This window comes from Fistularia commersonii, chromosome 34 (assembly GCF_037954325.1).
Source record: "Fistularia commersonii isolate RoL2024-O1a breed Wild chromosome 34, RoL_Fcom_v1.0, whole genome shotgun sequence".
In the NCBI taxonomy this organism is placed as follows: domain Eukaryota; kingdom Metazoa; phylum Chordata; class Actinopteri; order Syngnathiformes; family Fistulariidae; genus Fistularia; species Fistularia commersonii.
The window spans coordinates 9,024,120-9,085,067 of NC_141317.1; the positions used below are offsets into that span (position 1 = coordinate 9,024,120).

The 60,948-nt window shown below is 45.8% G+C and overlaps 4 protein-coding genes across 9 annotated transcripts; 1 reads left to right on the forward strand and 3 right to left on the reverse strand.

Annotated features, from left to right (window-relative positions):
• Positions 1 to 4,438: 4,438 nt before the first annotated feature.
• On the reverse strand, positions 4,439 to 19,380 carry eif2d (eukaryotic translation initiation factor 2D). Of its 3 annotated transcripts, XM_086141549.1 has the most exons (15): positions 19,149 to 19,380; positions 16,982 to 17,172; positions 16,812 to 16,895; positions 16,644 to 16,734; positions 16,465 to 16,572; positions 14,355 to 14,653; positions 13,923 to 14,040; positions 13,779 to 13,824; positions 13,579 to 13,685; positions 12,280 to 12,438; positions 10,553 to 10,642; positions 9,947 to 10,042; positions 6,593 to 6,713; positions 4,823 to 4,997; positions 4,439 to 4,733 (listed from the first exon to the last, which is right to left on the reverse strand). In XM_086141549.1, the coding sequence occupies exons 1-15, from the start codon at positions 19,202 to 19,204 to the stop codon at positions 4,663 to 4,665; spliced, it is 1,812 nt and encodes a 603-aa protein (XP_085997675.1). In that variant the 5' UTR covers positions 19,205 to 19,380; the 3' UTR covers positions 4,439 to 4,662. The 3 variants fall into 3 exon arrangements, with proteins under 3 accessions (XP_085997675.1, XP_085997676.1, XP_085997678.1); XM_086141550.1 differs by lacking the exon at positions 19,149 to 19,380 and having other exon boundaries at positions 17,041 to 17,153; XM_086141552.1 differs by lacking the exons at positions 4,439 to 4,733; positions 4,823 to 4,997; positions 6,593 to 6,713 and adding an exon at positions 9,565 to 9,698.
• Positions 19,381 to 31,266: 11,886 nt separating this feature from the next.
• fmodb (fibromodulin b) lies at positions 31,267 to 32,978 on the forward strand. Its single transcript, XM_086141126.1, has 2 exons — positions 31,267 to 32,137; positions 32,761 to 32,978. Exons 1-2 carry the CDS (start codon positions 31,267 to 31,269, stop codon positions 32,910 to 32,912), a joined length of 1,023 nt encoding a protein of 340 aa, XP_085997252.1. The 3' UTR covers positions 32,913 to 32,978.
• Positions 32,979 to 34,935: 1,957 nt separating this feature from the next.
• Positions 34,936 to 42,969, reverse strand: csf1b (colony stimulating factor 1b (macrophage)). Of its 4 annotated transcripts, none has more exons than XM_086141516.1 (9): positions 42,760 to 42,969; positions 41,463 to 41,582; positions 41,325 to 41,387; positions 41,080 to 41,250; positions 40,805 to 41,006; positions 40,601 to 40,724; positions 37,071 to 37,114; positions 36,950 to 36,987; positions 34,936 to 35,203 (listed from the first exon to the last, which is right to left on the reverse strand). In XM_086141516.1, the coding sequence occupies exons 1-8, from the start codon at positions 42,787 to 42,789 to the stop codon at positions 36,968 to 36,970; spliced, it is 774 nt and encodes a 257-aa protein (XP_085997642.1). In that variant the 5' UTR covers positions 42,790 to 42,969; the 3' UTR covers positions 34,936 to 35,203; positions 36,950 to 36,967. The 4 variants fall into 4 exon arrangements, with proteins under 4 accessions (XP_085997642.1, XP_085997644.1, XP_085997640.1 ...); XM_086141518.1 differs by having other exon boundaries at positions 36,950 to 36,984; positions 40,601 to 40,728; XM_086141514.1 differs by having other exon boundaries at positions 40,601 to 40,728.
• A 5,167-nt stretch (positions 42,970 to 48,136) lies between these two features.
• On the reverse strand, positions 48,137 to 51,929 carry ren (renin). Its single transcript, XM_086141513.1, has 9 exons — positions 51,686 to 51,929; positions 51,209 to 51,356; positions 49,903 to 50,026; positions 49,705 to 49,823; positions 49,417 to 49,613; positions 49,071 to 49,193; positions 48,854 to 48,995; positions 48,677 to 48,775; positions 48,137 to 48,604 (listed from the first exon to the last, which is right to left on the reverse strand). The coding sequence occupies exons 1-9, from the start codon at positions 51,751 to 51,753 to the stop codon at positions 48,443 to 48,445; spliced, it is 1,182 nt and encodes a 393-aa protein (XP_085997639.1). The 5' UTR covers positions 51,754 to 51,929; the 3' UTR covers positions 48,137 to 48,442.
• Between the last annotated feature and the right edge of the window lie 9,019 nt (positions 51,930 to 60,948).

The following is a 60,948-nucleotide window of genomic DNA, read 5'->3' on the forward strand; positions in this document are numbered from 1 at the left end:
ATAAGTGTGTTAGATACACTATGGATGATATCTATCTGTCGTTATCCTATGCCAGGACATTTGGCCCTACGGCTCGCAGTTTATTATGCGCTGGACTATAATGGTGCATTATTGGGTAAGTGGACCAACAGTGTGCCTTATAAACCTCGAGAAGTCACAAGGGCACAACTCCCCCCAACCCCTCCAACAACCCATCCTGAGGAGACGTACAGGAGCATCGGGTCAAAGCATACAAACTGGAGATCCTGCGATTCCACTTAGTTGTTTTTCTGCAACTGGACGTCTGTTTTTTGACAGTTATCCACAGATTGCGTATTCCATGATAATAAGACATCAGTATTTACTCGTGTGGAATATGCTGTGTGTCAAGGTACTTTCCTCGCTCCATAACTTGGCACCAACCATATGCAGTTAAGTGAATACATTTCCACAGTGAGTCTGATGACAATCAGACGGCATTGTCCTCTAAAGGCGTAGGATTAGGCACAAATGACTCGGGCCGCTGGAAAATCGTCCGTCAGACCAACCCTGTATTTTAAATAGCGACCAAACTCGACCGCCGGTCATAGGATCGTCAATTTGACCACTCGTTTACCCAGAAAACTGCGTCCAATCGGATCTTATTCTTGATCGCCTCTTTAAAGAAGTTACCCTTTCTTTCGCCCCTTGGGAGGCCCAAAAATGAACACGTACCAGTGCTGATAAGATATGCCTTTTTTCGTTTGCCATATCTGGCTCCTCGGACCAAATCGCAAGTCTTTTTGTTTCATATTTCCGACAAATGCGCTCCCCGAGTTGAACGAGGGCAAAGAAGGACGATCCGGCTCGATACTGGGATCCGTTGCGACTGACGTAAGCGTAGTAGCCTCCTGCCACCGGAGGCATTTTTATATTGTCATACCGCACCCTAAGTCGCATACACATTAAGTCTGATGAGTGATCGGGTGTGTACAAAAGAAATATGAGCTTTGAGCAAGCAGAGGTGTCTGCAGTGCTACGGCGCACATGGACCTCCAACATAAATACAAAGCGAGGAGGTTGTGGTATATTTGGCAGCCCCTTTAAGTACATCTAAACTCCAGGGACTCCGAGTTTAATGTAACGTAACTGAAAGCTTGTCTTTTTTTCGAAAGGGAGGGAGAATTCTATCCCACCATTTACGACGCGTTGATAAAAGCAACGCCTCGGTCAGGACAGGCTTTGCTGGGCGAGCGTCATCGCCTCTAAACATCTGGAAGCAGAAGAGTTTGCTCTCCAGGTTCGACACCTTCATACTGGCAGCCTCTTCTGATCCTCATTACGGGCTTTTTGTATCTGCAGGGAAGCAGCAGCAGCAGGAGAAGCGGCAGCTGGTTTCCGAACGGCTCTGCACAGCCGTTACTGCAGAAATGTGCTGCATCTACAGCGAACCGTCTCGGGTCGCCTTTTCGGAACATCTTCAAAACCGACTAATAAACAAGTTCCTGTCGTATCTCCGCCCGCCCGCTCGCCAGATGCGATGTCGGGGCCTCGCGAGGTCCCAAAGAGCAACATAATGAAATCAAAATAAAAAGAGGAAAATGAAAAACAAAAAATGGTTCCGCTTAGCGGACGATGTGTTAAGATTACGATCCTGTTGTTAGTAAAGCAGACGTTAACCCCGTGATGACCGTTAGCAGCCGCACGTTTGCACCACTTCCAGATTCTGCAAAAAAATGCCATAAATGACTTATTTTCTCCTGCAAAACATCCATCTAAAGTCACACCAGGTTTGCACTACTTCACTTTGAGTCTAAAATCCGAGGAAGACTTTTCAAAGTAACACTGATTTGACAGTAAAGTCACATTTTGTTCTTTCAAATGTTCTCCAAATACATATTGGGTAAAGAAAAAAACAAACAAACTTGTTTTACAACTAAAAGATTGAATGGGTTTCCATTCAGGTTCATCTGTTAAGCAGCCAAAGAGTCTCTTCACACATCTCTAATAGTCAACAACCACATGCTTGAAGGGGGGGGGGGGGGGGGGGGAACGCCACAGCCAATCATCTGCCTCTAACTAACCAACGGCCAATCATCTGCTTCCATCTAACCCACTCCTCTGCATCGCCAGCTGACCTCCTGTCCTCCTTCACTCCATCCATAAATCTCCTCTGCGGTCTTCCTCAATGCAGAGAAAGTAATGGAGGTCTTTATTAGCGTAATTAGCATTCTTCTTCTTTTCCTTTGGGCTTTTCTCCAACCGTCTCCATCTAACCCTGTTCTCTGGAGCCTCCTCTCTCACACCAACTAACTTCATATCCTCTCTCACAACGTCCATAAATCTTCTCTTTGGTCTTCCAGTAGACCTCTAACTCCAGCATCCGTCTGCCAATATATTCACTCTCCCTCCTCTGTACACCATCTCAGTCTGGCTTCATCTAAGATGGGTCGTCCCTCTGATGGACTCGTTCCCGATCCTCTCCGTCCTGGTCGCTCCCAAAGAGAACCTCAACATCTTCATCTCTGCGACCTCCAGCTCTGCCTCCTGTCTTGGTCATTGTCACAGTTTGTAGATCATCTCACCAGTGTCTCCTCCACCTCTCCTTTCACTGCAGATCACAATGTCATCTGCAAACATCACGGTCCACGGAGATTCCTGACTAGCCTCATCTGACAGCCTGTCCGTCACCACTGCAAACAAGAAGGGGGTCAGAGCTGATCCCTGATGGAGTCCCACCTCCACCTTGAACTTCTCAGTTACCCCTACAGCAAACCGCACCGCTTTCTCACAGCGAGCATACATGTCCTGCACCAGTCTAACATACGTCCTTATGCAATAGCAGAGCTCTTCTCTTGGCACCCCGTCACATGCTTTTTCTAGGTCTACAAAAGCGCAATGGAGCTTCCTCTGACCTTAGTAATCAGCATTCTCCCCGCAAAACCATCCAAAGGGAGCAAAGGGAAGACCTGATGATGATTGTCCATCAGAACTGATCTTTAGAAAGAGACAGTTTATCCTCTCGTCATCCACACATCGCTGATATCTTCTAAAAGCACGTAAACCTTCACTGAAAGAAAGATAATTTAACTGCAGCATATGAATCAAATCAGTATCTCAAGCTGTCCACACAACCAGAGACATCCAACTCTGGACAATTCAGGGCCTCCAAATGAACCCTCTGCATGATTTGCCATTGGGAGGAACTCCACGCAGAGAGAACACGGAAGCTCCTCCTGTGGGAACCCAACCAGGGACCTTCACCTTTACCACCAACATGTTCCTGATTTGTTAGAACTATATAAGGAACAGGTGAGGAGGCCAGACCCCCCTGGCTTACCACGTACACGTGGAGGCCATCTATCAGGAGGAAGTTCCCACAGCTTCGAAAACGCATGTGAAGATATCTCCTGAGAGACAGCGGCTGCAGAAACGTGGCTCGATAACCGTTCCCTGGAGCCGCCCCTGACCCGAGCTCGTCACTCTGCAAGAATTCAACCATTTCCAAAGAGCTTGTCCGCCACGTACCTTCGGCGTCACGATCGGGGCTCTTCTTTGATACATTTGACAAGCGAACGTCCTCAACAGTTTACACGCTGAATTAGAAACACTCGCCTGCGGAGCGCGGCGTCTTTTCACTTGAGAACCGAGAGAACAGAATCGTCAGAAGTGCAGCTGCTCAAAGTGACCCGGCAAGAGCTTCCAGGTACAAATCTGGAAATACAAGTTTTAAACCGCTGTACCGAGGAGATCCAAGGGGTGAAGGCCAAACCAGACACGCAACATCCTCAGGCTGCATCCAGCTGGGGACCTTGGACGCACGTCATTTTCCATCTCTCCACTTCTTCATTTCCTGTCGCCTCACTACCGTGGACTGAAAATGTTAAAAATATCAAGTGACAAAACTTTGGAAGGCGAATCCTTCTGGTTTCCATGTGTAGCCGGGCGCCACGCGGACCCGTCGCGTCCGCCGTTCCCACGGCTTTGGCGTCAAACAGGTGAGGAGACGCCGGCAGAAGGTGAAACGTGACCTGAATTTAGCCGTTTACTTCCAAAAATACCATCGACCATAAAGAAAGAATAGAAACGCATCATCAGCAAAATGTACTTCCAATAAGAAACGTACTATTTTTTCCATTCTGTTTGACATTATAATTCTACATAATAGTGTTTTTATCACTTAAAAGCGGTAGATTGCTATAAAAATAGGTCAAAACTGTGACGCAAACGCGCTGATGAATGCATTTAATTACCCATAATTTCCTGTACTTAAAAGTGTGCAGAATGCTTTACCTTACCGTGAGACGTCAGCCGGGTCCAAACCCTCGCTTCCCCCGAGGCGTCCCACGACCCGGGAGATAATCTGGAAACTTTTACACCCAAACGTGGGAGTCGGGCGGTCGAGTCTCGGGAACGCCGTTCGGGGAAAATGACTTTCATCCAAATCGCATAAAGCAACAAAGTATTGAAAGCTTAATACTTTATACAGTCACAAAATGTTTATTTTTCTCTCTGGTGGCGGGCGGTTTCAGAACATCAGTCTCAATTCACGGCTGAAATGATGCATGAAATCTAAATGAAATAAAATCTTGGCTCAAATGTACATGGTGAAATAGTGAAACGGCGGCCGAACCGGCCAATCGAAGCAAAGCGCTCGGTTCTCCGGCCCGACGGGTCGACGGAATCGCGCGAGCTATCTAAACGCTACTTCTTCTTTCCACCTTTTGGAGCCTTGTCTAATCCTTGGATGTACTTACGAGGGATTCGATAGTGATCTGAAATGAACAAAAACGGAAACGTTATTGCGAGAGATGATTCGGTGGATACCATCGTATGCTACGATTGAAATACGAACGCCCCAAACCTATTAGCAAATTGCCGACTTGGTGGATCTGGTTGCCTTGAATCTGGACCAGCACTCGTCCCTTGCTGCCGGGGACGGGCTGCAGCACCGAGCTGGCCTGGACTCGGTGCTGCAGAGCGGCGGCCACCACGGACGGATCCAGGCCGTACACCTCCAGGTTCTTTATAAGAGTCACCTGCGGGAGGCACCAGAAAGCGTAAGTCCGTGCGGCTGCTGACAGACGGCTGCAAGCGTGTTTTTGTGTGCCGTAAATTATTATCAGCTGGATCAGCTCGATATCGATCCGTCTTTAGACGGCTGAAACGCACGACGGCGCGTCGACGCACGCTCGTCCGACAAGGTGCCGCTGAGAAGCACGCCGGCGAGACTTACGAGACAAAACCGACGACCAATCGGAAATAAAAAATCCCGAAAAAGCTCAAAACACACCGTGTTGCGCGTCTATAGGTTTGAGGAGGGTCAAAGGTCAGGATCTTTCCTGGCTGTGGATGAATACAACCTTCTCCGCTCCAAGCGCCGAGGTGTTGAGGACCGAGCGATTGGTGTTTGTCAGTGACATGTGTGTTCTCAGATGTTTTATCCAACATCATTACTCAGAACATCAACTCGCAGGAGTGTGAGCGGCCAAACATGCAGCGCATCCGGCCAGTGGAGATTCTGGGAAGGAAGGAGGGAACTGGCTCGCTCGCGTTATTGGCGCCCCGAGCTCTGTCATCCCACGGGGGGGGAAACATGTCCGGCGGCAGATGCGGCGTGTCTGCGTGGTGTCGTCGGCCACCTCGAGCTGGAGCGGCGCCGTCCCGCCTTAGGGAAACGTGCAAACACGCCATTAAATGTTTAAGAGCCGCGCCCGAAGGCGGCGCTTTTACGGCTTTCTATAAATAGCGGGGCTTCGATAACTGGCAACCCGGCTGGCAAAAAAGGGGGGAAACAACATGTTTATTTCTCCACGATCGATACTTGGCGGGGTCTTAACTGCAGGCAAAACAAACCGCCCATTGTTTTCATTCCTGTTTTTAAAAATAAGTGTAAAAATGCACTGTAATGTAATGTAAAAATAAGTAAAAAAAAAAAACTTTACACTCATCCTTGCACCTGCGCTTTGTGAGTTGCACACCAAGCTGCACTCTACTCATATTTAGAATAATGTTTACAGTCTTCCTATAAGTAGACAGCAAAGTAGCAATAAACGCTTTGGATCCTTAGTTTATTCCGCCTTACGTTTGAACAGCTTTCTTTCCTAGTTTTTACCTCCTCATCCTGCAAACTTCATTTCGCCGCCGAACTCTAAATCGGATCGTTCATTTAAGCCATTTCCAACGAAGCTCGGCGGGCGGAAACCGAGATCCACACTTCATCCTCAGAATCCAAGTGACCCAGTTATACGCTGGTATCAGGATCCATCCAGGCACGGTACACTGCTCGCCTCCAGGGACGGCGATCGGGGTCTGTTTGCTGGTCTGGAAGGCGAACGAGTGTTTGCAGACACCGAGTGACCCCAGAGGACGGATCCGAAGCGAGCGAGTGATTGAATTTGCGTCCGGCAGGCTCCGACCAACACCCACCGCTTCGCAAAGCGATATGAAATTCACGTCCCTCGCACTCCGGCCAGCTCCACTCACTGTTAAGGAAACGTGAGCCGGCCTTTCAGACTGGACAAAGACGTCGATTGTTCATTCGTTATCTACGACGCTAATCCTGCGCCGTGATTGGCCGAGGGCGCTCGCGGAGCGAATCGAGAGAGCGTGGCTGCGGAGCGGAAGCGTTCACCTTCTTGTTGGAACCCCGAGATGCCACGGAGATGTCCACAGGCTCAATGTGGCCCTTCTTCACTGCGGGCGCTTGTCCCGGGAACGCGACCTGATAGCACTCCTGCATTCTCCCCAAAGTCCTGCAAAGAGGGATTTGCGATCGTTTGGTCACAGAGCGTCAGCCGAGGTGATGACAAAATGAGAGTAGTCCTGCGTGCACGGCAGGGAAATGCGGATTCGAGTTTGTGTTTCATAATCAGCGAATGCAGATCCGGCGTAGTTCTGATAGCGAAGCGTACGGATCGCATGATACCCATCCAAATTAAAATCAAAAATACAAACGAAAGGCCAAACGGTCCCAGATATCGGTGGTTAGTGGTTTAAAAGCACCACATGCATTCTGGAGGTTACAGAATGTGGAAGAACAGATCCAGGTGGCCGCTTCCTGCAGCCGTGTGCAAAAAAAAGAAAAGGCGCTTTTGGAACTGGACTGGTTTTTTTTCGGATTCGTGCTCTGCAGAGCGGGGAGAACGTTTCCGTCACATCGCTAAGGAGCTAATTTGCAGTCACCGCTTGATTTCGCGGGGTGGCACTTAAGAGAGATCTTATGACGAATTAAGAAAGCCCTTCCACTACCGACGAGGGGGAAAGATTTTTTTTTTTTTTTCCAGATGTTTCTCATGCATCCTTTACGGCGCTAATAGAATCAAATATAAAAAAATTCATGTTTTCCCCCCCGGTCGAGCTGTCATTCGGTTCTTCCTCATTCCCGTTTCGATGGCTGCACGCTGTGCCTCCATCGGGATAAAAAACCTGTCTGGTTTTGGCTGGAGCCGGCTGCGGTGAAAAAAACAGAAAATCCCACTCGCTTACATAAACACTTAGCGCCGGACTTCTGGGACTCTCCTGTGCCAAAAACAGCCATAACAAGGCCGATCAATTCGCCATGTGAACGATCGCCGAACTTATAAGAGACGCCTCAAATCTAGGACACGTTTTGTAATCTCACGTCTAATTTGATTTTGTCATTAGGGCTGAATTTAGGGATGAAATAAACCTGAAAATGTTTGATTTTATTTCGGGAGCAGCGCCGATCGAGTAGAAAAGTCATACTCGTTTTTTCCGGCTTTTCATTCGCGTTTCCGTCGAACAACAACACCGGGTTGTTACGCGAAGGGCTCGATAATAGATTGTAAATCCCGATTCACGCAAAATGCGTCGGCGGGATCGGCGCCTAACGACAGTCAGCACACTAACAGCTGTCTTCTGTTTTACTTCGCAAAAAAAAAACCAAACAAACACTCGCCACACCTGATCTGATCATCTCTGCACTCACGGTCCGAGGATCGCGTACAGCGACGCACTCTTTCCTCCCGTTTTAAAAACCCCCGGGTTGCATTTGGGGTTTTCTGCAGGTTCCACATGTACGTACCGTTGTTTTACCAAGCTTGATTTACAGCCGTGTCTCCATGACGACCAGTATAAATATAAACGAAGCAACGCTCCGATAGGAAGAAAAGACCGAGACGATTATTTAAGGAAACCTCACTGAGGGCTGAGAATACCGAGAAATCACCCAAATGGATAACGACAGTTCCCACAGTCCGAAATCAAAACTACTACGTCTATGTTACAGCGCCGCTCTCAAACGGAGGCAGCCAGAGGATTTGTGGTCCGTGTAAAATTAACTAGGCTCGCTGCACACCGAGTCCCGGTGTCTTCTGACCGTGTTTGTTTGCACTGGAAATTACGCGGTTTCTGAATTTCGCCCGTTTGGCCGTCGGGGTGATGTTGAAATGTACCAGGCTAACTTTCGGGAGGAGCGATTCTGGGCGCGGGTAGGACGTATCTAGCTTTTTTCGCCCCCCTACTTTTCGATATATTTCATTCATTACATTACATTTGCCAGACGCTTTTATCCAAAGCGACTTACAATAGAGGACATAAGGACTGCAAATAACACTTGCAAATACAAGATGCATTCAATTCCGATCATATATGAAGGAGAAAAGGCAATTTCCTGCGCGGATTCTATTCGCAGTTTGGGCGCCTTTTCGTGAAGCACGTGTTCAGGTGCGACGCCTCGTGGATTCACGCGAGAGCGAACTTTGAGACATTCGTCCGCTTAATGTCGGTTTTAAATGCATATTTGCATAGAGAGGAAAATAACTTGGACTTGCCCTTTTGAAATGTTTTTCATTGCAGCAGACACAAACCAGATGCTGGAATGTCAGGCTTCATTGCCGCGGTCGTATTGATTTTACAGATCAGATTTGGCTAACAGATGGTATTAGGATGATTATTTTGTCCTGTAGTCGAGCTCAATGAGACCCATTTTTTTGTACGCTTCTTTATGATTATGCAAACGCGCGAAAAAAAAGTGACATCTTATCAAATCTGGCAACTCTGCAAATACTCTTTCGGGTGGCGCGGCGTTTGTCCTGCCACTTCCTCGGGTCATCACACCCCTGCAATTTTACACAAACTGCACTTAAGTAGTATTTTTTTTTTTTAACCTCAATACCGCATCAGCTTTTTTCACCCCGTCCTATTGTATCGAGCCTCCTGGCATTTGGAATTCCAGTTAGAAGAAGAAGAAGATACAAATCAAACTCTCAAACCGCAGTGTTTCCATGCACTAACGCTTCGGTCCTCGGGGGCTTTTGTTTTTTTTTTTTTTCTTTTTTTCCCCCCTAACAGCAGAATATCCGGTTGAGTAACAAACGAAAGTCCCCTTTCGTTCATAAATGCTGACCAGCGCGAGAATTAAAAAAAAAAAAAAAAAAAAAAACCCGGTCGCCCTTTCGTTCCTATCAATCTGCACGTTCGCGCACCTTGCACAGTTTACGTTTAGTCGCAATAACTATTTATTATTTTTTCTTCCTCACTCCCACGGACAGCAAATTAAAATCCCCACGTTTCCAGAGCGTACGTCTGACAATAAACACCTTGAATCTTTTATGTGCTGTGAGCTGATTGGCGGCGACGTGAAGTCAGCAGAGACGAGTCGGCGTTGACTCGCTTTGGGTTTCGCTTTCGTGCGTCTTCACCTGCGACCGCTTGTCGAACTCCAGATCGTGACACCATCTTAGAAACAGCGCTATCTGGATGACGACAGCGACGCGCTAGGAGTGCAGATTCCAAAAAAACTTATTATAATCGATATATTTGACATGATTTGAGTTCTAACCAGGGCGACGTGGCGCGGATATCTGGGAAAGGCGATTGAATAAGCCGACTGTCGTACCCGGCGGGCTCCACTTTACTTACTCAGTAAGTCAATAATAGCGGTAATTCTCCGGTAAATGCAAACAAGGGGGCCGCTCTTTGTCGGGACGACATTTACATTTATATTAATGCGGTAAAAGGTTACCTGCTGAAAAGGTCATCCCACTTGAGCGACTCTATTTCCTGGTATTCCGATTTCTCCAGCAAGCAGTCGCACAGCGTCGGGTTTACGGTCACGTAACTGGTCGGGGAAAACAAACGAGAGAAAGCAAAAATGAATCAATTAGGCCTTTTGCACTTGCACAGATGGAAGGCAGTCCACGGGGCACATGCTGCCTTGTTAAGGCCCTGCCATGGCATTTTTTATTTGATTCCTCCGATCGCTCATTATCAATTTGTCTCACATCAAAAGATGCAGAAATTTGAAAGGCCTAAAAAGAAACATGTGACGTCTCCTCGGCTTCGGGAGTCACATTTAAACATTTTAGCCAATTACGACATCACATGGCTCGAAAACTCTCGGCTCGGCTTTGTGTTTGTTGGGTGACCATCGGGCTGCCCTCGAATCAGGGCGCGGCTTCAAAAAAAAAAAAAAAAAAAAACTGACAGCGTGACCACAACTCGTCCAAACGCAGCCCCGGGCTGTTATTACAGTTTGATTATAGCGCTAATTGTTGGTATAATTGTTGTTCTCCACAATCCGATAACGCTCGGTTTATACCGGCGGACGCTGGCGGAAAAATCCACTTACTTTTTATTATTGTCGTCCACCAGCTCGTTTTCCTTCACGTACTGCGTGATGACGGCCCTCGCCTCGGCCGGCTGCATTATCGCTCCTTTCCTGCGAAGGCGCACAAATTGAACATCGTATACGATTATTCTCTGCCTCGCAGGGCGGCAGGGCCGCTGGCGCCCAACCCGGGTGACTCCTCTCTTTCCTGGCAATCCATGTTTTCTGCCGGTGTGTTTTGTGACTCGACAGAAGTAGGTCACCCGCACAACGAGCCCGAGTGTTCGGCGGGAGTGTTTACGTTGAGATAGCCTGCCGCTCCGGCGCTAATAAATTACATTTGAAGATTTCCGCGGGACGGACCAGGCTCTCATTTCCGAAACGCCATGATTTACATCTTGTCGGAATTGGAATCGGGGAGCGTAATGCGGCGGCGCAGCGGTGACGCTGACGTCTAATTAAAACCGATAATCATCGCAAGTACGCCATTGAAGATAAAGTGAATTAACTTGTCAAGGAGGCCAGATCTTTATGTGCAAAATAAAAAGAGCACTCATAATCCTGCCTGGGCTACTTTCTTGTAAACTCATCTCGCCGTTTACACCGACTGATCACAAAAGCCGGCCCCTTCTGCACGGTTGGTGCCGCGAAATAGCTATTTTGTTCATCCAGTTGCACTGGCTACCAGTAGCTGCCGGGATCAAGCACAAGACCCCGACCCTGGCCTTCAAAACCACCTCAGGAACAGGTCCAGCATATCTGACCGAAATGATAAGACCTTATGTTCCCGGCAGAGAGCTGCGTTCCTCTAATACAAACCTGCTAGCAGTACCTTCTGCTCGCTCTAGGGGATCTCAAGGCAAAACTGTTCTCAGTTCTACTACCTCAGTGGTGGAACAAACTTCCGGAAGCAACAAGACTAGCATCATCTCTCTCAACCTTCAAGAAACAGGTAAAAACGTTTCTCTTTCAGGACTTTTTACTGCGCTGATGCCCCAGATCAGGTTGGCGGCAAGTTAGGCTATGCAGTGTGTGTGTGTGTGTGTGTTTGTGTGTCTCTGTCCAAAAAAAAAAAAAAATTTAACTAACCCAAGCTTACTGTTCTATATATTTCCTGTGCATCATGTATTTGCAAGTGTATTTGCAGTCCTTATGTCCTCTATTGTAAGTCGCTTTGGATGAAAGCGTCTGCCAAATGCAATGTAATGTAATGTAATTTTAGCTTCATTTTGATCCACTTTCTGTGGTTAAATCACAAGCGAGTCCAAGTTGGAAACAACCCTCTACCCGTCTGCTGACAGCTGGGAACTGTTAAGACTAAGAGCCGGGCGCGTCTGCCCACCGTGCTACAGGCCCGGAGAGGTGACGGTTGACGCCACGGATACACAAGCAAAGGTAATTTAAGGCAGGATGGAAAATAATGTGTTACAGCGAGGAGGTAATGCCCTGTTTCCTTTCTCTATCCGTGTTGACGCAACGGTAAGCTAACCCGCCGCTAGGCATCGCTGAAGTTTTTTTTTTTTTTTTTTGCAGGTGTAAAGTTTTCTCACCTCCTTCACAACGGAGGTCGGGCACAACCATAGATGGACCCCCGACCCGGCGCCGGTGAGGAAAGCGGGCCTCATTGCGTGAAATAAGAAACGTGAGAAAGGTCGCGGACACGAGCCGGGCTCCCCGACGTCTCGGTGTGAAACGTGCAAATGCGTCAGATTTGGAGGGAGGTGGGAGGGGAAATGCATCAGCAATACCTTTTATTCGCACTCAGGAAAAGAGGCTCCACCCGGGCCGACACGGCGTACAATGTCGTGATCTCCGGAGGTTGATACGGCGCTTCTCCTTCCTCTCCTCCGGCCGGCGACGGGGCCGCATCCACGCACGTGTCCTCGGGAACGACGAAGGAGCGAAGCCTGCAGAGAAATACGGGAAACGGTATTTTCAAGTAAACCCGGAACAAATGTGGACGGAAGAATGACGGCATTTTAATGCGGATATTTAGTGTTATTGTCAGAACCGCAAACATCTCAGACTGCTAAACAGCTGACACTCATTCTTTTAGCACAGGTAACTTCTGCCCTTTAAACTGCACTCATCCATGCACGTGCACTTTGCTAGCACCAAGCTGCACTCAAATGTCTTATTGCACTGCCACTGTTCATATTCGTATCTATAATCATATTAATAATAATGTTTCCGCTCTTTCTATCAGTACATTTCCAAAAATGTGCAGGGAAACACGTTTCTACACTGTGCATGTGACAAAAAAACGCTTTGAATCTTGTCTTCATGTCAATTTCAAACCCTGAAAACTGAATTTGTAAACGATTGCTTTACTGTTCTGTTGACGGCACGTAAAACCGAGTTTGTGATTCGTCTCTGGAGGCTCTCGGTCATCCAGGTCACGGCGAATCCTCCTCGAAATCTTCTTCCCCACCGGGGCGAAACGTCTTCAAGTGAAGAAATTCAAGTCCAGTTGCCACGATAAGATTTCGACACGAACTTTGTGACAATTATAACAAAAAAAGACGCGACGCATTCACCCATCCACTAACTCATGCGAGGCGCTAACCGGAGGTTGACCATCACGTCTTGGAATACGACCGCCAACCTTCAGATTGGAGGGACGCCCGCTTCCCTTTACGTAACGGCTATTTGATGTTCTATTGCAGAAACCCCATTAAATCATTTCAGACGCAGGTCTGGTTATCGAGTTCCTCTAAAAGTGAAGAAAATGCCCATCAGGTGTTTCAAGCCCTTTCCCTGCATCCTCCCTCCGCCTCCACCAATAATGATGTTTTTGTTCACTCCGACGGCTTAGAATCCCAGAACCGCTCGGATTTTTCCAAAAGCGTCCGCCGGGCGAATCCGGTCTCCAATAACAGGAAGAAACGTGTGTGTGTGTGTGTGTTTTGGTCTGAATACTGAAGGGGCGGGGGGGGGGGGGGGACCATCTAAATGCTGATGGTTTAAGTATCTCTAGAACATTTCGCAATCATCATTTAATCAAAGCGAAAAATAAATCACATCTAAGCAGCAGCAGCAGGACTTACTCTGGATTTTTCCAGTCCACCTCCACAATGCTCTCCACACCCTTGGTGAGTTCTTTCACTCGCACAAGGTTATACCCCTGCTGCATAGCCTGGAGAAACTTGGACAGCTGTTGGAAAAGTTATGAATATGACTGTGTAAACACTTAGCGACGGACTGAAAAAATCATCAGTGCGCTTGAAGCGCCGCGCTTCGAGGCTACCTTCTTGTAGCTGGACTTCTTTATATCGAGCTGTTTTCCACTCGGGCTGGAAAAACACAAATGAATGAAAACAAAATGAATAAATAAAAAAAAAAAATTAAAGGAAATCGTCATCGGACGAGGAGACTTTTTTTTTTTTTTTACCAGCAGGAGAACATGTGGTTGCCGAGAAACGTGCTGGTCAGCAGAGGGAGCTCCGATTTCTTCACCTTGATCTTGAGCGCGTGCAGGAAGCACTGCAACAGCAGGGCGTCCATTGTCTCTGCGAGACCAGGGTGAGACCGAGGTCACATTCTTTTCCCTGCGAGCACGCTCACATTTGTTTGAAATAAAAAATTAATAATAAGTGATTTTATGGTTTCGGTGCCGAGTGTTTTTCTGGCACGTCGACCGGCGGATGTGCCGGTTTCATCCGGATCTGGGGAGCTTTCTGGCTCGGGACGCGTAGCGGATACTTCGGCGTCCACTCGACACCTCCGAATTGATTTTTAATGACATTTTAACACTTTCATCCACCGACAGCTAATCGCACGGTTAGATCGAACTCTCATTACGCCATGTTACTTGACCGGGTACCTTGCGGTGATCTCTGCTGGTTCTGGGGATCCTCCTCCTCCTCCTCCTCCTCCTCCTCCTCATTATCATTTCCACCTTTTTTTTCCTCCTTCTCTTCAAGGCGAAGCTCCAGGATACCAGAGCAGTTCGGGTCGAGGACCTTGTCGCTTCGCTCTTCCTCCTCAAGTTTCTGAGCCTCCTCCTCCTCCTCCTCCTCCTCATCATCTCCCTCGTCAACATCACAATCCTCTTCCTGTTCCCCGCGCCTGTCCTCCTCCGAATCTGCTAAAGCAGGAGGATCTGACTTATCTCCGAAAGCCCTGCAGAAAGTAGAAGATTAATGAGAGGTCGTTGAGCTTAACAAAAACGGCGGATGGTTTCGGATACGTGCCGATCCGGCAGCTGAAATAATAGGATTTCAGTTCTCAGTGAAAGCTGTAACGGCCGCTTGGAGGAGAAATCAAAAAGTGGGGAAACGGTGAAGCGTCATTAACCTGACGGGCTGGTGATTTCCTGAGGAGTGACTTTTCTATACACTTCTTGTGCGGGAGGTCCAAGGGAACCTTCCAGAAACCGCAGGGAGTCACTTTGCAGGTTTGCAAACCCTAATTTACTCGGACGTATGAACGAGTAAGTGAATGGTTGCGTCTGGATGTGTGGCCCTGTGATTGGCAGGGTGAACGCCGCTTCTCCTCCAATGAGAGCAGGATCCAGCAACCCTGACTGCAGGAGAAGCAGTTTGGAAAAGGGGTGTCAAACTAATTTGGGTCCGCGGGCCACAAACGGCCTAATTTCATGTCAAGTCATACTGAGTCCGAAATTTTCCTTTGACTTAGTGTGAAGGAAATAAACAGGTAAATTGTAAAAATCTTTATATGAAATGAACTGTTCCCCTGAAAAAAAAACACATGACGAATTAATATTAAATATTAATTAATATTAAATATTAATATAATATTAATAAATACGATATATTAATATAATAATATAACATAATATAATATAATAATATGATATCAATATTATATAATATTAATATTTGTATTAATATTAATATAAATATACACCCTAATTGCACCCTAAAAATAAAAGAGAAAATCTTGTCACTGGGAAAATTTGCCACTAGAATTTATTAGAAAATTTATCGGTACCATATATGAGAGGAGGTGTAATGTTTAAAAGGCTAATGTTGTCTATTCTGGTTATCAACACTATCTTTTTAATTTTGCCTGTTTTATTTTTTATTTTTATGCAATTCTTTTGTGTTTTTTATGGAAATAAGAAAAGATCATTTTAACAATGTCACTAGATGCTTTTTCATCAAAAAATAATTTTGTTTTCAAATTTTGAAGCAAAAAAAAAAAACATTGCAAAGTTACTTTTTGATTTTTTCTTGCCTGTTTTTTTTGTTTTAAATTCACTATAAAACTCCCAGATGCAAGTGAGATAAAAAAGCACGAGCCGCACTAACATAAAGATTTAATTTCAGGCAGGGGGCCACAAAATATTGTTCCGAGGGCCCAAATTGACCCGCGAGTCAGGAACCCCTGGTTTAGAAGAACGAACAAACAAAAAAAAATGTTGTTTCTCCGAGTTGTAAAGCAGATTTATTGTTGTCACTGTCACAAACAGACAGCTCGGCGTGGTCTTCAGTTTTCATCGCCGCACTAGAATATGTAGCTGCTCGGCCAATGAGAGCTGCACTGTTCTTCTCTTGCCTCCTTAAAAAAGACAAAATAGTATTTTCGAAGTTTACGATCTTAATTATCAGAGACAACAACTCTCATTATTCCTCCACATTAAAATAGAAATTTGTCAGTTTCTCTAGCGTGTCCTGTGGAAAGCTACGAGTTTAAGAATCAAACCGGACGTGTCCTTTTTATATCTTTTTTTTTTTTTTTTCCAAAAAATGGAAGAACGAGGGGATTTTATGGGGAATTTATGGGGGAAAAAAAAAAAAGGCGAACATCGTTCTTTGTGTCCCGGACAATATTTGTGAGAATATTTTCCCCCGGTGTGAGTAATTACTCGTGAGATATCGGACTCTGGAGACTGGAACGGACAGGCGGGCAGTCCAAGCACATAAATGACTATCGAGAGAAAGAAACGTGCACGTGAAGAACCCACTGACCAGAGTGTATCCATGTAAGTGTGGAGGACACACACTCCTCGTCCTTTCATGCCCGAACTCCGCATGTCGCCACTGGACGCCGCCGCCGTGCCAACTGCGACAGGAGCTCTGAAATCACACCGGAGAACGACGTCAAACCCAAACACAGCAACACCAGCGGAAAGCTTTCTCGGTCGCACCTGTTATTGACCAGAGTGACGGCGCAGCAGGCCCCGCGTTCGACGTCCGGAAGACCACTCGCGGGCACCACCACACCGGGGAGCATGAGATCTTTGGAGAAAACACCGTTGTTTAGACATTGTTGCTTCCTAAAGAACCAATACGGGCGCAAGGGAAGAAGAGCGTACCAGCGCCGCCGACCAACTTCTCAAGCACGGGAGGCCAAGTCCTGAATGTCGGAAGCGCGGCGGGGTAACGCCAGAGCATGTACACTGAAAAATAAGGGATTTCAAGTCACTTAAATGGCCTCCCAGCCATTGCTTGATTCTCCTCATTTTTTCTCAAAACAACCAATCACCTGTTGGATAAAGTTGCTTCTCCAACTCAAACAACAGTGGGTTTTTGTGGAAAACATACAGTGTCACAGCGTCCCCCTTGTGCGTGTAAATCTTCACCACATTTAGCTCTTCTTTATTGGGGACCAGCTCGGACAGCTCCTCGGCGGACAGAAACGGGAAGGCGGCGCTAATGTCTGCTTTCAGCTTTCTCCTGAAGAAGGTGGGGAAAAAAAAAAAAAAAAAAAAAAAAAAAACGGGAACAGAAAATGCAGCGTATTGATTGGAATGGAAGATAAAGTCGTGGCAAGAGTACAAACTCATGTCAATAAATGAGTTGCGATGCTATTTTAGCGCACGTGTTACTACACGCACACAGGCACACATAGTTGAAATAAGTTTACATACCGCATTAAAAAAGTTATATCACCCCTTTTGTTTCTTAACTGTCAGATGTTAAATCAGACAAAACCTTTCCTGCTGTAGGACAGTTTGGTTTCCCGGGATTATTTTTATTTGCTAAATGCCTTAATAGTGACTGATAGATTTTATCTTCATGACTTCCTCTCGCCCGATGACAGCTGGGATTGGCTCCAGCATCCCCCTGCGACCCTGAGTGCAGGGTAAGCGGCAGAAGATGGATGGATGGATGGACTTCAAATTAGGTTATGAACATGCATTTCCTTGGTATCTGAGCTGCATGACCTGTCCTCCAGACAGTCAAGTCTGCAGGCCATCGCCCCTTCAGCTCTGCCCACTCATTTCCTCAGGGCTTTGTGACGGCCATTGCAAGACATTCACTTTTGTCAGTCTCTTTCTTACCAATGCGGCAGGATGTTAAGGGTCATTGTCCATTTGTATACACATATACAGGACTGTTCCAGAAAATTAGAACATTGTTCAAAATTCAAAAAACCAAAATTACTTCTTCATGATATTCTAATACTTTGAGATGGTATTTTTGAGTTTTCTTAAGATGTAAGCCATAATCAGCAAAATCAAAATAATAAAAGGCTTGCAATATTTCAGTTGATTTGTAATGAATCCAGAATGTATGACATTTTTGTTTTTGTAAGTGCATTACAGAAGATAAAGAACTTTATCACAATATTCTAATTTTCTGAGACAGTCCTGTAATCTCTCACAATCTCAAATATATCTAATAATAATAATAATATAAATAAACAAAAAGCCATTTAGTGAATATAAATATTTCTGGTAAAAGTAAGTGACCTAGAACAGGAAAGGTTTAGCGAGATTTGATGTCAAACAATGAGGGGAGGAAAAAAAGGTTATGCGTCACAGTTTATCCAAATATATAAATATTGCAATTTCGTCTTTATCTGTTTAAAGAAAAGGTGTCGAGTGGCTCAACGCAGCAGTACTATTTAAAAATAGCAAGCGATGTACTGCTGTAATTAAGTGTACTGTAATTAATGATACTGCAAAGATATTCTGCGGCTCCTGTGCAAAACATGTGCAGCATACAGAGTAAACATAGTGTCTGCTGGATTTTTCAACTTGGGACATTTTCTATTATCAATTTTGGTTTTTATACCACTGAGCACAATTCCAAACCAAAGACGATCTTGACTAGAAAAGCGGTCGAGTCAGATTGTTTTGGCAGAACTATTTTGGCAGAAATTAGTGTTGCACGACAATCAATCACTGCTTGTCAACAACAGAAACTTCGACGAGTGTGTGCAGTTTGTGACTATGCCATGGATCCCCTTGCCTTTTTTTTTATTCTGTCATTCTTTCATAATCCTGCACACTACCTGCTGTGCGTAATTATCATATATAAAGAAAACCCATTGTTTTTAAAACCAAGCATTATCATTTTTCATACAAGACAAAAATTCCAATAGCAAAGGCAATTTAGGACGGATTATTTTGAACCACATATCATCCTCATCTACCAGGCCAAGTCTTTCAGGGCTAAAATATGCAACAGATTCACAATATTAACAAGAATTCTGGGTTTAATGTTAGCAAGACTTCTTCATTAGCCCAACAATATAGCTAATCTTACCAGAACTACAAGCTTAAACTTGGGTTCTGCAAACAGTTGCTCGCAACGAAAAACTAACAAAAATCAAGACATTCGCCTTTTCTTGGAAAAAAACTTAATCAGAAGTTTTAACACCGGAACCCGTAAATATTTATTGATAATAAAAACTGGTGACTCACCTGTCCGACCCTTTGATAGCCGTGTTGGATTTGACACGAAACGGTTTGGCAAACATTTTTTTCTCGAATAAAATAAAATAAATTAAAAAAAAGAAACACCGGGGAGTTCAACCTGACCTCAGCTGAGAGGCAATATATCCGGGCTAATTAAACAACATAAATTATAGTGCAGTATGTCATCATTAACGAGGGATTAAAAGATATAACAGTACTTTTAGCTCCTCGTTGGGTATGTAGGTCCGACGAATATTTACTTCCGGGTGGAAACTGTGGTTCTGAGGAACATTGGTTCCGCATGGCTCGACACGTCTTTTAGGGAAAATGCCTTTAGATACAATCATCCATTGGCTGGAAAAAAATATAAAAAGGATTTTTTAAATTTCTCAAGTAATTCTTATACAAGAAAAAAAAACCTTTTCAATCCTAAAAGGGAAATGGAGAGTATTGAGTGCTCCCACTTTTGATGGATACAGCGCACACAACCACTGGTTAGACACTCTGAACACATCTTTTTAAAGAAAAAGTTATTAAAAATTGTTAACATCGTACACTTCATGAAAGTAGGCTTTAATCCAGGTCACGGCTGTTGTGCTTCATCAATTTGACTCATAAACTGGCAGGGCAGTTTGTACTGCTGGTTTATACAGCGCCATTCCCAGCATGATTTCCAGTCTCTCTGACCACATTGAAGCAGCAAAACAAACAAGATGTATTAACCAATAAAATAAAAAACGAGATTAGGGTTTCAAAAATTGCTGATGGGTGAGTTGTTTGGAAAATAATGTAAAAGAGAGAATGCAGTGAGAGTATCTTAAAACCCCGGACTTCATACCTAAAATAAGGCTATGCAAAGTGGAGCCTGATCTTTGCAAGAGAAATCATCTGTTGAGCCTGATTTTGAAGTGTAAAGAAAATGCCTTGGCCTGATTTGCAAAAGCCATAATCACCTGACTCACAGGAAAAACAAGAGAGACCCTCTGCCGGATACTGGGATGTAACAGAATACAGAGGGGAAACAAAAACAGCAGTTTATCATCTCGATATCAGCAGATTGGCATCATGGGAAATGAGTGATAATCCCGGTTTTCATGGGAGCCCAGGAGCAATCACAGGCTGGACAGCAATAATAATAGCTCCTCTGTGGAATGTTATATGTTTGTTGGCTAATGGACGGAAATTCCATAACTTATATTGGGACGATTAATCCAAATCGGGCTGGATGTCGTTCGTGCGCAGAAAACCTTGAAACCAATATTGCATTTAAGGAAATCTGGATACTGTCAAGGGTGGAAAGCTGTGTTTTGTTTTTTTCCCCTTTTTGATCCCAGGAGATATTCCATTCACGGCGGTGAGTGGGGTAAATTTACTCATTAATATCCCTTAAACATAAAAACACAGTGGCATGTGAGGAATTTTAACGTAACAACACATCACCGCGTGGACAGCTTGGAAAGGTGAGATAGTTGGATGATGAACGGTGGTGGAGAGAACGCAGATGCAGCGGAGACCACCAAAGTGGTGACCTTGATACCCAGGAATTTAGCAGATATATATGCATTAAGTGGAAGGTACAGAGATACATTCAATCATTCACTGATTATCTACACCGCTTATCCCGCGCTGAGGGTTGCAGGGATGCCGGAGCCTTTCTCAGCTGCGATTGGCCGAGAAGCAGTGTTATAACACAATGATAATAACACTAATATTAATTTATTGATCCCCATTGGGAAAATTCGGGTGTTGCAGCAGCACGGGGTGTCCGAAGAAAATCAAGATTAATAAATAGATAATAGATAGAGACATTAAAAAGGAAAAGGGACAACAAAAAGAAAAAATGGTAAAATAAATAATAAGTTGGCTCCTCGGAGATCCTTCTCCGACTGTGGTTTATGACAATCAGGTAAAAACAAACAGATTGAGAAATAGTTTTTACCCCAGAACCCTGAACACTTGAACCAATCCACTCCCACACATGCACACAATTTTCACCCTTTTTATTTTATTATTTATTATTATTATATATCTATTATTATTTTATTTTATTATTATTTATTACATATTTATTGTTTTCTATTTTTTTTATATATATATTTTTTTTATATTTTTGGTTTAATTTTTTTTTCTGTCTTATATCTCCAACCTAGAGCTGCTGCTATTGTTGTATAGTGTTGTTCCCTACTTTTTAAAGCATTTTTTATTTTGTCTGTTTTGATTCCACTGAACCTGTCTCTTAATTTGGTTGCACTCTGTGTAATGACAATTAAAATCTTGTGAAGTTTTACATGACAAACAAAACTGAGATTCTTTGAAAAAAAGCAAGTGCAATTTCAACAACACTATGCATCACTTTTGTCTTCTCAATTCTCCGTACCTTTGGTTGTATTTTTTGTCTCATAGTGGCGCAGAAACTTGCTGCATCCACATCAAGCATACAGGTTTCTTATTAACCTCAATGAACAAATAAGAAGTGGTCCATTTTATTTTTGGAAAACCCTACAGTCCATGTCCACTTTTCTCTTTTTTTGATAACCTCATCTTGCTGATGAGGTACATTTCTAACAATAAGACAAAATTCTCCATATTGTATTTTTGTATTCATATTCATATTTATTTTATATTTATTTTTGACATTATAACTGTTACGCTGCTGTGACAAAGGAATTTCCCCTATGGGGATCAATAAAGTTTATCTTATCTTATCTTATCTTATCTTATCTTATCTTATCTTATCTTATCTTATCTTATCTTATCTTAGAAATGCTATTTACAGACCCGTAAGCTGCATTGGTGTCATCTGCTGTAAGTTCTGAGTCACCTGGTGTTGTGCAATGTTGCTCACAGACAATATAGGAACTGCATTTTTATTTAAAAACACAGTTCATGATTTTTATCTAAAAATATTTTTTTAAGGAATAAAAAACATTTTATTTAAAAACATAGTTCATGATTTTTATGGATTTTTTCGGTAACTGAATTGCACTTTTTGTAAGTCGCTTTGGATAAAAGCGTCTGCCAAATGACTGCAATGTGATGTAATCTTTTATGTCATTTTGCAAATTGCAGATTTATTCCATGGGCCAGACTGGGCTGCCCTGGCGGGCTGATAGCGGCCCGCGGGCCGTACGTTTGACACCCCTGTTCTAAAGCCTGCTGACCTCACCAGCAAACAAAGAAGAGCGCGCTGGCTACCATGGAAGGTCTCGAGGAGCGTCACAAACAAACCTCGCTAGTCGAACGCAGAACCACATAAAGACATGGAGTCACTCACCCTATCATTCATGTTGAAACATCCAACCATCCACTCCCTCATTCACACATCTGGACAACTGAGGGTGTCCAATGAACCTCCTGCATGTTTTTAGCCTGTGGGAGACGCCCGGAGGAACCCGTGGAGAACACGGAGCTCCTCAGGCTCGGCTAGATTTATTTTGGTTTGAAATGGGCCTTTTTCCAAAGGGAGGCAGAAAGGAAGTGGTGGGGGAAATGACCCAGATGACCTCAGTGGCAACACACTTAAGAGGCATGATTAAGATCAGAGGTTGAAGATCTACGGAAGAGCAGGAAGCTTAAATCTGCAGCTCTGAAACTCTGATGGAAGATGCTAAAAAGTATGATGGATGGGCAGTTGAGCCTGAGGAGTTAAAGGGCAGAAGGGATTTGGATTAATATGTCCGGGGGACAATAAATAATATTTGCTTTTCTTTTGTCTTGATTTATGGGGCTCGAAAGTTTGTGCGATGGTGACGGGACAGGTTCGTTTGAAAGACAGCGATTATTCCTTTCGTCAAACCCTTTCGTCAAACGCTCCGTCCAACGGCACCCCAATCCCAGATAGGTAAGATAATGGAATTTATGATTTTATATGGAGAGAGGACATATTCTATCACCTTGTTTGAGTGGATTTATGGGGGGGGCGGGGGAACCAGAACCACCGACGCTGTTGAGCGTCTGGAAACAGAATAGAAACATGTCCGTCCTCCAGGTCCCGGCGATCCAAGCGGGGATTAAACATCGGCAACTGGATTTAGGCGCTAAAACGTGACAATAACTAGATGTCTTCAAAAACATAGTCTTGCAGACGCAGCAATAACTCTGGTGTCTAATTTATCCTTGACGGTCTCAACCCCATTTGTATCCTGCTTATTTCTGTTTATTTATTTTATTTTTGTCTTTTCTATTGTCACTTTATGTTGTCGTTTAGTTTTGGTTGTCTATTTTTCACCTTTATTTATTCTGTTGTCCATTCTCCTCCTTGATGGTGTTGTTGTTGTCCTCTATTTATTTGTGGATGTCTATTGATGTCTTCTAATTGTCTCTCTATTTATTTTTATTTTTATTTTTATTTTTATTTTTATTTTTATTTTTATTTTTATTTTTATTTTTATTTTTATTTTTATTTTTATTTTTATTTTTATTTTTATTTTTATAAAAACACTATAACTGTGACACTGCTAGGACCAAAAATTTCCCCTATCAATAAAGTTTATCTTATCTTATCTTATCTTATCTTATCTTATCTTATCTTATCTTATCTTATCTTATCTTATCTTATCTTATCTTATCTTATCTTATCTCAATAGGCTTCTTTGCTTTAAACTGTATGTCTCTAGACGTGCATGACTGCAGGATGAACGGATAAATAAATTGCAGAGCAGATCACAATCAGAATAATGAAGTAATATTTAAAACAAATCAAAACCCGTTAAACTCCTACATTGTTCTTCAAAGTAATGGATTATTGTAAGCTGTGGGAAAAACTAACAGGTGTCCCGGGACTCTTTCATATTGTTCTTATATTTCATAAGAACATCTTAATTCAAATTTCAATGATGAAAGTTTCAACATCCTGTTTATGATGCAATGAGTTGATGCAAAGGAAAACGTATTTGTTTACAAAGTGTCCTCAAAGGTTATTTTCTCCCACCGATGTTCCCTGAACGCACAAATATCCTTCTCTGAACCGACCGAGTCCTACTCTCGGTAAAACCGCTCAATCAAAAAGCGCCGGCGAATCGCGTAACGACCGCCGTCGTCACGGGACTCGCATTGTTTGTTTTGGTTTATCGTCTGGTTAAACTTTTGTCCGACAAGCCAAACGCCAGATCCCCCATGAAACGTCCAAAATGTCAAATTAGCCCCATTTTCAAGCTTTCAAGCATTTCTTTGCGTTCACACGTCGACGGACGTTTCTATTGACACCGACGCCGTTTTCCCCCGACGACCCAGAAAACTCTGAATCATGAGTTCATGAACTCTCGGCTGTTAAGAGGATAAAAGCGCGGCGACGTTGATGATGAACAACATACACTCACTGCGAGCGTCTGCCTTGTGTTAGGTTCTCCCCGAGCCCCGGCTTGAAATTTAGCAGATACGTCTCCTAAGCATTGACGTTTCTGATCTGCTTCCCGTAACGCGTTGGTCTTATCTTCCCACCAAATTGCATGTATCACCTGCCACGGCCTGAGAGATTTGGGAAGGGGATGCGTCTTGATATTTCAGCGCCGAAGTGCGTCCAGCAACAGATTACCCGGTGTGTTGAGAGTGACAGGCGGTACTTAAGGATGTTGATGAACGCCGCCGAGGTCCTCGACGCGACGTCTCGCTCGGAATCGCGCCTGATTTATGCTAGTGTTTTCCTCTCACAGGAGCTTGTAATTTTCTAGCCTGCACGTTGTATGCGTTCTGGGTAAACAAGAGATGTTTTTTTTGACGAAACGGCCCCCAAGAAGACGGATTTTTGAGTTCACCTGGCCGCGTTCGGGTCACATAAAAGAGCGATTTTCAACATGTCGTCAGACAAAAACAGAATAAGTCGAAAACACACGTGCGCATAAGCAGCTAAACAGATGGCCGTGTTCGGAATATCTGCAAAGACAGACGGCAATGCGCTTAAGACGAATAAACAAAGCAAAAAGCGTGTTTTCGTCGATGACGGTAGCTCCGCTTTTTCTTCTTCTTCTTCTGAAGCGCTCTGTGGAGTGACGTCGGCTTGTCGAGGCCGGAAAATAAGGGGTGCTCCATCAAACTAAGCAATAATATTGTAACTATGTCAAAAATGTCGTTCCCCCTTGGCCTCATTCCCCCAGCTTCATGCCAGGACTGAGAAGAACTCAGTAAGGAAAAGAAGATCCATTAATGAGGCGTCTTACCAAATAACGTACATAATCAATAATGAATCGATTGATCTATAAATGTATGTAGCCGTCATCGCGGCGCAGTGGTTAGCTTCAGCCTCACAGCAAGACGGTCCCTGGTTGGCTCCTGACCAGGGCCTTTCTATTTGGAGTCTCCTTGTTCTCTATTTGAGGTGTGATGGAGAAGGTGCATTATTGGATGTCTCTAAATGTGGCCCAGTGACGGACAGGTTGCCGGTCCAGGGTGAACCCAGTGTCTCACCCAACGAGAGCTGGGATAGACTCCGGAATCAATGAATGAATTGCTTTGAAAGCATTGTATACGTTATTCTTGCTGAAATCCAGCTCTTTTTCGTTCAGCATTAAGAAAAATCCTCTTGCAAGGAGAGTATGCCGTAACCCTAACCCGAACCCAAACCCAAACCTGAACTTGAACCTGAACCCTAATCTTAATCCTAACCCTAACCCTAACCCTAACCCTGACCGTGATCCTAATCCTAATCCTAACCCAAACCCAAATTCTAACCCTTACCCTAACCCTAACCCTCACCCTAACCGTGATCCTAATCCTAATACTAACCCAAAACCAAACTCTGACTCTAACCTCAACCCAAACCCCAACCCAAAGCCAAACCCCAACCCCAACCCAAACCAAAACCTGAACCCAAATCCTGATTATAACCTAAACCCAAACCCAAATCTTAAATCTTAATCCTAACCCAAACCCAAACTCTAACCCTTACCCTAACTGTAATCCTAATACCAACCCAAACCCTAAACCTAACCCTAATCCTATCCCAAACCCAAACCCAAACCCTAACCCAACCCCAACCCCAACCCCAAACCCTAATCCTAACCCAAACCTAAACCCTACTTCTAACCCAAACCCGAATCGTACCTTTACTTTTCAGCAGGATGAGTGTAGCTTGAACTTTGTGTTCAGAATTCAGTTTCCACGTGTCTTTAGCTTCTGTTCTTGGATTTCTCCCGCCAGAGGTTCCCCATCTAACTCGTCCAGCCGGTCCGGTCCGGTCCGGTCCCGCCGCCCCAGCTCGCCCTGAGGTTTCTCGCTGAAACGCCATGCGTCTCGTGATGTTTGGTGTTCACTCTGGGCGTCTTGTGTCGGCCAAGTCAAATCCTTGTTAGCAGTCGGTGCTAAAGTGATAAAGAATAACTCTTTTCCAAGTGTTGCCATTCTCCTCTTCCGGTTCACCTTCTTTTGTCATCATCTGTCTTCCGCAGTGGTGCAACCTTGAGTGAACCCGGTTGCCGAGTTTCGCTGAAAATGTGTACATCTGTGATCTGATTCCTCTCGGTCCGTCTGGCTCCGGGGACGGCGTTTACCTTCCCAAATTCGAAAAAAGGTTTCAACATGTACAATCGCGTCTCATCTTGAACACATTAGGAGAAAAAGCATACATTTTTATTGGCAACCTCACCTCGGCCCTGCCTTGGTCAGCTCATTAGTCATTTTTATCATATTCCATCCGTCACAGCCGTATCCTTGCTTGAGTCGGATTCGTCGTTTATCACAATTAACAAACTTGGATCCGCGCGAGAGCCGATGACAAGAGGGTCTCCGTAGCGATACCGCCAAAGCTAACCGTGCATTCCTGCGTCCAACAGAAACATCCATGAATACAAGCAGCAGATTGAGCATCTGCGCCGCGTGGATTAGCATCGGATCTGGCAATCATGCAGGTCGGTTTCATCGCCGCCGGTTCTGCGAGCCTTCCAGCTTTGCTTCGCAGCCGCGATAGCCGAGAAGCTCTCCTCTACAACGTCCTGACCTGCTCTTTTCACCCTTCTCTGGTCTTTTTTACTTTTATCGCTGAACAATTTCCTCATTACAGCCACATTTGGCTGATTTTCCCGGCCGTTTGATTTTATTAGTGACATTAATTTTTGTGGCGCGTTTGATAAGAATTGATACGATGACTGAACGGTCCGTTGGGAGGGGCGTAGCTCGGTTTCTCCCACGGCAGGACTTGTGCAAGATGAGGAAGTCGTTTCCCTTGCGATCTTTCTTCTCCTTGACAATCCTCTGCTCTGAGCTTTTCTGTGCACAAATTCTTTTTTCGGGTGTCCGGAGCCACCGGGGAGGCAAACATTTGATGGTCTGTGGCAGGAACCTCCGTCAGCCTTTACATCCGGGTACATTTTCATCGTCGGATTATGATGATCGGCTGCGGTGAGGTTCACGGCTGGCGAGGCACCGACAGATTTACAAACATATGAACCCTGCAGAGTAGCTTATTCACCCAATAAGTGAAAGAAGAATCCCTGGAATCACGAGCGCCCCCTACCATGAGGCAGGAGAACTGCGTGCCTCACTTGGTGGCTCTTTGCAGCTGTTCTATGATCGCTCAGCACAGGAAACTATATTGTTGACAAAAATAACATTGTACATTGGAAATGTAGTTCATCTAGCAAAAAGGGTTTAAATATTTTAATAGCGACATACAGAGAGACAGCAATGCGGTCTCAGTGCAGAGCATGCTGGCAGTCAGCCGTCATTGCTAATCTATGTTGAGGCTCCACAGCTCGCAGCCTCAACGCACGTCACCTCTTAGTATTTGAACTGTAAATGTGAAAATCTAAAAAAAAAAAAACAATTTTTTCCCGATTTATTTTTAAAATTCAGGTCAAGGCTCCGCTACACGCTCTGAAAGCCCAAAACTCAAAATGAGTTCATTACATAAATAAAATGTAATTTTTTTCCGTAATACTCTGTGAATTTCAGAAGCAACACACTACACACTTATTTATACAAAGTGTAAAGGTAATAAAAAGCAATATATACAGTGGTACCTTTATTTTAGACGTCCAAATGGCTCTTTGGGTGTTGAGGGTTGCCGACCCCTGATTTACACCATTTCTTGCAGAAAACTCGAGACAGGGAAAGTGTTAAAATGTCCAAACAACATTGTTTACTTTGAAAAAATTCTTCGGTAACATCAGAAGGCCGAGGACGACATCTATGTAAATAACTGGTCTCGGTAAAGCTTGCAGTAAAACATCGTCTCCGCCGCTCAAACCTGCAATTGTATTTCGGCGCTCTTTGCCCGGGGGCTGTTTTCTCCGAGCCTCTTACGGAAGAGAACGAAACCATCAGCGTGCACGACTTTCCTCTGGGTTTTAAATCTGTCATCAAGATATAATGGAAAGACTGAACGCGCACAAACACACCTTCATTTCCAAACCTGCGCGCTCTGATGAGATTTACAATCGCTACGATCCTCTGATATAATAAAGGGAATCTTTTCTACATTTGCAGAATGTCGAGATGCTTCTCTAAAACGTGCAGGTGATTCTTATTTTCGGGTAATAAAAGGCTGTTTTTTTTTTGAGAACACACTCATTATCTGTCACATCTGGACATTTTAGGGTCTCCAATGAACCTCCTGTGTGTTTTTGGACAAAAAAAAAGGACCAGCATGGACAACAAGGAGACTCTCCACAGAAAGACCTCCAGCTGGAATCAAAAAACCAGGGACCTGCAGAACCACTGCACTGCCTTTCTCAGAACATCTAGAGTAAAATCTAGACTTTCTGGGCCCCAGAAGAAGTCCAGTTGCCACAGCGAGAAGATTTCGACGAGAATTCGCCGCAAATTCACCAAGGATTACGAGATAGCAAGACCGCAAAGTCCGAAAAACAATATGACAGGACCTTTTGATGTCGCTTTTTTGACCGACCAGTTGGGTCTCGCGAGGTCAAATAAGATAAGATAAACTTTATTGATCCCCATAGGGGTGATTCTTTTGTCACAGCAGCAGCAGTAACAGTCAATAAATATGAATATAAATATAAATAGAGAGACAACAAGGATAAGAACGGACAACAGAATGGAAAAAAGGAAAAAAAGGACAATAAAAAACTAAACTGCATGGACAGAATGCCAATAGCAATGACAAGAATGAAAGAAATGAAATAAAGATAGGCAGGATTGGGAGTGGGCGAGCATAAAAAGATGACAATGTTGGGGCATGAGGTAGTGAGGTTGTGAAAGAAATAAAAAAGAAATAAAAAATAGGCCCTTTTCTGACTCCCGATGTGGTTGCTCTGAGGAGTTCTTCAAAGAAATACAAAGCTGTTAGCGTGGACTCGCAGCTCCTGCGCTGTGGGCGGGACTAGAAAGCCAAAGTTCTGGTGTACATTTCAGAGATTCCAGAACCTCCCGCCAGGAGAACAGGGCAAAGATTCCTCCTGGGTTGAACCCAACATGAAGCCTCTTCCTGTAACATTCTGTGTCAAAATCTCCCTCTTGATGTTTTATTACTGACATTCATCTCTCCGGAGTTTGGTATCGGGCTCAGCGAGGGAGAGCCGTAAAGATCCCCTTTCAGTTGGAGCTTTTAGGTGCCGTACATGTATGCTCGTATCACCATCTCAGTCAGGGACCATTGATTGGTGTTGCGTGTGTTTCTAAATTTTACGTAACCTAAAAACATGCTGTTGTCACCGCTAATCGATTTATGTGAGAGTCCCGTCCGCACAGGCTCCCGGACTGCCCCCATCCCGAAAGGAAGGGCAATAACTTTGTGATTAAGGTCCATTACCGGTTGAATGACTTCCATTTTCAAATCAGCTTATTCCTGAAGCGCTCAGGAGGACACGAAGGCCGAGGCCGCATTTTGAAGACTGCCCGGCTTTTCTGAAAGTTGGAACGGTGTCGAGCTCGACGGCGGCCTTCCTGCCTCAGTGTAAAGCAGAACAGGTAAATTATTATGTGATGAACTGCTCCTTAAAATACATTACAAAAAACCTGAGATTCATGAAGAAAAGTAAGTGCAATTACAACAACGCTACGACTCACTTCTGTCTTTTCAGTTCTCTGTGTATTTTGTTGTTTTCTTCGCCACGTTGAGAAACTCACAGTGGCACTGAAACTTGCTGCATCCAAACCAAGCATACAAGTCGTGGTCCATAATTTTTGAAAACCCTACACTCCATGTCCAAATTTCTCTTTGTTGACAACCACATCTTGCTGATGAAGGTGTCGGGTCCAACGGAAAAGCAGGTATATTTCTAACGATGAGACAAAGTGCGATTTACAGACCCGGAAGCCGCATTGCTGCCATCTGCTGTAAGTTGTGAGTCACATAGTGTCGTGCCGTGTGGCTAACACCAACAAAAACGGTGCACCCCTAGAAGACAATAAAGGAACTGCATTTTTATTAAAGAAAAATAGTTCATGATTTTTATGTATTTTTTCAAATTGTAAATTTATACCACGGGCCGGATCGGACCTCCCCGGTGGGCCGGTACCGGCCCGCGGCCCGCACGTTTGACACCCCTGACAAGATACAATAAGAGCTGAAATGGTCATAAAAAAAAAATAAAAAAAAAATGACGGGCATCTGGCGGCAGGAATGCTACGGTAGACTGAGCCACCTCCCCTGGGAGCAGAGAAGAACAACGTTTAAAGAAAAGAATGATGAGAGGGGTTGTCGGGTTGTCCGTGCCGTCCCATAAGTCACATGCAAAAGAATCTGCAGTTCGATACTTCAGTGCATGTTTTGGCTTCACAGATAAAGCTCCCTGTCGGCTAATCTTCCCGGTTGGAACCGCGGATTCTGTAAACGGTCTTTTCTATAACCTTCGGTACACGATAATTTACTGTAAGTCAGGCGGCAAATCGCTGCGATAATGATAAGGCACAACCGTCCGAGGAATAACAAGGTTGTTGGGAAACAGATGTTTGCGGCGCTAACCAGATGGGGTTGATATTGACACGGCCGGAGGTGACATGTCTTTGCGTGGGTTCGACATGCAAGCGGGACAAAAAAAATGCATGCGTTTTAATGAGAGTGGGTGTGCGAGGCTGCGGAACGGGGAATATATATTCCTCTCCCGGACTGTTACGGCGGCGTTGGTGATGTGTAAATGAGCGGTGAGGATTCCGCGAAGGCTTTCAGCAAAGTATCCTCGCTTTGACTCGGCGCCGCCTCCACCTCCTCCTCGTCTCCGGGCGGCCGATCATGCGGCCCGCGGTGCTCCTCTTCATCCTGGGGTTACTGGACCGCGGCAGCCAGGAGGGCAGCCAGCTGCGGTGGCTGTCGCAGCTGCGAGGCCGACGTCGGACGGAGGACGCCGACTGCCCGCTGGAGTGCGACTGCCCGTCGGCCTACCCGGCGGCGATGTTCTGTCACAACCGCAACCTCCAGCATGTTCCGTACGTTCCCTCCCACGTCAAGTACGCCTACCTGCAGGGGAACCGGATCACGGGCATCAGGGACGGCGTTTTCGACAACGCCACCGGCCTGGTCTGGCTCGTCTTGTTCCGCAACCGGCTCCGCTCCGACCAGATCGGAAACAAGGTCTTCCGCCAGCTCAGGAGCCTGGAGCGTCTTTTTCTGGACCACAACGAACTGACGCGCGTCCCTTCCAACCTGCCCGGGTCCGTCCGCGAGCTGCGCATCGGTCACAACAAGATCTCCAAAATCGTTTCCAAGTCCTTCCGGGGAATGGCCGACCTCGCCGGCCTTCACCTCCAAGCCAACGTGCTGGAGGAAGTCGGCGGCGTCTTCGACGGGCTGAAATCTCTCACCGTGCTCGACGCGAGGAAAAACAAGCTGAGGAAAATCCCCGACCGTCTGCCCGAGGGGCTGCAGCAGTTATACCTCGACTTCAACAGCATAGAAAGCGTGCCGGCGGGATTTCTCAGCGCGTATCCCGACTTGAGGTTCCTCCGATTGGCCCACAACCGACTGACCGACCGAGGGGTTCCGGCGAACGTCTTCAACGGCAGCACGCTGATTGAGCTGGACCTCTCCTTCAACAAGCTGGCGAAGATCCCCATCGTCAACAGGAACCTGGAGAACCTCTACCTACACGCCAATAACATCCGAGGTAAGGGCGTATTCCCGCTCGCCCCTTCTTTCGTAGCCGAATGACGGCACCAACGCCAACCGTTCCTTTTAAACGGTATTCTGTTTTGCGCAAAAGATCGAAAAGAACAACCAGAGCGCACTGGCTCGGAAGGCGCCGCTACCACGCCGCCGCGACACGGCCGCCTTCGAGATGGAACGCCGAACCGCTGCTTCGCAGGATCCTCCGAAATCCATTCTCTCACAGCTGGCCCTACTTGACGACGCCGCGGGCAGCTTGTTTTGATTTCGAAGCGGCGAGTAGCGACGTGGAGAAAACCCCAAAACACGGCGTCGCCCCGTTTCTCCTTTTAACCTCCCGACCTGCTTTTCCCCGCGTCGGCGTTAGCGTCCTTCCAACCCGTGACGCACCTCCGCCTCCGGGCCACTAGATGTCGGCAAGAATTGCCGTTCGGCGAAAATCCGAGATTAGTTAATACCGGAGTTTAACCCGACGCCTTGGAGGCCGCGGACGGGTTTTTAGCGTCACGTTTCGGGGGATTTATCCGCGCTGTGATTGACCGCTTCCTGTTAAGAGTTGGCGGCGGCGGCGGCGGCGAGCGTCACCCTGCCCCCCTCTCACGTCGCCGGTCTCTTGTCTTTCAGAGTTTTCCCTGAGCAGCTTCTGCAGCGCGGTGGACCTGACAAACTTCTCGCGGCTGAGAATGCTGCGCCTGGACGCCAACCAGATCGGCGCCAGAGACATTCCTGCCGAGGCTGCCTACTGTTTGCGGCACGTCGCCTTTATCGACGTGTGATGCTTCCCGGGCTTTCTCGCCGACGCGTCACTCAGACAACCCCTACAACTGTTTTCACATCACATTTAATTGGAAAACGTTTGCGTTTGTGTATATATATATATATATATATATAGTATTTATAATTCTCCAAACCGCCATGTGAGGCAATATTTCTCGTTCCGAATCATTAGACCACTCACGTATCAGACAACAGGAAATACCACAGTTGTATAATCACGTATCCAGATGACAGGATGACAAAGCACAACCAGAAATGACCGGATTACTGACATCCATTCCGTAAGCCAATTATATCGGCCACAATATTTCTGAAAAAAAAAAAAAAAAGTTATAGAGTGAGTAGTAAGCTATAACAGATGACACCAAATTCTCATATTAAATCCTGCCGCAACATGTAAAAGTGCCGTCCATGCGGATCGGGTTTGGCTCTTTGCCTCCACCATGTGGCACGGTGGGAAAAAAATAAAAATAAAAAAATAAAATAAATAAATAAATAAATAAATAAATAAATAACAGTATCCCAGCACGGCGTAATCCGTTACTAATTTGGAATGGTCACGTAATTAGAAATATATATAAATGACTTTGTGCTGCGCAGAAATGGTGGACATTGTTCCTCTGCTGTTTTTGTGTTTTTTTTTTTTTTTTTTGTGCGAAACAACAAAAAAAACAACCGCGTGGGGAAATAAAATGTACGGATCGAGGCCAATCTCATCGGATGAGCGGTTCGCTACCGTAAAGCGGAGAATAATGGACTATTAAGAGTATCCTCCCTGGTTCGTCCCCTTAAAAGTATTTGACAGCAATTAATGTATTTCCAGCGAGAAACACGGCGTTCTGTTTCCTCCAATTTGAAAGCGCGAGATTTTCTTAAAAAAGGTTTGCAGGAGGAAAAAACGGGCACCGGCCGCCCCGACGATCCCGACCGGTTCCTCGGCCGTTCCCACATGTTTATTGTTGCAGACAACTTTCTATCTCCTCTTCCACAGCTGCCTTTAATACTTTAAAGAGAAGCACTAAATTGAATTATATAAATACTTTCCTTGTTTTGTAATGGAGCAATGTCTTGGGATCAAAAATGGATTACCGCCAATGTAACAGTGGTTTCCCCACTGATAAGCGGTAGCCTGTGAAATTAATTGAGTTGTAGATAATATTATATCGCGGCCCGCACGTGGTCGGGTCCGGCCCGTCGGATCGCGGGCGCGTTCCGACCCCGAACCCCAAATTCCCCAAAAAAAGCCAACGGTGGCCAGCCAGCACACATGCGTACCATCACGTGCGGGACTTTACGCAACCCGTGGTTAGAAAACGGCGAGAAGCCGCTCGGCGACAACGTTCCCCGCCGCCGTGTTATGATGACTAATCCGCGTTTTTTCGTTTTTTGTTTTTTTTTTCCGCCCCGCCCGTTTCGTCTTGTCGTGCCCGCTGAAGTGAGGACGTCTCCCGGGAGGCCGGAGCAGACTGTTGCGCACTAATCTGGATCCTTTCTCCACCTCTCTGCCAGTAATAATAGCTCAATATATTTAACCAATAACAGAACGTTCTCCGGAGTTCACGTTAAAACATTTCATACTGTTTTGCAATAAAACTTGATACACAAACATCGGTCGGCTTTTCAAATTGGCTCCATCGAGACGGAGTATTGATCAACAATGTGGGCTGATAATAGGGGCGGGTTGAAGTGCTTTCCAGGGCAGTGGGAAAAGGCAGTTTTGGCCGGGATGAAAGCATTTCTGACTCCTCATAAAACGGGACATCAAACGGGACGTGCGCTGTAAAGGGGCTTAAGGCTTTCGGCGAGGAGTTTGCAACCCCCGGGCCCCGAAACGCTCGGGGCGAAGCTCGCCGGCGGGCCGATCGGCTGGAAAGCATTATCATCCGCCGTTCGACGGCTAACTTTTTATTTTCAGCATGGCGATCGGATAGAATCAAACTAATAAATAACTCTTCGGGAATCCGCCGGCCGATACAAAGGGTTAAGTCGCAGCGAACGGACACACACTGTTCAACGTTCATATGTAGTGTAAAAATATTTTTAGTTAACTTGAAAAGATATCTGCAATAGATAACTCATAGACATAATTTACATTGCATATTATTACAAAAAGGTCCATCTTCTCTTTCAGTCAAAGCGAAGCTTCTGATTAAATAATTCTGCATGATACAATACATACACATTACTGATATGAGAACTTGCTCATGATGGATAAAATGTACAGCTTCACAAGTGCTCCGTCTGCCGCTGCAGTGATATGCTCTTTCTTGTCCGGAGAGGAAGGACGATCCTGGAAAAACACCAGAGAAGCAACATGAGGAAGAGCGTCGGAGTCATTCACCTGCAATCTGATTGGCCGGAGGCTGAGACGGCCGTCGCGGGGACCTTCGCTCGTTCTTTCACGCGTCGCGCCGAGACGTCCGAACGTCACGCGACCGAGTAAAGACATTCACTCGTTCGTTCACAAATCCTGTGATTCATTCAAACGGGCGTCGTGTAAAGACATGCAAACGTTCACTCGCACGTTCGCGTGTCGAGAAAAGACATTCACGCGTCGTCCACGCGTCACACGGAGACGCGCAAACGTTCACTCGTTCGTTCGCGCTGCGAATGGAGGCGGGTAAACGTTCGCTCGCTCATTCGCACGTCATCACACTGAAACAGCAAGTAAAGCCATTCATTCACGTCAAGCAGACAGTCATTCATTCACACGTCATATGGGGACATATGACCATTCTACAGCCATTTTATTTATTATTGTTATGTCCTACTTGAAACTCTGGCACAACAATTTCCTTCGGGATAAATAAAGTTGTTCTTATTCTTATTCTTATTCTTCTATGGCGCGCAGGACCGTTCGCTCGTCGTGTAGAGACGTAAAAGCGTTCGGCCTCTCGTTCACACGCCTGGGAAATGTAGGAACCTCCTGCATGTTTTTGGACTGTCATTAAAAGTAAATAATAAAAAAAACAGCGGTTCTGTGCCAGCTCTCGCTGTCGGAGGCACTTAGGAGTTTTCACGCGAAACATCTGCATTTCATTTCTCCGTTTTCCTCCTGCATTAATGTGTGAATGGGAAATATCACACTTTGTTTCTTTTCCAAACATCCCTTTTGCTGATAGTAAAACATCTCGCTGGTATACAATAACAATCCCCCTCCCAGATGAAACGCGGCGGCGGCGGCGCTGGATTCGAGGCTACGTAGCGAGCCGGGCGTTCATTTCCAACAACGAAATCACGTAGCCTCTTTCAAAAAGGACGTGATCGGCGCAAACGGCGTGTCGAAAATATCGAAAACCTCCTCCGGCGGAGGAACTCCCAGATCCGCCGTTCTCACACGCACACGCACGAAAACCAACAACAACAACAACAACACAACTGCGCGAGGCTGAGGGAGGTGGAAATGCAGTTGTCAGCCAGGAAAACTGCGCGGCGCCTGCCAGACGTCCAATTGAATTATCTTTAAAACTGGAGGCCGTCCAGTCGGCCCAGAACTCCAGGCCTGGTTCGAAAACTCGCCGGCGAGCGGTCGCGTTTCTCTGGCGTACGACAATCGGGGCGGGAGTCACCTATGGAAAGTGCAGGAAATGAGCTGCAGGTGTTTTGGACGGATCGGACGGAGTTTTGAAATAGTTGGCACTCGGATCGTTTGAAGCTCTCTCGAAAGTCGGAGCCGGCCTTTCCGCAAACGGGTTTCGGCGTCGGAGTTCCCGGCGAATTGGGATCCGTTATTAATTGCATGGTGCGGAGAATGGAGAGCGGCGCGAGGAAAAAGACGCCGCCGACCCCCAACGCCCCTGACGGCGTGGATCAACAGTCGCAGGATCTCAAGATGTCTGGAAAAGCCGAGCTGCCAAATACCTCGAAAACGCGACTGGAACCCGCCTCCCCCCCCCAAACCGCGACACTTTGGGAGGAAACCGATTTTTTTTTTTGTTTGTTCGTTTTGTTTTCGTCTTCTTTCGCAGTTTATGGCACTCCGTCTCCAGTGCCTTTGACTTTTTGACAGCGCTATATTTTAGAGGAGGATACTCACATTATTGTGGCTCCATCTCTATGTCTTCCTGGTCTCTGCTGTAACGAAAATGGCAAGCATATGTATTAGCCACAATTCGAAACACATGCGACGGCCGACGGGGTTTGTTTTCACTTCTTACCTTGATTCTGTGTACGATCTTGATCTGTGAGGGGTGTGGGTCTTCTGTCGGGAGAGAAAAAGGGCTCGGTTAAAACGAGGCTAGCGAGACGGAAGAGGAAGCCGTGGCGAAAACGAAACAGTTCTCCGCGTTATTTTGGTAGAAATGTGACCCAGTTGGAGAGGAGTCAGCAAACGAAAAGCAGCATCGGAGATGATCTGCGGGGAGAGTCGACTGTTTGAGATCCGCTAGAATCCTCATCGCCAAACTATTATAATTTCTCTGTCTCCGCACTAAACCGCCGGTTTAATTAGATAAACTCGTATACAGTGATCCCTCGTTTACTTTTCACGGTTTCGCTACTTCCCGGATTTGCATCGTGCATCATGTTCTGCATTCTGATTGGCTAAAAAGTCGCTCCGCTTCTTCTCTACCTGTGCGTTGCGGTTTAATATGTTCACGTACGAAAAACAGCTTGCCAAATTTACATGACGTACGTGCAAATTCTCTTGCGATTTTGAGTTTCTCTAAAACCCATAATGTTGACAAAACGTGACAAAAGGCAGCGGAAGATGCTATCTATCGCAGATAAAGTCAAACTTCTGGACATGCTAAGGGAAGCTAAAAGCTACGCGGCCGTAGGTCGGCATTACGGAATTAATGAATCTTCCGTTCGTTCCATAAAGAAGGAAGAAAAAAACATAAGGACGACAGCAGCGATGTATAATAGAGTATTTAATTGTATAATAAAGAAAATAAAGGTTTCTACTTCCCGGATTTTGCCTATCGCGGGTTCTTTTTGGAACGTAACCCCCGTGAAAAACAAGGGTATACTGTACTTCGTGCGTTCAAACGGGGTTTATTTGGCTGGAGGTACTTAAAAAACAGCCACGTGATTCAAAACTTACAAAAACGCTCAGCAGATGGCCACGGCACCGCTCGCGGTTTATAGACGGCCACGCCGTTTCCCCGCCTCGGAGCGGCGGAGCCCACGATTAATGACCAACGCCGGCAAATTCTCAACAGGTGAAATGAAATACAAAGTTGAATCGCGGGCAGTCGGCGATCCGGCATTGAAACCGTTTGACTGTTTCATAGCTGGACGAAGGATCGGTCCGCAAAACTCAGCAAGCGGCGATTACAAGATGCCCCGCTTCGCTTTCTTCCCGTCTTCTAAGGAGCTCCGGCTGGATAGCGTGCAGCACCTGGGCACCACCACCTTTTTTTTACCAGCACCTTCATCTGCGAGAATCCCCCTCCCATGGCTTTTACAACATCCCCCATGGGCACCGGCTCCGTCTGATAACGTTTGTGGGTTTTCATGACACAACCTGCGCTGAGAATCGGGAATTTTTATGGGACGCCTTTATTTCTTTTGGGGCCGAAGAGAAGCCGTGTTGCCAATTATATCCATTAAGATCACTGGAGGATAACTGGGGTTTTTCACAGCGGGAGCCGCCGACTTATCGGAGAAATCGGCGTTAGGAGCCGAGCGGTTCGCTTCATTGTGGATGTTATTGTCCAAAATTTTTCCCGTTGATGTTCAGGACGGCGTCGCTTGTTGCAGAAGCCGCTTCCGTGATTCCGGGGTTAAAAACGACGACAGTTCGGACGGATTTGAACGCAGGCGAGGCGACGAAACCAACTGTCGGTTGAAAAAATTCAGCGACGACGGCTACGTTTCAAGCGATCGGATGGTCGCGATCGACCCCAGGACGCTTTGGCCTGCGGACGGAAGGAGTCTGGGATTGAAACGCCAACTTTCCGATGGGAAATCTTCCCGCTCTGCCTTCTCGGTATGCTTTTGTCAAGTTTGTGAGAACTGGCTGTGAATTCCGAGATGGACAAAAATGAAACGGTAGCTGAAAAAAAAAAAAGAAATTTTGATCGCTTACACGGAATAATCTGGGTGAATTTCCGTGCGATTTAATCGCGCACAGAAGGAGAGCTCAGCTGATTCAAGTGTGGTGCAGAATGATCACCTCCTCCCCCGTGGTCACACATTTTCACTGAGCACGCAGATGATTTTAATTAAGATCAAGACGGGTCTGGATCCGAGCAGCTGGAGGACGGACGCCCGACGACAAGTAAGACAAGCAAGGTGGACGGCGAACCCTCCTAGCGGAGCGCTTCGGGGAAATTATGGCTTCCTGCCGCTTCTGTTTGTCCACGAGACGCTTCCAGGAACTGTCCGGCTCCAGGAAGCCGCTTTGGAGCGTTGCCTTCCCGTGCACCTTAAGCTCCCCGCTCCAAAACAAACCATCCGAGAAGAAGAAGAAGAGGAAGGCGACCGTGCTATGCGGAGGTGGACGCTGCCGCAGCGTTCGTGGAAAAAGAACCGTGGACTCTCAGATGGTTTGAGGAGAACCTTGTTAGCCGTTAGCTAACGCCGCACTTATTTTGGTCCAAATTGTTGACGTTCCTCAGCTTGGACCTCTCGGTCGCGCCGCTTCTGTCCAAACATCTGTCCGGTGAGTGGGATAGCTTTTAAAAAAAGGCGTCTCTAGCTTATGAGCTCCTCAGATCACAAAGCAACGACGTCATCTCGGTTCCAACGGAAGCGTAAAAAGAGGCTAAGCTGGTTCCGGGAGCTGAGATCCCGGTTCCTGGTTCCTCCACCCGGTGGTGAGATCGGCGAAAAGTTCCTTGAGCGCGAAAGAGGCTGGAGCTGGTTCCTCACGGAAGGCCGGCGTCGGCGACGCGCTCGTCCAGAATCGACCGGAACCGAAAGTTATTTTTCCACTCAAAGGGGGGATTCTTTGACTCAAAGGCACAGCAGGGAAATCCAACATCGGCCCCTTCACGTCCGTCCGCCACATTGGCAAGAAACGCGCGGCGTCCGTACATAAGCACGTATGGCGCACGTTTCGTCGGATACATTCCACAAGCGTTTGCAATATCTTTTTAAAAATGCTTGACCAAAGAGCCGGCCCTCGGAGCCAGAGCCAATCCCAGAGCTCTTTCCAGTTCTCAAAAATCCATCTGGTACACAGAGCACAGATGCAGAACGCAGATTTCTCCATGGGGATGAATAAAATACAGCTTATCTAACTTGACAAACCAAATGTAACTACAGAACAGACACCGCTTTCATCGACGCGGAATTCCTCGCTTTAACGTTCGCCGTTTATAAATCTCTCCCCGCCCGAATCCAATCCGACGCGCGGTCTATCATTTTCCCACGGAATCGTCCAAAAAAAAGGTATCTATCGAACATCTTCGGATGACCTCGGGGGACGGTTCTTTTGAAGGAAACGCCGTTTTCCATTTTCCGGTATTTTCGACAAACGGGAGTTCCTTAAATTCCGCCGGTGCGAAAAAAAATCGCAGATTCCCCCAGAGGAGAAGAAGCCAACCCGGTCTTTTTTTGCGTCCATCTTACCAGCAGCGGGAGCTGGCGTTTCAGCCGGAGGGAGAGCGGCGGCGGCGGCGGCGCTGCCAAGCCCTACTTTATTGCAATACGACTGGAATGCACGGTTAAACTTTATTAGCGCACGTGCGATCCCCGGCCTTCGGAATCAGCGAACTAAGGAGCGCCGGCCGGTCGGTACCTTTTGCGTGATGAGGCAGTAGAGGGTGAGTATGAGCAGCAGTCCTCCGCAGATGGAGGTGACGATGAAGCCGAGCTTGAACAGGTCTTTCCTCTGAGCCGCCAGCACCGACCTCCTGCCGTAGCTGTCTGTGGAAGAAGACGCCGCCTTTGAGCGAAAGCTCCGGGAGTCGGTTTGAACGTTTTTAAAACAAGAAGCCCCCACCCGTGTAGCGCTGCGTGGGGGACTCCGTGTACGGCTCGGCGGTGGAGCCGGTGGCGTCGGTGTACTCGTGCTGGCACCTCCAGTCCACCGGCGTGTCGCTGGTGCTCACCAGCTCCCAGTAAACCGCCAGCACCTCGGAGGCTCTCTGCAGCGCCTCCTTGGGGGAACCTTTGTACAGCATCTCGAAGCTCTCCGGCTTATTCTGCGGCGCAGAAAATACCTTGAATGCTGTCACACACACACACACACACACACACGGTCGTCATCGCACCCACCTCGACCTCTTCGTTAATCTGGGGGACGCATTTCTGGGAGTAGATGTTGAGGATGAGGGCTCTCAGGGACTGCACGTATCCGTCGTTGACCGATCCCCTGTTGTATCTGAAGTGGGTGGTGAGCAGCTCCAGTATCCACGGTAACGCAGCTTTTACAAAGCAACATTTGCTCTGCGCGGAGAGGCGACACCGTTAATGGCGAGTGGGTGAATCCAAATGATCCGACGGGAGCGGAGTCGCCTTACCAAACTTCTCTGTTCTATAAACGTGTAGGTTATCGAGCAGCCGCTTCGCAACTGGTTGTCCATCTACGGAGGCGACAGCACGCATGATTACCGCGCTGGGCTCAAAAGCGCCGGCGTTTTCTGATTTTGGTGACGTACCAGATGCCTGAGTGTTAGAAGGTGCTCTCTAGTGATCGAGTGCCTGCACGGTCCGGGGATCTCGGCCATAGTGAGTGGGAAGCTCAGGAACACAAGCACACACAGACACTTTACCTGCAACTGACACCGGAGGAGCGCCGTCAGCGACACACACACACACACACTGGAACATCTGACAACATCGGCAGAGCTGCGGATTCTGAGCGTTCGCTCTGAGCTCGGCCTTTTCCCCCCGCGAGCGAGGGGGAAAGGGAAGCGACGGTGGGAGGGGAGGGGGGGTCGGGGGTGGGGGTGGGGGGCGCCTTCTCCCGAATCGGGTGTCGGGTTTCGGCGGCGCGCTCGACCTCGGCCGCGCTCACTCGTGGACGAACAGTGCCCTCTACCACGGGAGCGCCGCCGCCTCGGAGAGCGACGTGCCCGCGCCCCGAGTTCGCCTGCTACCAAACGGCTTTTGGCAACGGCGGCGGCGAAACGAGCTCCAGATGGACGCCCCGAATCCTCCGCTCACACGGCGACGAGCGTTCGCTTCCCGGCGCCGCGGGGCGCCGCGATTCGGGGCCCCGGAGGTATTTCTTAACAATCGACCTCCAGACTCATCCGACCTGTCCGATCCACAAATCCGAGGAATCGTCGGGGGAGGGTGGCGGCCAAGCGCTCAATTGAAACAATAAGTTATGATTCATTTGTTGCCAGGCCGACATCTGAGACGTATTAAGACATAAAAGACATTTCTTTTATAGTCGTCAGGGACAAGAGCTATTCCTTTTTTTTTTTTTTTTCCATATTTTGTTTTTCGCATATCGCTGAGCTGTGTGGCTCAGCTGCAGCCTTCCCATTTTTTTTTAATTTGTTTTTATTTATTTCTATTTTTTAACGTAGGAATCGTTAAACCCCCGGTGTGCCGTGACTCGCTGTTAATCAAAGTTATATGTTTAAGTAAAAAAAAAAAAAGTGAAACTTTATCGGTGATTCTGAGGCGGAGGAGAATAAGAGACAGCAGGGAGGGAGGGAAGGAAGGAGGCTGCTGGAGATTGCAAATCGGAATAACACCTAATGGTCGATGATGAAAACAAAATGAAATCAAGATAATCTAATATATCATCGATTTGAATGGTATGCGACGAATGCAGGAGCACATGATGCAGATGTCACCTATCACATGATGTGCGTTTTTTTTTTTTTTAGTTTATGGGTCATGGAGGGACGCCACGGAGCATCCTCGCCTTGCAGAAAAACAAAAAAAAAAAATAACAAAACAAAAAAAAAAAACAAAAACAAAAAAAGCTCTCCCACCTACCTTAGCCTTGCTCTGAGTCAGGGTTGGCATCTGGTACGTGTTTGACAATGGAAAACACCAGACTCCTCTGTCACACACATTGAAGCAAAAAAAAAAAAAAAAAAAATGTTCTCGCTTCACTCCGGAGACGGGATAAGTCGCTGCGGTGCGTTTTTACGCGTGTCCGTCATGCGGTTGTGGATCTTCAGAGCATCGCCCGACGAGCTCCTCCTGCACACACCGAGTTCAAACCAAGACTAAGTGTCTCAGCTGACAGACAAGCCTTTATAAAGACCTCCCACCTCTTTCTCTTTGACAAGATGTAGCATCCCGGGCTGAGCGCAACTCAAGCTGCCGCACGGGAGGGGAGACGTGTTTGTCTCACAAATCTAATGTTGCAATTTTTTTTTTTTTTTTTTTTTAGTTGTTATTTTGTTTTTTCCACAATTTGGTGGCTCCTTCTGAGCGGCTTCCGGGTGCTTTTAAAGCGACCCCCCCCCCACCACCACCACCCACCCCCTCTTCCCTTCTCCCCCACCTCCATGCTTGAAATTCAATCCCTCGAAAGCAATTTTTCATTTAAAAAAAATACAGTTTCCACATCTGAGCTTTTAGGAAAACAGTTCCCACCTCTCAATCTCTCTCTCTCTCTCTCTCTTTTTTTTTTTTTTTTTTTGCTCTTTCTCTTCCTCTCTCTCTCTCCGGAGAGATCACATGCACCGACGCGGTGAAATAAAAGCTAGAAAGAAAATAAGGTGCGCTCTGCGTGGACGGAGCCCTGCAAGGGCCCACGCTGCTCCCGGAATCCTTCACTTTTTCTGTTGTTTTTTCAGCATTTTCTCCAGACGTGCTCGATGACACGGCGACCCACAAGCCGAGGCGAAGCCTATGGCTTTCTCAAATCCCATTTATGTTGGTTAATTTGGGGATATTATACATATGCATTTTTGCTTCTATAGTTTTAATTTCTCAATTTTTTGTCTTTATTTTTGCTTAATTATCAGCAAAAGCAGTCCCTGCACCAAGTAAATCTGAATAATAATAATAATAATAATAATAGTGGGGCAACATGGATCAAAAAGTCCAGCAATCGTCAAATATCCCCACGGGGATTTATATAGCATTAATGAAACCTTTATTTTTGCTTATTTATCAGCAACAGGAGTCGCTGCGCCTGCTAATCTGAATGATAAAAATAATAATAATTATTGTAATAATAATAACAACAACAACAAAAATAATAATAATAATAACAATAATAATAATAATAATAATAATAATAATAGGGCGACTTGGCGCAGGAGGTCAAGCAATCGTCGAATTTCCCCACAGGGATTGATAAAGCATTAATATAGCTTTATTTTTGCTTATTTATCAGCAACAGTAGTTGCCGCACCAAGTAAATCTGAATGATAATAATAACAATAATAATAATAATAATAATAATAATGATAATAATAATAATAATAATAATAATGATGGGGCGACGTGTCACAGGAGGTCAAGCAATCGTTGAATTTCGCCATGGGGATTAACAAAGCATAAATTATTATTATTATAATTATTATTAATTATCATTATCATTATTATTATTATTGTTAGAATAATTATTAATAACATGTGGTCCAGAATGGGAGCTCCACATCTGTTTAGCACAGACAGGTGTGTCTCACCTTGGAAAATCCATCTGATGTTTTTTTAAGTATTTTAAATGTTTTTAAGTCAGTCAAGAATGTCGGGGTTCATGTTGATGCTAAATTTTGGGGTTGCTAAGAATAATGTGGGTGTGGTTTGGGGTGCAATGAATTTCTTTTTTTTTTTTTTATCTGGAATTGAGCGGAAACAGTTTGCCAACAATCGCTATTGCTACTTAAACACCTCGAAGGCTGCTATATATTGAGGTCCGACGCCAACGGCTGGTTTGTTTCATTAGACGGAGGTAAACCGAAAAGCACTTATTTTGTGAGGATGATGCTGCACAGCCTCAAATGTAGGACGGCGCGTTGATACGTAGCAGATAATAAATGCCTGACGCCGTAATTGGCGATTTTACAGTCCATTTGGAATGACGACTGTTTCGATTATCCCCCCACCTGGTGGAACAACCTGACCCCGGCCGGGTCGCTGAATACCCGGCAAAGTGTTACGGTGTGTGAAATTCTCCAGACGTTTGGACGCGAGTCAACATGGCAGCTGCATCAGTCGCACCGCCGCTGGTAACCGATTGCAACGTCTGCCTCTCCTCCAGCTCCACCTGTCAGGGAGAAGTTAGATACACAAATAGATGTGTAAAATGAAATAAAGTAAAATAAAATAAAATAAAATAAAATAAAATAAAATAAAATAAAATAAAATAAAATAAAATTAAATTAAATTAAATTAAATTAAATTAAATTAAATTAAATTAAATTAAATTAAATTAAATTAAATGATAAATATGTGAATGAAAAAATAAGTAAAACAGCCTAGATAGCTGGCTGGCCAGCTAGCTAGCTGGCTAGATAGATAGATAGATAGATAGATAGATAGATAGATAGATAGATAGATAGATAGATAGATAGATAGATAGATAGATAGATAGATAGATAGATAGATAGATAGATAGATAGATAGATAGATAGATAGATAGATAGATAGATAGATAGAGATAAAATAAAATAAAATAAAATAAAATAAAATAAAATAAAATAAGATACATGAATGAATAAATGTCCTAAAGCAGCCTGGCTAGCTAGCTACAAAATAAAATAAAATAAAATAAAATAAAATAAAATAAAATAAGGCACATGAATGAATAAATGTCCTAAAGCAGCCTGGCTAGCTAGCTACCTAGCTAGCTAGATGGCAAGATAGCTAGCTCGCTAGCTGTAGATAGATAGATAGATAGATAGATAGATAGATAGATAGATAGATAGATAGATAGATAGATAGATAGATAGATAGATAGATAGATAGATAGATAGATAGATAGATAGAGATTGAATAAACTGAACTAAACTAAACAAAACTAGAATAAAACAAAACAAAATCAAATAAAATAAAATTCAATAAAATTCAATAAAATAAAATAAAATAAAATAAAATAAAATAAAATAAAATAAAATTCAATAAAATAAAAAACAAAAGATTGAATACATAACAAGATAAATATGTGAATACATAAATAACCTATAACAGCCTGGATAGCTAGGTAGTTAGATAGCTAGCATACACACACACACACACACACACACACACACACACACACACACATATAGAATGAGATGCATATCATTTAGACTTTATAGATTTATGGATCTATAAACATATGAATGCAGATTGAGCCTGATCTCGAACTTTATATGCATATGAACAGAATGACATAGATATATAAAAATGTTTGTTTACGGAATAGGATGGATAATAATACATACGATTTGTATAGCGCTTTTCACGGTACACAAAGATCTATAAATATTTATTTGCCTGTAACTTACTCTTTTGGAAAACGTAGGGGAATGAGGTATTGTTTTCCATCTCCTGCTTCTGCCAACTCCAACGAACACCTGTGTGAGATCTTTCCATCACCCCCATCACCCCCAACGGGATGTGCATGTGTTTTTTCTCATATTTGTGTCACTCCGGCGAAAAATGGGACGTGACATTTCCAAACCGTCGCCGTCCCTCTTTAGTTTTCTCCGCACTTGCGCAGCTGCTACGCACAGGGAGCTGAAACAGCTGTCGAGGAGCCGGGCGACAATGTCGGTGCATACGAGAACAATATAGACTGAATTTTGGGAAAATCATCTGCAACTGGTTGTTTTTTGGGGTGTGTGTGTGTGTGTGTGTGTGTCGCCCCCCCCCCCCCCCCCCCTCCCCTTTTGAGCTATGCTCGAGTGGTTGTTTGGACAAGTTCCCAGCTTGAATAGCTTTGTTGAGTCATACTGAGGGAGATGTTTTTGTAATGAATATACTGTTGATAGCCTGGAAACCAGACCAATCTGCGAACTCATGTGTATTTGCCTTCACAGACGGGTCGGGCCTTCCTCCCCGCTCGGTCGGATCTCCGTCCACACGGCGGGTTACGGGCCGACGGCAACGTGTAAACAGAGGCTGCCGCCTCGATCCTCGCGGGCAGGTGACGGAGCAACATCTGCAGCTAGCTCGCTAGCTCGGGCTCCGGCGCAACCTGTCAGACTTTATCCATCGCTAAAGAGCCTCCCTTTTTGCTTCCCCGCTCGATCCTGACGTCTTCTTTTTCGATTTTAGGGATCTCATTCATAAACATTTCCGTTGCACGAAGCGCGTTGTTTTCGCCGCCTCGGTGTTTTACCGGCTTCTGTTATCATCTCTGCTTATTTTAATGCCGCAACTCACCGCGCAGAAGGCCTCATTTGTTTTGTTTTTTCTCCGTCTGCCTTATCAGAAAACGGAGCCATTGTGTTTCGTCCCGTCCCCTTCCCGCTTAAAATTACGATTGGATCTGCGTTTCGGACGACGTAATCGACGTGAACCCGCGTCGGGGCTCACGGCTCCCGGCGGTATCGGATTACGGCGACGCTAAACGATCGATAACGTCATAGTTTGATCGAAGCGAAAGACGGAAAAAGACGGCATCCATCCTCCCGCCGCTCCCATCGCCTCTACTGTCTGGCGGGCAGGGATCTTTTAGTTTTCACCCCATTGGAAGGCAAAAATGAAATGACATGTTCCAGGCCGATTCACAAAAGCGAGCTGGCCCCGGTCATGCCTGGCAATAATGCTGATTAAGTGCAGAGACATCCACCTTAACCTCGTTGCGCACTGACAACAGATAAAGTCCAGAGCAGACAATGCATGGACGGAAAATCGAGGAAGCGCGTCGTCTGCGTTTGCGGCTTTCTGTTTTAAAGACGTGAGGTCAAAAGATCTGACGAGCAGATATGATTAATAAGTGCACTTTCATTGTTTTGCGGTCTTCGGCGGTCCTTCTTGTTCGCTGACACCGGGATCCGGGAAGGACCCGACGGGGCCGATGTTCCCACAGCTTTTACAAAAGCAGCGCAAATGTTTAAAAGGGCGGATTAGATTTGGAAAATGCGATTGTTACACATTATATCAGGGATCGGCGCGACGCGGCGATGCCACGGAGTCCGCCTCGCCTTTCCGGGCGGGGGAAGGAAGAAAGCCTTGCGTCACTGGGACACTCATGACCTGGAAAACTATGCGTATGGATTTTATACCTTTTAATCCGCCGGCGGGATCGTCTGGAAAGGTTTTCTCGATCGGCGAGCGGCGAAACGTGTCCGTGACCGATCCGCCGTCGTTGCCAAAAATCTCCGGGCGGTTCGCCTCACGCCCGGCCTCCGCTTTCTCACGGTCGTAAAACAAATTCGACAAAGAGGAAAGGATGCGATCGGTACAGAAACCTCGACGCAAATCAAAGTATACAACTTTATTTCTTGCCATGCCGGTTTGATACAGATGCGAACTTCTTTTTTTTTTTTTTTTTTTGATGATAACAATCAGAAAAGGTTCAGCGCGCAAACACGCACACACACGCGAATCTCGCATTTGCAGATAAATGCTTATAAATAAAGATCAGAAGGGGCTCAGTGCAAAAAATCACATATATGAATTTCAGATTGTAAGACGTGGACGATACCATGCTCAGTTACAAGACATCTCGGAGTAACTGCGGGGGCAGGAAGAGGCCGGAGGGACGGGGAAGTCGTCCGGCTCGCGTTCAGACGGCCGCGGCGAAACCTATCCGATTATTGCGCCGGTCGAACTCTGTGTAGTAGCGAGCGATGAAGTTGGCCCCCAGGATCCACATGGGGCCAGTAGGGGGCGGCACATCCAAGCCCCTGAAGGTGACGGTGCAGACGTCGCCCTCGATCTGCGATCGCTGCGGCCACAGCGGACGGTGTCACCAAACGCGCGACGTAACGTCGGGACGATTCGAGAATTCCGCTCTTACCCATAAGATGTAATCCTCGTGGGGGAGGGAGTACTCCTGGCCGCCGAGGTGGAAAGTGATGCTGGGAAGCGTCTCCACCGCGTCGCAATCCACTTTGTACTGGGATGCGAAGCCACGTGAGATTCAGTTTAACCGCCTGGCGCGCTCTCGTGTGAAACTGAAAAAACAAGAACTCACCCCGCTCTCGTCCGGCTCGGCGCCGATTATTCTCATCAGGGTGGAGATGGAGGAGGCCGGGCCGGTGATGTAGGAGGAGCCGGTGTCGATCACGGCGGTGCAGCCCTCCACGCAGAACGCCGCCTCCTCCCCCACGGAGACCCTTGGAGAAGCGATCGGAGGGTCAGCCGAGGCGCGAGCCGGAGGGGGAAACGCGGGAGAGACGAAAAACACCCACCCTTTCATGGTGACCTCCCATTTTCCCATCTCTCTGGTTTCCATGTAGTTGAAGCTCCCCGTGTAGTAGTTGGGGTCGGTGCCGCCGAGCACCAGCTCTCCGCCCGGCGAGTGTTTGGGGTCCCTGGGAGGAAAAACAAAAAAAACAAAACGTCTCGTCCCGATCCGCGAGGAACTCGTCTTCGCGGATCCTCGCGGGGACGCGTGCGACGGAGCTTCGGCAAGTGTGTGTCGTTATTAGATTACAAACAATCACCGCACTTAGAGCCGCTTGTTATTCCCATACAAACTCAAAATTTGATTTCAACCGCGTATAATTTATCCGAGGTCGCGCCGGGTCGGCCCACCTGCTGTAGTAGACGGAAAACACCTCCTCCTTGAGGATGTGCTGGGACATGATGCGGTCAAACACGGGGGTGATGCCGTCGATGGCCACGTTGGGGTAGCCCATCCCCAGGACGCCGTCGAACTTGGCGAATATGAAGGGCATGGCGGACAGCGAGGTGGCCTCGGCGAACACCTGGACCACCGGGATCCCTCCCACCTTCAAGGACGGGAAAGACACGCTAGATATGGAGCGACGGGGCGCTGGGGGGGGAGGGGGGGCTTCTTTCGGCCGCCGGCGCCAAACTCACCACCACCACGTCCTCGCTCAGAAACCCCCTGACGTTCCCGGAGGCGTACTGGATGGAAAACCCCGTCCCGTTTTCGATGTAGGTGTGGGACCTGGAGGCGTCGTACCTGTTGTGGGTGACTGAAGGTTCATAGCCGGCGTCAGTCGCAAGGAGGTGTGTTTGCGCTCGGGAGGAGAAGTCGAGGGCGGCGGCACTCACAGCAGGCGGTGGAGAACGGCGAGCAGCTCTGCGAGGGCACCCACAGGTTGGCCGAGCCCGTGTCGAACACCACGTTGAACATCTGGGCCGGGGAGCCGATGCTGATTTCCCCGAAGTACTGCGTCTGCTCGGGAAATAAAGACGTGAAATGAATGAATAGATAAGATGAGGAGATAATACTTGTCGTATTGTTTTGTCACAGGAGCGCAACTATAACAATGTCAATAAATGGCAGTATGAATAAAGAGACAAGATAGCAAAAATATGGCAAAATGAACAACAACAAGGATAAAAATAGACAACAGAATGCAAAACAAAATAAAACAAAAGAAAACAAAACAATAAAAAGCAAAGACAACAAAAGAAAACAAAACAAAATACAGCAAACGAAAGAGTGAGAACAACAAGCATAAAAATAGACAACAGAATAAAAAACGAAACAAAACGACACAAAACAAAACGACACAAAACAAAACAAAACGACACAAAACAAAACGACACAAAACGACACAAAACGACACAAAACGACACAAAACGACACAAAACGACACAAAACAAAACAAAACAAAACAAAACAAAACAAAACAAAACAAAACAAAACAAAACAAAACAAAACAAAACAAAACAAACGCAAGAGTGAGAATAGACAACAAAAACGACAACAAGCATAAAAATAGACAACAGAATAAAAAAATAAAATAAAACAAAATAAAATAAATAAAACAAAACAACCGCAAGGGTGAGAATAGACACCCAAAACGACAACGAGGATAAACATAAACAACAGAATAAAGAAAACCAACTACAAAAAGCAGCAAGGGGGAAAATAGCCAACCTAAACAACAACAACAAGGATAAACCTGGACGACGGAATGAAAAAAAAGAAAACAACAACAACAAGGGGGAAAATAGCCAACCTAAACAACAACAACAAGAATAAGAAACAGAAACAGAGGTGCCAGTTAGAAAGGTATTCGTTCATTCCTGCTTTCTCTTCTCTTGAGCCGATCCCAGCCGCGGCTGGCCGAGCGGCGGGGTTCCCCCTGGATCGATCACGGGGCCACTTTTAGAGCAAACGTTCACGCGCTCATTTGAACAATTTGGGGTCGTTGGGGTGTTTGGACTGCGGAAGGAACCCCTTGCCGACACGGGGGGAGAACATGGAGGCCCCGCTGTGGGAATCCAACCGAGGACCTTCTAACTCACGTAACTCAAACGCAACGAAGCACGTTTTTCGAGGATCTGTGAACCGTCAACACTGGTCAGGGTGGAGAGAAGAAGCTTCACAAAGGTCACCGTGTCTCACATCCAAGTAGTTGGTCAGAGGTGTTGGAACGGTCCCGTTGCCGGAGTCACCCGAGGTTTTGTGGGCCAGCTCGGTCAACACCTGCTCCACCGAGACGCCCATCTCCTGCAGGGTCTCCCTGATAGACGGCATCTTCTTCAGGGCGATTCTGGGAAACGGGAAGCGGGAGGAGCCGCACGTGAAAAGGAAGGTAAGCGAAGGGTACGTTTTCCGTGCCGTAAATCGGACGCATATGCCTGGTCATCATCCCGGTGCAACAATGAGCCATTAATTAAACGCAGACTTTTTTGCTCTGAGCACCTTGCCAAGCAACAACAACAAAAAAAAAAAAAAAAAAAAAAGAATAAAAACACATGCTGGGCCTCATTTGCGTTCCTTTCTTTATTTGTTTCATAGTTTTCTGTCACTGCTTGGGTGAAACGCGATATTTCCCAGGTAGATTTCGCCCCACGCCGCCAACAAAAGCCCCCCCCTTACCTCCGCAGAGCGCAGCTCCGGGTCGCCGCCAGCGACAGAACGATCAGGAACGTCCAGTAACCCGTCATGGTAGCTTCTGAAAATGTCCGATTCGGCAGATCTGGAAGGACGGGAAGAGCGTCCGAGAGCTGCCGACCTTCTCGGCGTCGCGACTCTTTTTATACCATGTCCTCCTCGCCGCGCTCTCTCCCATGGGCCGCTGGCTGCGAGACGTCCCGGAGGTGTCCGCTTGAAAACAAACTCCGCACCCCCCGCGCTCAGAAGCTCCAGGCTCGGTCACACAGCCCCGCCGGCGATAAACAGGTCCCAGGGAGAGGGCTGAACTTTGACCTGCTGCGAGCGGTTGAGATTGCTGACGTTGGTGAGGCCGGACAACTTGTCTGCACGTCCATGGGAAGCCTCGGAGAAGCTTTGAACTTCCCACGCCGGCGACGTTTTAACGCGACTGCGCCAATATCGGGTGCCGGTCCGAGATTTGAGGTTTCTGCGGGCCGGCGGAGGAATCGTCCCCGATTTGAGAGGATTCCCACGGTATCTGGCGCGTCGTGTGACGGAACTGCGCCGACCACCCGGCCCGCGGAGGAGATATGACGGGGGTCCGAGTCCAGGCACGGGCTCAGACGGTCCTGGCAGGGGTCAAAGGTCGGACGAAGAGAAAATACACCCCCAGGAGATGATGGCTTCCTCCTGCGGGGGGAACACGGTGACGGATTAGCCGGGGGAAAAAAATAAAAAATAAAAAATCGGGATCTGACGTCATTAACCGGTTTGATCAACACTTCGGAAAGCTGCTACTTTTGACAATCTTTGGGGGGGAAAACCGGAATGAGCTGGAAATGCAATTTTATTATCACCTTATAAAGTTGTTTTCTGAAAAACATGTTTTGCGCTAGAAAGAACCCTCGGCCAGGAACGTGAGAATTTAATTGGGTTTCTGGGCGAACGGCGGGCGCGAATGAAATCCCCACTTATTGGGTTCTGGTCGGGGCCGCACCACCTGATGAGGGACGATTCTGTTTATGAGCTGCTAAAGGGCCTGGCCGGGTTCGACGCCGTTTTCAAAAAACACAAAACGACGCTTTTGCAAGCGGATCCGCGGTCGCTAATGGCCGTTATTTAACCCCGGTGGCCTCGGATTTCACGCGTCTTCCATCCAACCCGTTATTTAGGCTCGAACTGCCGGGGAAACTGGCCGGACATCAGATGGATACCCACGGGTTTCTTTCCCACGCTGCCGGGAGGAGCCCGGACGTCACGCCTCCCCCGGCCTCCCACCTCCACGGGGAGTCAGGTCCGCCGGTAGGCATGGGAAATGTAAAACCGACGCCTGGAGGATGATTTGTTTGGCATAAACGGTATTTTCGGGGGTAAATCATATCCCCTCCGAGCCTCGTATGTCGAGCGGGAACTCAATCATCCGACGGACGGAAGTCCCGCTCGGTCCAACGCTCATAAAGCTGCGACAGGACGCTGTTTTTCCAAATCGGCGGCCCTCGCAGGGCTGACGCACGTCAGAGGTTGGAAACTTATCTGGAGAGATAAGGCAGATATGAAGCAGAGCAAGCGCTGGGTGTTTGCGGGCAATAGAAGCGCTCGCTCGGGCTTCCTTAACAAAAACGCTTATTTTTAATTTTCTTTTATTTGCCGCTGAGTAGTTATTAAATCAAAAAAAAAACATGATCTTCTTCTTGAAGCCAGCGTGCGGTTTGGTGGACGTGGGCGCCGAGGGAGTTCTGCAGGTCTGCGGCGGCCAGCAGGGCGCAGCATCACGCTTTCCAGAGCTTCGGCGAAGTCTTCTTCTGCTTTGGGACGCTCGCCGGACCATCGACCGACCTCCGACCTCCGACCTCTGACCTCCTTCCCCATCCCTCCTCCGTCCATGTCCAAACCATCTCAGTGTGACCAGAACCTCCACATCTCCAGCTCTGCTGCCTCCTGAGCTCCTCGCTGTCTCCAACATGGCCGCTCTCACCTCCATCTTCTACCTGCTCCTACGCGGTTCCCCACCTTCTTCGCCTCACCGTTCCTCTGGGGTTCCTCTGGGGTTCCTCTGGGGTTCCTCTGGGGTTCCTCTGGGGTTCCTCTACAGTCACTTTGTTGTTTGTGGAAAATGGCTCCTCCTTGCGTCAACCACTGGAGATGCCAGATGAGAAGAAGATGAACCCAAACTGAAATGTGGAGCATTTCTTATCTCCTCAGCCAATCAGCTGCCTCCGTTTAACCCCGTCCTCTGTCCTCCTTCCCTCCATCCATGAACCTCCTCTGTGGTCTTCAGGAACGAGAGGAACTCCTGATCCTCTCCGTCCTCCTCACCTCCAACATCTTTGTTTGGGGACGCCAAGAGGAGCAGATGATCGGTGTGTTCTCGGTCGTGGTCGCAGGAGAACGTCCGCATGAATGTGGGTGAACTTTGGCTCGGGGGGTTTTCCAGGGCGTGGGAACGTTCTCCATAGGAGGTGTGAATGAGAGGGTGAACATCTCCGCATGCGGCCCTGTGAAAGCTCCGATCCGATAAGCGGGTCTAGATAAGGAGTCAATGAACGTCAGCGGAAGCCTGGTAGGAGGCCAGAAGGTGCGTCTCTCAGTGACACACTAGGTGGTGACAGTGGGTCGTGTTTGAAATCCGGCTCACTCCAGCTCACTCCAGCTCACTCCTGGTAACTTCGGAGGCCGATGATCGACAACGGTTCACCCGAAGCCCTCCAGAAGTAGTGACACACTAGCAGAGCGTGAAGAAACGCCAGGAAGGACCAAAAGGTCCGGTGAAGTTCTGCAGGAGCATCTGCTTCCAGGAGAAACTTTCAGTACGTTTCCCTGAGCGGGAAGCGATCAGTGACTGAATGGTTGTGTGTGTTTGACTCAGAACATCTGAGAGGATCTACAGTGATGCGCTCCAGCCAATATCACTCGCACCAATCAATATATCTATATATCATTTTTATATCTAAATTATATATATTTATATCATATATTTTTTACGTTGGAAATGCATCTTGTTGACAAGTTGCTTCATTCCTGAACCTCCTGCATGTGTTTGGACAGTGGGAGAACAATTCTGTACAGTAATTTAATTATAAACACACACACACACACACACACACATACACATATATATATATATATATATATAGAAATATATATGAATAAATATAAACTATATATAAATAAAGATTATACATATTATAATATCTAATGAATAAAACAAATAAAAAATATGATATATGATTTAAACATTTTATATATAAATATATACACATATACACATCTATAAATATATGTAGATAGATAGATACTTTTTTTATAATATGAGAGATGAGATGAGATGAGAACAACTTTATTAATCCCGAAGGAAATTGTTGTGCCAGAGTTTTAAGTAAAAAAAAAACATAACAGTAATAGATAATAGTAGAAAGGAGGAAGAATAAGAATACAATGAAATATGAATTGTCTTAACTGTTAACTGTAACTACAAAGATTGAAGATTCCCTGCGGCTGAGGGAAGAGGAATTAATATAATATAATATATAATATAATAATATATATATTTTTTTAATGAATAATAATTTTTTTTTTTTTTTAATTTTTTTTATTTCTTTACATATTGATGCTGTTACCTCATGTGCCCCCAAATTGCTCCTGGGGGACAAATACAGTTTTTTTTCTGATTCTGGTTCTGAACCCTGAGTCCAAGCCTGGACCTTCTGCTTGTGAGGTGGAAGCCACCGCACCTCCTCGCCGTTCCTTAAAACAAGACCGATTAAAATAAAATAAATTTACCGCCGTGTATAATCATATTGTGTCGGTGTGTGTGTGTATGTGTGTGTGTGTGCTCATCTCTTTGAAAGCTGTTGTCGTGGTTACCTTGATCCCGGTGTCCCGAGTCCACAGGATATCCTCACGAAACAAAGGCCCTCCAGATCTCGCTGCTGTGAACTTCCCGGACATCGGCCTCCACATCCTCAGACCCCGCAAACATCCTCAGGCTGGTGCGCGCAGTAAACAGCCCGAGATCTCCAAAGGTCTTCTGTTCGCTGTCGCTCGTCAGTAAAACTGTTGGCGGTATCCTAGCAACCCATCTACAACCCATCATCTCCACGTGTCTGCTTCAGGTAGGACAGGTGGAGATCCTAAGTTAAATTGGTGTGTCTCTATATGACGTGGCTAGCGGGTTAGCCTCCGATTTATGTCTTCTAAACTTATGGGTATAAAAATGAGAGATGGAGCTTGACCGAGTAAAAAGACCAAAAAGTATCACTTCCATATGGAATGGGAGGTGGACTTTTTTTATTTTTACTATGTCATTTTCAAAGTTCACTTCCTCTGCCGGTCTGCCATCGCCGTACTGAAAAAAGGACCGTTTTCAGACCGTCCATAAAAACTACGACGCCGACTTCCCCCCGAAAAGTGAGCCGAGAAGGAAAAAGGTGAAGGAACTAAAATCAGAACGGCGGTCATTTTTCTCACAGCTGCTGCAAGTCATCAGAATAAGGTATTTACCAAAAAAGTACCATGTTGTAGTGTGTCATAAGGGTTCATGCAGTTATGCAAGATCCACAAACATTTATTGTGTTAAGTTTACTCAGTAGATATATCGATAAATATACATTCAGCATTTTTAGTGGAGGTCATTTTCACCTGCTCATTGGAAAAGTTGCTCACAAGGTGAAAAAGCGTGGGCACCCCTGGTCCAGGTCTACTTTATGTTGTCTTAGGATTTTTGAGTTTTCTTAAGATGTAAGCCATAATCAGCAATATTAAAATAATAAAAGGCTTGAAATATTCCACTTGATTTGTAATGAATCCAGAATGTATGTTTTGTTTTTGTAATTGCATTACAGAAGATAAAGAACTTTATCACAATATTGTAATTTTCTGAGACAGTCCTGTAGATAGATAGTGACGGTGACGGCGACGGTGACGCGCTCCAGCCAATATCACCCGCACCCATCAATATATCAATATATCTATATATCAGGCGCCTTTTTATGCTGGACACAGTAAAAGCATTTTGTTGACAAGCTGCTTCATTCCTGAACCTCCTGCATGTGTTTGGACTGTGGGAGAAAAATTCTGTACAGTAATTTAATTATAAACACACACACACACTCACATATATATAAATATATGTAGATAGATAGATTTTTTTTTTTTAAATGAAATAAAACAAAATTATTTATCTCTTAATGAATAATAATATATTTGTTTATTTTTATTTTCTTAAAATAAATAAAATAAATAAATGAATAAATAAATGTCCTAAAACAGCCTGGTTAGCTAATTAAGTAGCAAGCTACATGGCAAGATAGCTAGCTTGCTAGTGATAGATAGATAGATAGATAGATAGATAGATAGATAGATAGATAGATAGATAGATAGATAGATAGATAGATAGATAGATAGATAGATAGATAGATAGATAGATAGATAGATAGATAGATAGATAGATAGATAGAGGACTGTCTCAGAAAATTATATGTAATATATTATATATATTATATTATTATATATTAATAAATATATGTGTATATATATGTGTGTGTGTATATAATATATATATACATATATTTGCATGTATAGGTGTGTATATATGTTGGTGTGTATCTGTGTGTATATATAATGTATATATAGGTGCATGTATACAGGACTGTCTCAGAAAATTTGAATATTGTGATAAAGTTCTTTATCTTCTGTAATGCAATTAAAAAAACAAAAATTACTTTTTCATGATATTCTAATATTTTGAGATAGGATTTTTGAGTTTTCTTAAGATATAAGCCATAATCAGCAATATTAAAATAATAAAAGGCTTGCAATATTTCACTTGATTTGCAATGAATCCAGAATGTATGACATTTTTGTTTTTGTAATTGCATTACAAAAGATAAAGAACTTTATCACAATATTCTAATTTTCTGAGACAGTCCTATAAATAAGAGTGTGAATAGTTTAGGTCTATATGACGTATGAATGAGTGAGTGACTGTATGTCTTCATATGCAGATGAATAAATGAATAATAATGTCTTTATATGACGTGTAAATGAGAGAGTGAATGACTGCATGTCCTCCTATGTTGTGTGAATGAGTTAATAACTATGTTTTCATATAATGTGATTGACCTGCAACCTGTCCAGAGTGAAACCTCAGCCAGTTACTGGAGGAACTGAACCCAGCAGCTCAGGATAGCCGATGTGGAGAATGAATGAATGAATGAATGAATGAATGAATGAATGAATGAAAATATTGTAAATGTAAATGTAAATGGAAACGTCTGCTTGCATTTGATCGACGAAGAGAAAAGCCTTTGGGTTTCAGTTCAGACGATTGAAATGAGGAGGACGCTGGGAGATTATTTCACCTACGACGCCTCAGTCGTCCGTCACGGGAGGAGAAAGAGACGACAGACGGCAGCTCGAATGAAAACGTGAAAGTTTCTGCCGTTCCCCGGCATCGCTGCTGCTACTCGGAGTGATCGATCAACATTTCACGTCGGTGATTTCTAAACATAGGCCGTGTGCGTTCCCGTCCCCGTGCAGCCCTGCCCTCCGTCGGTGAACTGTCACTCCGGATCTCGGTGGATGTCGGATGACGGGCAGACTGAGGCGGCCTGCGTTTCTGATTTGCAAGAGAAGAATAACAGCTATTAGAGAACGTTGGGAAGGGAATGAATATTCTGTAGAAGCCAGTGTCTGGATGTGATGGTCTGCAACAACACACACTGCCGAAATAGGATGCTCAGGAACGTTCATGCATTCATTCATCCATCTAATCTTTATGCTAATGCTAAACAATAACAGCTACTGCAATGCCTCTACCACTACATCAATAACTTCCACAACTAAATGGTCTCCATCATTGAAGTGCATTGAGTTTCATGGTGAGGCAATGATTTCATCTCAATCGGATCAGATTTACAAAAATATGGAGCCTACAGAGCAGTTTATTTACCAACTCTGGCTTGCTGTCGTATTCTGCAGTCGAGAAGAATCACGAGCGCCCCCTGCCATGAGGCTGGAGAACTGCGTGCCTCACTTTGTGGCTCTTCCCTGACATTTTATGATCACTCGGCACAAGAAGCTACAGTTGTTGACAAATACAAATTGTGCATTGGAAATGTAGTTCATACAGGAAAAGCGTTTAAGTATTTTAAGAGCGACATACAGAGAGAAAGCAGCTCTCTTAGTGCAGAGCACGCTAGCAGTCAGCCGTCATTGCGCTATCTTTGTTGAGGCTCAACAGTCCGCTGCCTCACCGCACATCTCTTCTCAGTATTTGAACAGTGAATGTGAAAATCCGGCCATTTTGAACAAAAAAAAAAATCTGAAACTGGTGAAATTAAATGAAAATACTTTTATAGTGCAAATCACTGATAGATATAACCATTTCATTCTCTTTTTTCATTTGAAATTTTCCTCTTTCCGAGATTGGCAAGTGAGGCACGGCTTCTCCTGCCTCCCCTGCTGCACCTCACTGGTCTCAACTTTTTTGGTTCTTCTACCACCTTGCAGTTTCAAAGGGCTTTGCACTGGATTACATTCACCCATTCACACACACACACACAAACACACACACACACACACTGCAGTGCAGGGCGGTTAACTAGACCATCGGAAGCGATTCATGGAAAGTATTTAGCATCATCTCCAGTCTGTGAGCACGTGAACGTCCACCCTTCCATTCCAGCGAGTCTACGATATGTTAATTAAATGAATGTCTAACTGACTGCATGCCAAACAAAATATTTGTGGAGGTCCTGGTCAGGTGTTGTCAAGGTGGCGACTGGACTTGAGGACGTTCCTTCTCTGTTTCTTCAGTCGACTTTGGTCTAAATTGAAAGGATTCGATGTGTCAATGAGTGGATCGTTGTGCAAAAATCGTGTTGCTATGCTAACATGCGTGTTCTTTGGGGGAGGGGATTGACAACAATGGCTCAGAGATTGCTAACTACCGCGCTACAATATTAGCAATGAATACACCAGGCATTAGCGACACGATAGGACCGCAATCGCTTGTTTCCTCAAAAAAAAAAAAAAAGGCAAACCAGTAACTGACCGCTGTTTCTTTTGATTTCCAGGCACTAGGCTGTGGACTTGTCAGTCAGAGCGTGGAGCTGGAAGGACCACCGCCCCCTCGCCGGTCTTCCCCCGATGCTAACAAGGTCGGTCGTTTGTCCGTTGACATCGTTTGTCATGGACGTAATTTATAATTTGTCTTCGGCAGGGTTGAGAGCGGGCGTAACGAGCCTAACGGCTGTTTTCGTGCAGGAGCGGACGTGCAGGCGTGTGGTGAGCCAGCTAATGGCGAAGAAACTGAAAACCGCATTCCTTCAACCACATTTTCCTACACTGCAAAAACAAAAGTCCAATGTGTAGTTTTCCGCTCGGTTACATTTCCGCGGTGCATAATTTGTCACAATCGCCGCCCTTTTGCGCTAAACAACGAAACAAAAGCCTGTCACGAAACAGGGGGGTGGGGAGGGTAAACTATCCCATCACACACAAGCATGACAGCAGGGAAACGCCTGACCTGGAAGGAAACTCCAACCAGGATAACTCGACTTCAGAAAACACAGAAAGGCTGTCTATTGTGAGAAATATTCACTTCGTGATCACGCCCGGAGCTGTTTCTAAAAACATGTGGTCCCAGACAGCGGTGGGCTGCATGGGATTTGGATCTGAAAGGTGTCAAACCCGAGGCCCGCGGGCCAAATCTGGCCCGCCGTGTCGTTTCATGTGGCCCGCAAAAGATCTGATTGTCTTAAATTAAACAAGTCAAATGCGTGCATTGACAAAAAACTACATTTCCCACAATTCATGCCGATCGTGTTATCGCCAAGTGCATCCACATAAATGTGGAATTGAGAAATACAAAGAGAACAATCTAAGTCTGCATTTTGATGCCAAACTCTGAGCTAAGTATGCTAAAGTTAGCCTTCCAGAAAAACAAGTTGTCTTAGAATTAAAAGCCAAATTACAATGGCAGCATAAAAGTGTTCACAAGTGCCGCATCCAAAAACATAGCAGCAGTAAAAACTAGTTTTTACTAGCAACTAGAAAACATGTCTTTTTTGCATATGTAACATTTTGGATTTGAATGACTCATAAATTCAAAGTTATTTAACATTAGGGGGTAGTTACATTTATTCCCCATTACATTTAGTTACATTTACACTGTTTATTACATGTGGCCCTTCGCTATGCTAATGCGGCCCTCTGTGGACGGGCTGCAGGGCGAGCGCGGTTTTATCGCTGACGTATAAAACGCA

What these genes read in the sequence shown, in the direction of transcription:
- fmodb (XM_086141126.1), top strand. Translation starts at nt 31,267, where the DNA reads ATGCGGCCCGCGGTGCTCCTCTTCATCCTGGGGTTACTGGACCGCGGC. An exon ending in ACACGCCAATAACATCCGAG is followed by an intron (nt 32,138 to 32,760) that starts GTAAGGGCGTAT and finishes CTTGTCTTTCAG; the next exon opens with AGTTTTCCCTGAGCAGCTTC.
- ren (XM_086141513.1), bottom strand. Translation starts at nt 51,753, where the DNA reads ATGACGGGTTACTGGACGTTCCTGATCGTTCTGTCGCTGGCGGCGACC. An exon ending in TGGGAGGTCACCATGAAAGG is followed by an intron (nt 48,996 to 49,070) that starts GTGGGTGTTTTT and finishes CGCTTCTCCAAG; the next exon opens with GGTCTCCGTGGGGGAGGAGG. An exon ending in ACGAGGATTACATCTTATGG is followed by an intron (nt 48,605 to 48,676) that starts GTAAGAGCGGAA and finishes CTGTGGCCGCAG; the next exon opens with CGATCGCAGATCGAGGGCGA.
- eif2d (XM_086141549.1), bottom strand. Translation starts at nt 19,204, where the DNA reads ATGTTTGCCAAACCGTTTCGTGTCAAATCCAACACGGCTATCAAAGGG. An exon ending in GTGGACTGGAAAAATCCAGA is followed by an intron (nt 12,439 to 13,578) that starts GTAAGTCCTGCT and finishes ATTTCTCTGCAG; the next exon opens with GCTTCGCTCCTTCGTCGTTC. An exon ending in GTGGACGACAATAATAAAAA is followed by an intron (nt 10,043 to 10,552) that starts GTAAGTGGATTT and finishes TTCCCCGACCAG; the next exon opens with TTACGTGACCGTAAACCCGA.
- csf1b (XM_086141514.1), bottom strand. Translation starts at nt 42,789, where the DNA reads ATGCCAACCCTGACTCAGAGCAAGGCTAAG. An exon ending in CCCCACGCAGCGCTACACGG is followed by an intron (nt 40,729 to 40,804) that starts GTGGGGGCTTCT and finishes CTTCTTCCACAG; the next exon opens with ACAGCTACGGCAGGAGGTCG. An exon ending in AGATCGTACACAGAATCAAG is followed by an intron (nt 36,988 to 37,070) that starts GTAAGAAGTGAA and finishes TTTTCGTTACAG; the next exon opens with CAGAGACCAGGAAGACATAG.